Below are 71,303 nucleotides of genomic sequence, written 5' to 3'. Positions count from 1 at the left end.
TTATTAATTTCTTTTGAGATTTTCTCTTTGACCCACTGTTTTTCTAAGGTGTACTTGTTTAATTCCCATATCTTGGTGTGGAATCTGGGCCTCTGGCCCTTGCAGATTTGCAGATTCACGCCACTGTGGTCAGAGATATTATTTTGTAGAATTTTGATCTTTCTGAATTAATTGAGCCTTTCTTTGTGGCCTAGCATGTGGTCTGTCTTGGAGAATGATCCATGTGCCCTTGAGAAAAATGTGTATCCTGCTGTATTCAGGTGTAATGATCTGTATATGTCTATTAGGCCCAGCTCCTCTAATATACTCTTCAAAGTTTTTGTTTCTTTATTGATTCTCTTTTGAGATGTTCTGTCCAAAGTTGATAGTGGTGTATTAAAGTCCCCCACTACAATTGTAGAGACATCTATTCTTTCACTTAGTTTTTCCTGTGTTTGCCTCACATATTTGGAGGCGCCCATTTTAGGGGCATAATTATTTATGATTGTTCATTCTTCTTGAAAGATTATCTCTTTTACTAATGTGTACTATCCATCTTTGTCTCTCACAATTGTTTTGCACTTAAAGCCTATTTTGTCTGTTATTAATATAGCTACTCCTGCAGTTTTTTGTTTATTGTTTACTTGTAAGATTGTTTTCCAGCCATTCACTGTCAACCTCCTTGAATCCCTGGGTCTAAGATGTGTTTCTTGTAGACAGCATATAGATGGGTCATATTTCCTGATCCAATCTTCCAGTCTGAATCTTTTGGCAGGTGAGCTTAATCCATTGACATTCAGTGTTATACTTTCAAGGAATTATTTATGTTAGCCATATTTTCTTTGGACTTATTTTTGTCATATTATGTTTGTTTGTTTTTTCTTCTCTTTTTGTCTTTTTGTTGCTCTTACACTCTCCTCCAGTTCTGCCTCTTCTGTTTTTTTCTTTCTTCCTGCAGAACTTCCTTTAGTATTTCTTGAAGGGCAGGGTTCTTGTAGGCATACTCTTTTAGTTTCTGTTTATCTGTCAATATTTTGAACTCTCCATCATTTTTGAATGCTAGCTTAGCTGGGTAGAGCATTCTTTATGGAAATTTTTTTCTTTTAGTACCTTGACTATATCATACCAATGCCTTCTTGCCTCCATGGTTTCAGGTGAGAAAGCAGCACTTAATCTCATGGAGCCTCCCTTGTATGTGATGGTTCTCTTTTCTCTTGCTGCTTTTAGAATTTTCTCTTTGTCTTGAGCATTGGATAATTTGACAAGTATATGTCTTGGGATGGGCCTGTTGGGATTTATGGTGTTTGGGGTGTGTTGTGCTTCCTGGACATGTAAATCCACCTCCCTCAGTAGATTTGGGATATTTTCAGCCATTATTTCCTGAAACACCCCTTCTGTCCCCTTTCTCTTCTCTTCTCCTCCTGGGATGCCTATAATGCCTATGTTTTTGCATTTTGCTTTGTCATTCAGATCCCTAAGTCCCAGATGGATTTTTTCCTGTCTTTTTACTGATCAGTTGTACTATCTGTTTGATTTCAGGTGTAATGTCTTCCACATCACTAATTCTCTCCTCTGCCTCTTCTAATCTGCTGCTATTTGCCGAGAATGTATCTCTGATTTCTTGAACTGTGGTGTTCATCACCATATCTGTTATCTTTCTGTGTATGACAGCAATTTCTCCTGCATTCTCTCCAAGTGTTTTCTTCATATTGTTAATCTCTTCCTTTATTTATTAAATTGGTCTCTGATATATGTTTTGAGAACTTTAATTACTTGTCCAATGTTCTGCTCCTCTTCCTGGTTTTAATTTGTTCATTGGATTTGGCCATGTTTTCCTGATTATTGGTTTGGTTTGTAGTTTTTGGTTGCTGTCTGGTCATCATTTTATCTTGATAGGTTTAATTAGTTCCTTAGTTTCTTTGTCTAGTCTTGGGGATTAATTAGTTGTTGTTCATGCACAAGTGTTATGTCTTTGTCACTTTCTTCTTCTTACTCTATTTTCTTGTTGCTGGCTAAGTTCACTTTGAAGGAAAATATTAGGGCCACAGAAAGCAAAATGAGTAAGAAAGAAAATGTATAAAGTAGTATTGGTAATAAATGTTAACAGAGTAACAATGTGAGAGCTAGGAGGATGAATATTAGACTCATGTAAGTTGTGAAAAGTTATAGCAGTAAGTAGAGTATCTATAATGAGACAGTCAACTGAATATGGGGAGGAATATAGTATGAATTAAAAGGCCAGTGTTTTCATGAGAGAGGGAAAGAGAAAAGAAAGACAATAATATAAAGAGTGAATAAAAGACAGAAAACAGAACAAAGGTATTAGAAATAAAAATTCAGGCAATTTGGGGGCCAAACAAAGGGAGGTGGAATGTAAGACAAACAGTAGATGATGGAGGATAGAAAGATGTAGAATGTAGGTGGCCAAGATCAATATATACAGAAAAGAGGAATGGAGGTGAAGAACCACAGCATGTGTGAAGTGCTCCCTGCAGCACCTATTATATATAGAAAATAAAATAAAGAAGAAAAAGAGAGAAAAAAAGACAAGAGAAAAAGGGGGGCAAAAAAAAGGGGGGGGGAACAAGCAAGAAAAAAACCTAAAGATAAGAAAAAGAACCTTGGAGGATAAAATGGGAGAAAAGATCAGGAGACAACAAAACAGTAGCAACCATGACAAAAAAAAAAAAAAAAAGAACCAAATTTTCAAGCTAGGAATCCTCTTTGCCATTAAATAAAATGCTTAGGGATCTGACATTCCCCCTTTCTCCCATCCTCACTTCTCTCTCTCCCAGAGCAGCAGGAAAGCTGCATGAGGGGTCCAGTAGGAGATTCAAGTAGGTCCTTTTTGAACCAACTCAACACAGGAGACTATGACTCTTTATTTCCAGTGTGAGAGCACCTACACCTCACCAGCACCCCCAAATATGCTATTGAAAGCTTGGAAAGCACATCCTACAGTCCCTCCCCCTTAGGTGTGCTAGGGGAGGTCTAGTTGATTTTCTGACTCCACCATCTCCCAGACCAACTTTCCTTTCCCAGGATGTTCAGGCAAATTGGGCCTTCTCAGCAGATTCGCCTCTCCTTTCTTCCCAGACTCTCCCCAAGTCAGCTGGTACACTCCTCCAAGCTCAAGGAGAAGGAAAAAACACACAAAAACAAAAAACACAGAGGGCTAGGGTAATCAAATACCTCAGACGGACCTCAGGGCTAGGTGTATTTGGGAATGAGAAGTCCGTGATATTGCAGACTCAAGGTATGTGAGTCTCTGGAGCGTGGGCTACCAGGGTTTAGGGGATACAGACCTTGGAACCATGCATCCAGTAAACACAGGGTTTGGGAACACTGCAACACAACAAAGTTTTCAGGGATCACCACGGCCAGGCCACCAGCCCTAGGGGAGTGGTCCCACCCACAACTTCTGACTTCCATGTCAGAAATCCAAAATTCTACGTCTTGCAAGAATCTCTTCTCTTACTGTTTCACCAAATCAACGTCCAGACACCTCCTGCCCTGCAAGTCCCCGAAACAGACCACTCCAGCAGGACTCCAACCTTACTCAGCCACTTCTTTACAGGAGATATTATGAAGTGCACACACTCAGATGCCATCTTGCCCCACCTCCCTCTTATGTACTCTTTATTTCATGTGGTAGTTGTGAAATACCCTTCCTTCATTTTTTAGTCTGTGTATTTGCATCTTCTCTTTTCTTGGTTACTTTAGCTAAGGGGTTTTTCTATTTTGTTGATTTTCTCCAAGAACCAGCTTTTGGTTTCATTTATTTTTTCTAGTGCTTTCTTATTTTCTATTTTATTTAGTTCTGCTCTAATCTTTGTTATTTCTTTCTTTCTACTTCCTTTAGAGTTAGTTTGTTGTATTTTTCTAATTCCTCAAGATATGCAGTTCATTTGATTTTTTTTCTTTATACTTTTTTTATATATGCATTTATGGCTATGAATTTTTACAACTTTTGCTACATCCCATAGGTTTTGATATGGTGTGTTGTCAATTCCATTTGTTTGAAGGTAGTTACTGATTTCTTTTGAAATTTCCTCTTTGACCCACTCTTTGTCTAAGAGTGTGTTGCTTAACTTCCATATCTTTGTGCCTAATATTGTTCTTTGGCCCTTACTGAATTCCAGCTTCATCCCTTGTGGTCAGAGAAATTACTTTGTATGATTTTAATCTTTCTGAGTTCACTGAGAATTCTTCTGTGACCTAGCATACAGTCTATCTTGGAGAATGATCCATGTGCACTTGAGAAGAATGTATATCCCACTGTATTTAGGTGTAGGAGCTGATATATCTATCAGGTTGAGATCCTCAAATGTATTATCCAAAGTCTTTGTTTCTTTATTGATTCTCTGTGAAGATGTTCTGTCTAATGGTGATAATGGTGTATTAAATTCCCCCACTATAATTGTAGTGGCATCTACTTCTCCACTTAAGTTTTCCAGTGTTTGCCTTATGTATGTTGAGGCACCATGGTTAGGTGCATGATTATGATTGTTATTTCATCTTGAAATATTACCCCTTTTACTAATATATAGTGTCTGTCTTTGTCTCTTACACTAGTTTTTCATTTAAAATCTATTTTGTCCAATATTAGTATAGCTACTTCCACCTTTTTTTTTTGGTTATTATTTGCTGATAAGATTGTTTACCAGCTATTCACCTGCAGTTTATTGAATCCCTGGGTGTAAGTTGGGTTTCTTGTAGACAGTATATATATGGGTCACATTTCCTTATCCATTCTGCCAATCTGTGTCTCTTGACTGGTGAGTTTTATCCATTATCATTGAGTCTAATTACTTGCAAGGAATTACGTATATTAGCCATATTTTCTATGGGTTTATGTATGTCATATGTTGCTTTTATTTCTCTTTTTGTCTTTTTAGTTTTTCTTACATTCTCCTACAGCTCTCTCTCCTGTTTTTTCCTTTCAACCTGCAGAACTCTCTTTAATATTTCTTGAAGAGCAGATTTCTTGTTGGCATACTCTCTTCATTTATGTTTATCTGTAAATATATTGAACTCTTCATCTTTTCTGAATGCCAGCTTTGCTGTATAGAGAATTCTTGGCCAGAAGTTTTTTTTGTTTTGTTTTTTGTTTTTTGTTTTTTAGCGTCTTAACTATGTCATACCACTGCCTTCTTTCCTCCATGGTTTTAGATGAGAAATCAGCACTTCATCTTATTGAACTTCCCTTTTATGTGATGGTTTTCTTTTCTCTTGCTGCCTTCAAGTATATGTGTTAGAGTAGGCCTGTTGGGATTTGTACTGTTTGGGGTGGTTGAGCTTCCTGGACATGTATATTCATCTCCTTCCATAGGACTGGGATGTTTTCATCCATTATTTCTTCCAAGACTCCTCTGTCCCCTTTCCCTACTCTTCTCCCTCTGGGATGCCTATATTGCCTATGTTTGTGCATTTTGTGTTGTAGTTCAAATCCTTAGGACCCTCCTGGACTTTTTCTCTTTTTATGTATCTGTTCTACTATCAGTTTGATTTCAGATGTACTGTCTTCCACATGACTAATTCCTCCTCTGCTGATTCAGATCTGCTGTTGTGTGCTTCCAGTGTATTTTTTATTTATTTGATTGTGCCTGTCTTCACCATTGTATTCATCATCTTTTTATCTATGCTTACAATTTCTTAAGTATATTCTCCCAGTATCGTCTTAACATCCTTCATCTCTTCCTTCACTTCATTAAATTGGCCCATGATATTTGTTTGGACAGCTTTGATTAGTTGTTTGATGTTCTGCATCTCTTCCCAGTTTGTAGTTTGTTCTTTGTACTGGGCGATGTCTTCCTCTTTCTTGGTATGCCTCATAATTTTTGCTGCTGTCTGGTCATCTTTTTATCCTGATGGGTTTATTCCATTGATTAGCTTATCTCTCTGCTCTGGGACTTTATTTAGTTGCTGTTTTTTTTGTATATGTTAATTTTTCTCATTGACACTTCCTTCTTCTTCTATTTTCTTGCTGATTTCTATGTTCCCCTGAAATAGGGAGCTGAGATGGTGCAAGAGAATGATCACCTCTCTCCAACTCTGGAAGTCCCCAGGTTTGGTTCCCAGAGCCACTAAATGAGAATGCAAGCAGACACAGAAGAACACACAGCACATGGACACAGAGCAAATAATGGAGGGAGGATGAGAAATAAATTTAAAAAACTAATAAATTCTATGTTACCCTGAAAGAAAATGTTTAGGTGCAGAGAAAGTGAATGAGGTAAGAAAAGTAAAAGGATAATACTACTAATAATAGTAAGAGTTAGAAGAGGACCTGTATAAGACCTAGGAAAATATTTAACTCATGTAAGCAGTGTCGTGTAATAGGAATAATAAAGTGGAGTACCTACAATGAAATGGGAAACCAAACAGTGAAATATATATAGAATGAATTAAAAGGCTAGAATGATAAGGAGAGAGGGAAAGAAAAATGAATGGACAAAGGGAAAAAGTTAATAAATGAAAACAGAATAGATGAGATAGAAATAAAAACCAGAAAAATTGAGGACTAAACACAGGTGGAATGTAAAAACAATGACTGAAAGCAGGTGATAGAAAGATGAAGGAAGGAAAAAAGATAGCATTGGTAAGCAAAATTGGTATACACAGAAAAGGGGAAATCTAGGAAGAGGAAACACAACAAACAAGAAACAAGGCAACAGCAATTAATTTTACAGAAGGGGGATCTGGAAGAGAGGAAAAAGAAACAAGAAAACAAAAACAAATTAACAAATACACAAGCAATCAGTCAAGCAAAAGCTAAGGAAGAACAACTTTCCCTCTTAGGTCCCTGTGGAGCTTCAAAGGTGAAGGTTTTCATCAATGAAGTAACCTGCAGCCTTCCCTGTGCAGGTTTTTTTTTTCTTTTCTTTTCTTTTTATTGATTTTGTAAAAATATTACATTAAAAAAAAATATGAGGTCCCATTCAACCCCACCACCCCTATCCCACCACTCCCCCCCCAGCAACCCTCACTCCCATCATCATGACACATCCTTTGCATTTGGTAAACTCATCTCTGGGCATCCCTGCACCTCATGGTCAATGGTCCACATCATAGCCCATACTCTCCCCCATTCCATCCAGTGGACCCTGGGAGGATTTACAATGTCAGGTGATTGCCCCTGAAGCACCATCCAGGGCAACTCCAAGTCCCAAAGGCGCCTCCACCTCTCATCTCTTCCTGACATTCCCCATACCCATCAGCCACCATGTCCACTTTTCCCACTCCAATGCCACCTTTTCTCTGTGGACCTTGGATTGGTTGTGTCCTTTGCACCTCTATGTCAAGAGGAGGCTCAGATTCCACATGGATACTGGAGGCAATCCTCCTGCTTCCAGTTGTAGGCACTCTGGTCTCCCTGGTGTGGTGGTTGTCCTTCTTCAACTCCATCTTAGCTGAGTGAGGTGAGTCCAATAAATCAGATTGTAGGAGCTGGAGTCTGTTGAGGCTCAGGGCCTGGCTATCATATTGTCAGTCCAGAGATTCAAATCCCCTAAATATATATTAAACCCCAACACCAACTACAATTCCAGTATAGTAGCATGAAAGTCTTATGAAAAGAGAGCCCATCTGAGTCCAGTTTCATCACACAGAAACACCAGCTCCAAAGAAGGGCCACCTGACATGGCAGTGAACCCCATCTACCATGACCATAGAACCCGTGGGTCTCTTCAGCCCTCAAAGGAACCAATACCTGGGGATTGTATCTACTTTATCTGTCTCATTAGACTCTGCTCAGGTGTGCATAAGGGCAATCCTTCTGACAGCCTCCAGACTCTTTTTTAGAGAATCGTAGCCATATAAACTCATTTCTCCTTTCCCTTTCCCCCTTACATTAGGTCAAACAGCATTTTAAAGTCATGTTATTATATGTAGACAGGGATATTCTGGTGATCCGCATTGAACATGACACCCAGGGATGAACCTCCCTGGCACCAAGGGATCACTATCAACTACCAACTAATGATGCCCTGTGCAGGTTTTTGAACTGTGTTTTAGAGAGTAAACTAAGTTAAATTTTTTTTTAAAGTAAACTTTTTTTTTTTTTTTTAGGAAAAATAAGAGACCCAAGGGCAGCTAATACAAAATGAATAATTATGTGTTCCCTGTCCTGAAGGATCAGCTGGATGTTTAATATCCCAGTGGATCACTGCTCTAAGAGGAGCTGGGAATTGACCTAAGGATCTCATGCATTCAAGGCAGACACTCCTCCACTGAACTAAATTTGCTCTTGGGCCAGTTAGCTCTTCAGAAAGCTCTCCAGTCACTTTTCCTCTTGAGTAGGTTTGACTCTATACTTGTATGGATTCCTGCTGATTAGGAGTCTGTCCCTGCCCTGTTTCTATTCTTATTCCTCTCTGTTCCAGAGCAGCAGGATGCACTAACCTGTGTGAGGAAATCACCCCTCACCTCTGTCAGGTTGAGTTCCCATTGGATATAAAAATGGGACCCTGGTGACTGAACTCACCATCGAAAAATGACTCATCAGTCTTCCAGACCACCACTCCTTCCAGGGGATCCTAAACAGGCTCTTGGAAGCTTATTAAGCCCTTCCTACTGCACACCTCCCTTAGGGGAGTTGAAATTTTGATAGTTTTCACCACAGGACTAGACAATTGCCTTACTCTGCCCTCTTCCTGGCCAAGTTCCTAAACCCAAGTCAGCTAGGAAATCCTAGTTAACTCCAAGGGTGAAGCAGCCTGAGGAATGGGGAACAGGTTATTTCAACCCAAGAGACTGCAGGAGCCAGGTGGGAGGGGAGCAGGTGGGAAGACAGAGCATCTGGCTTTGACTCAAAATACTCAGGGTCTCGACTCTCTGGCAACAAATGTGTGCTCAGCAGAGCACCGAAGCGGTGGGGGAAAGTTCTCAACCATGCCATGAATATTCAAGGTGTGTCTCTTTAGGCCATTGGATTTGACCTCAGCTATTAACTGACAGGTTGGTGGTTGAGCCACCCAGGGCAGCGGACATACGAGCTCTTCATAATTTATCAAAGTCTTTCATCCCTACCTAATTTACAGATAATAAAACTCACCCATTTGAAATCTACAATTCAATGATTTCTAGTGCATTTATACAATTGTACAGCCATAAACATAATCCAGTTTTAGAACATGTTCTTGGATCTTCCAAAGAGACTCCCTTTGCAGTCAGTCTCTGCACTATCTCTCAGCCCCAAGCAACCACTAATTTGCTTTCTGATCCTATAAATGGTCTTTTCTGGACAAATAATGCAGATGGAATCAGACCATATATGCTCTTTTTGACTGGCTTCTTTCATCAGCATAACACTTTTGATGTTCATCTATATTGTGGCATTTATCAGATTCCTTTGTTTTTTTTTATTGCTTAATAGAATTCCACTCTGATGATGCCCCACATTTTGTATATCCATTCCCCAGTTGATGGGAAATTGAATTGTTTCCATCTTTTGACTATTATAACTAACAAAGTGTATCTTTTTAGACATACTTTTAAAAAGATGTGTATCTTTTTAGACATACTTTTACAATTCACTTGATCCCTAGAAGTGGACTCACTAGGTCATGTAGAAAGGTTTAGTTTAACTTTCTAAGCAATGGTCACACTAATTGCCAATCTGGCTGCCCCATTTTATATTCCCACCAGCAGTACAGGAGGCTTCCGGTTTCTCCACATCTTCAGCAGCTCTCTGTATTTATCTTTTTGCACATCCCAAAGGAGTGGTGTGAAGTGGCATCTCACTATGGATTTAATATGTAATTCCCTAATAGCTAATGATACTGAGAACCTTTTCAAATGCTTAGGAATCATTTATATGTATTCTATGATAACTGTCTATTCAAGCCTATTTCTGGTTTTAAAGATTGGGGTTTTTCTTTTTAAATTAAGAGTTCTTTTTATAGTGTGAATGCAAGTCCTTTATCAGAAACATGATTTGAATATATTATCTTCTAATTTCTGGCTTGTCTTTTCATTTTCATAATGGTGCCTTTTGAAACTCAAAACATTTAATTTTAATGAAGTACAATTTATTAGTTTTTTTATATCTCATGCTTTGCGTGTGTTGTCTTAGAACTCTTGTCTAATCCAAAGTCACACAGATTTTATCCTATCTATGCTTCTTTAAGTTTAAATTTTTAACTCTTACATTTAGGTCTCAAGCCATTTTGAATTATTTGCTGGGTATGGTGTGGTATCAAGCAAAGTCCCTCAGGGGAGGTTCATCCTGTAGGAGAACATGGAGTGTAAGTTAAGTCTAAGAGTCTTTCTGCTCCAGTCCAGGAAAAGGAGATTTCCTATGTTTGCCCCAGTTATTGATTGTTGGAGAGTGGGGTAAATGGGGTTTGGGGGTCACACACTCCCTGGTTATTCTGGATGAGGTAGAGCAAAGTGGCTCCAGTACCCTAAAGGTAGAGTCCTCAGAAGCAAAACCCAAAACAGGGGAAGATGCCCAGAGGTTAAAAGGGCTCCCTGTTGATCTGGCTGAGCTGCTAGAGGGTCTTCTTCTGGGAGGATGGAAAGGAAGGCTTGCACACAGCCAGAGCTAGGAAACCCATGACTGGGGCATAGGAGCAGAGTCAGGCTATTATGTAGGTTAGTACTTATTTTTGCCAGTGGAAAAATAGTGTTGTTTTGTGTTTTTTCTTTGGCTATCATAAACTGTCTGTATCAGTAATCTAGAGTTACAACTACAAAGGAAATAGGAGTATTTAACTATCAAGGATCCTGCCAGATCATGAGCCAATCTGAGCTCTGAGAGGATTTCAATGATGGTTGAATGTTCCCAACCCAGAGACCCTATATTGTTAAGGTTGTTGGGTTTCCTGTGTGTGCTACAGGTAGACATGCACACTAATGATGATACTCTTAGTACACAAATAGACCAGGAAACCTACTATTACACAGCTATATCATATTACTTATCACCCTCCTTGTGCAGCATCCCAACAGGGGATGGGGAAAATGTGTAATTCTGGTTTATTAGTTTAAATTATTTTGCATCCTCAGATTGAATTGAAGGCAAGTAACATAGGGACTCTACTGGAATATTCTCTAGGTTTGGGAAGTGAAAATGTGAACAAAAAGGACAATTCAATTGTATAACCCAATATAACAGATAATTTCTTAGCTTTCCCACTTCACAAAAGTTTTCTTTCATTTTTTCCAATCCCATGGTCCCTGACCCAGGGCTAAACATACTTATACCAAAGAATTGGACATAATAGAAAAGGCAGGATATCTATATCTATATGTTTGGCAGTGCATATTCCTCCTGGGACTTTAGTGTGGGTTATGATGTCACACCATGTAGCTAAATTAAGGGTAACATTTGACCTACCTCATGCAGACTTCCTTAGGCTTCTCCTTAACCTCCTCTCTAGGTAAAAGGTACATCTGAGCTGGCTCAACTATTGGGGCATGATATGGGTCAATGGGGGAGAGACAGCAGACAGAAGGTGAGCTCCTTTAAAGTATACCATCCATGAGATCTGGCAGAAGCACAGTGAAAAGCAGAGAGTGGCTGTGTTTCCAGGCTCTCCAGTAAAGACTGCAAAGGCCTTTGATGGGCCTGGATGGTGAGTAATTTTTAAAAAATTCTCTCTTCTTCCTTTATGTTCTGAGGTGCCTGATTTGTTAAAAGTAGAGTTAGTAAAAGAGCACATTTTCTAAATAGCTTTTTGTTAAAATTCATATGAACTATTGTGGGGTTATTTGGAATGACTAAATCTCCTCTCTGGGTAGTACACGTTTTGTGCACTGGTTTGATGAGGAGGGAGAAGGACCTGCCAAGGGCTCTATGCTAGTGTGATTACAAGAGACAAGGTTAACCACTGTCCCTACATTCATGCATTTGGTTTTCCCTGTGCTGTGTATCTAGTGCATATAATGGACAAACATATCTCAATTTACCATATCTAGTCCTCTAGATGTTAAAGAGGTGGTCAGTGTATGAAAAGCTGAGTTAGTAAAATTAGCATGTTTTGTACACTTTGTGTTGAAATTCATTGCAAAGCTTTTCTTCTGGACATGACTTTTGGGTTTGACTTTGTTCACCCACCTCTAGTCATTACACTTGCCTCCACTTGTCCCCTGAATTGGTGGTGGAGAAAAGGGAGTGAGGAGGGGATGGTTTGAGGCCAAGATGGTAATGCTTAGACAGATTATAGATTCATCATCTATGGTAGATTGATAGTCAGAGTACAACCATTGTTATGTGTGTGTGGTTTTATTTAGCAATATTATTTATGTAAAGGACAAGTAAGGTCTTTTTTTAAATAACCAGTCTTCAAATATTTTAGAAGTGTTTGATTTGCATGAAAATAGAGGTAGTAGAGCACTAAAGAGCCTTTGAAAGTAGGTCAGAAAGGGGTGTGGATGTGGCTCAAATGATTGGGCCCCATCTGCCATATGGGAAGTCCAGGGTTCAATTCGTGGGGCCTCCTGGTGAAGGCAAGCTGGCCTTCATGGAGAAGTGGCCCACACAGAGTGCTGACCTACATGGAATGCTGACCCGCACAGAAGTTGTGGCCAGTGTGGAGAGTGGGAGCAGGAGGATGACACAACAAAAAGAGACACAGAGGGAAAAAATGGGAGACTTAGCGGACCAGATAGCTGATGAGGCAAAAGAGATTGAGAGCCTCTCTCTCACTCCAGAAGGTTCCAGGATCAGTTCCCAGTGCTGCCTAAGGAGAGGGCAGGTAGACATGGAAGAATGCACAGCAGGTGGACACAGAGGGAAGACAGTGAGCACATAAACAAAGGGGGGCGGGGGGGAGAAGTAAATAAACCCTTAAAAAATTGGTGGGAAATATTGTCTTCAGAATTGGAACTATACTCTGGTTTAGTGGTCTGAGGAAGTTGTAGGGAAGAAGGTGCAAAAGTTATTTACTAGTGTGTACTAGAGTATATCTGATCATCCATTGGTTGATGGATGGTCCATTGATCATCCATTGTCCTGGTGTTATGTGCATTCAATTAAACTTTGCTGTACTGCACATATTGTGTATATACTGGGCAAATTTGTCCCAATTTTATAATACCTAGTGCCTAGAGATTAGAAAGTTTGCCAATGTATGGAAAAAAGTAGGGTTATTAAAATAAGACATTTTGTACTCTGTGTTAAAATTCATACAAAGGCTGTCTTCTGAAAATGATTTTCATAAATGAGATTGTAAACCCATTTCTAGTGGCACATGTGCCTGTCACTCATCCACTGGGTTTGTGGTGGAGAGAAGGGACTGGGAGAAATGAACAACTCTAGACCAGATATTTTCTATTTAGAAGCCACTTTTAGATGTAACCATTGTTACAAATGTTTAGTTTATCAATACTGCTGTGTATACAGTGGGCAAATTTAAGTCCTTATTTTAAACATATACTATTTCTAGCTATTTGGAAGGGCACAAAGTATTTTAAAAGTATAGGGAGTGGGGAAGCAGATGTGGCTCAAGTGATGGGGCCTCCACCTACCATATAGGAGAACCTCGGTTTGTTCCCTGGGGCCTCCTGGTGAAGAGGAGGAAGAGAGGGACATTTGGGAGCTTCTAACAGATACACTGTAGGTGTTGATCTAGGAGGGGTTACATGTTCATTTGAAACTCTTCATATAAGCTCTACATTTGTATGCCCTTTCTACATGTTTTATTATATAGCTAAGAAAAAATATCATGTCTTAAGGACCCATCTCCTAAGATCTGATATTAACTGAGTTTTCTTCATCTGCAAATTGCTTTAAATGTAGTTGATTAATCCCAATCTGCACATTTTTTGAGGTGTGGGTCCTACTATGTCCACAGTGAATCACTGGGAAAGGAGAGGAGGTGGCCCCTGGCCCAACCTGTCAATTGGTGGTGCCAGGTTGGGCATGAGTCTTCGGTGACAGAGGCAGAACTGACAGCCACAGACCTGAGTGAACGTCCCTACCAACAGCAGGGTCTGTGAGGGTCCTGGAACCTAGTGTTTGGTGGAAGACTTGGCCTGAGGAGTCAAGCATTGTCGGGGAGAGAGAATTATCCTAACTTGTGGGGCTTGCATGGTAAGAACTATAGTAACCATGGCAGAGAAGAATAGACTTCCCATAGCAGAAGTCATCTGGCATAAGAGTGGCAGATGCTTAAACAGCAGCCTCTGCAGATGGCCCACCCACATAATATGTGCCCTTTTGTGATTTCACTTGACTTGACCTTCCCTCCAACACATGCTCCACCTCTTCGCTGATCCTTTCTCCTCCCACTCTGCCAACTGGCCAATGGTGGGCCAGCACAGGGAGGGAGAGGTGACTTAATGAATCCTACACCATTTTCACTGATTCCATGGCTTTGTCACCCCTTGATGCTTCTTCATTCAGAATACAACTTAACAATATTGCTTTTGGAAATTAAAATGATAATAGCAAGAATATAAAAAACACTATGCAAGATTTGCAATATAATATTAAGGATGTCCTCTGGAAATCAGAACAAGAATTGTAAGGAAATAGAGGAGAAGAAAGATAAGAGCAGAGGCCCTGCCCACAGGTGCAGATACGTGTCTCAGGATTTCCAGGTAGAAAAGAGCTGTTTGGATATTAGGGACTCACTCTCATCAGGGAGAAGGAGTTGAGAACAACATCCTGTAGTGACATGGGAAGAGACAGGACAGAGGGGCCAGGGGCCTCCTAGAGAAGAGGCTGGACAGTGCCTTCCACTACCCAGAGAATAACCTTTCTACAGGATCCAGTAAAGCATTTTAGAACATCATACATTAAAGATAGGTGGGGAAAACCTACCAATCTATATTAAGTGTCTCCTAAAGAAATGTAGCCTTTCTTTGGATACAAGGTACATAAAAATTGTGTAAATTTATTGCTAACAGAACTTCCTGATCCTTTAGATATTGCTCAAATATCTAAAGGAACTCAGTGTTTAAATTGGACCATCAGAAGATTGGAGAGCACTTCAGCTTGATGGCAGAGAGAGTACACATATGGTGCTCAGTGTGTGTCTCTGTCCAAGAAGTTGGTGGTTGGAGTATATCTAGACAAACTAGGTTTTGCCTAATCCAGGCCCTTGAAAGCTGTGATTGTGTTGCACTTTCTCATTTAATCAGCCTTTCAATGTTATCCTCCATCTCTCTACTTTAAATCATACTGGGAACACCCTGGCAGAACCCCAAAGGCTCACATTACTAAAATGGTTTAGCAGAAAGAATTATTTCTCACAAATAATTTGAATCAGTAGATGTGTAAAGATATAGCTCTGGCTTGCCAGATGCTAAATCTTGTTTGCACATTGTTCTGGATTTGTGAGTGATGAGCTGATTCACAGGAGAGTCTTGAGATTGGCTTCATTTCACTTGCCTTGACTGTGATCCCAGGCTGCAGTGCATCGGTGACTCTCCCAGTTTGAGATAAAGAACTCCTTGATGGGGATTGAGAAAAATAAAAATTTTGAAAACATGATTTTTTTCTTTGTTTTTAAATTTATTCCCCCCACTCCTTGAGGCTTGCTTGCTGTCTGCTCTCTGTGTCCATTTGCTGTGTGTTCCTCTGTTCTTGCTTGACTCTCTTTTTTGCATCATCTTGCTGTGTCAGCTCTCCATAGTGTGCAGGCTGTCAGCTCTCTGTGGTGCACAAGCCAGCTTGCCTCCACAAGGAGGCCCTGGGATGTGAACCCAGGGCCTCCCATATGGTAGGTGGGAGCCCAACCAATTGAGCCACAGGTGCTTCCTGAGATGATTTGTTTCTCATTTCTGTTCAGTTGGGACTTTAGACTATGGATCTTTCCTTTATTTCTAGTTATGAAAAGAGGGAAGATTGGAGATGTCAAAGTTGATCTGGAAGAAAATAATGGTCATTGTTTTATCACTCTTCTTGGATTTGTTTCATCGATGCTGGTAAGTGATACTTAGTAAAAACCTCCAAATGCGAGCTCAGGTAAACAGAGGCTAATACCAACTTGCCATAGGAAATAAAGCTAGATCATGAACTCCCAGATACTGTTAAACTGACATCAAGTATTTTACCATCTTCATTATTTCAGAATTTTGGTTCAGAACATTAAGGAGACATTCCTCAAGTAAGTGAAATGTCCCTCAGAGTGTCTTTCCTACAGGAAGTAAGGACTTTGTAAGAGTTCCAAAAACGGGGGTGCAAGGTTTTCATCTGTGGTTCTCTGATTTCTTTTACTCATGTTAGTTTTAGCAGACATTTATATGAAAATAAGAAATCAGAATAGCAGAATGAGGCATCAGGGTATAGGTTTCTATTTTTGCAAGACAAATTACACAGAGCTATTGAATTAGTGGTCCAGAATAGCGCACACTTAATAGTTCACAGTTCACCTCATACCAGCCAGAGCAATCTCTGTGCATTTAAGGAGCCATGTGATTAGTCAGGCCCACCCCTATAATCTTCTACTTGAAGTCAACTGTGCCATAGAAATAACATAATCACAGAATTGATGTGTCATTATACACAAAGATTCTGGGGGTCTGAGTAGGACATATTCAGGGGGCCAATTTAGAAGTTCTGCCACCAACATTGTCACCCTGGGCCTCAGAGTTTCACATTCCTCCCTCATGAAAACATGTTCACACCTTCCTAAGATTCCTTAGGTCTCATCCTGATGCAGCATCATTTCAAATTCAATAAAATCTCATATAAAACTATTGGGTTCAAAAATCCAAAATCTCTTCTCCATCATTTACATCAGGTGTCAAGGAGGCTGCTAAGGCAATCCATTTAATACAGATCTTGATTCCATTTCTTCTCCATGAGTAGTCCTGTGAAAATAAAGAAACAATTTATCTGCTCCCAACCTATACTTGCAGGACAGGTATATGATAACATTTATTGACATTCTAGTTCAAAATAGGGATATTAACAGCAAAAGATGAGGGTCCCAGCCAGAGAGGCAACCGGACTGACTGAAAATCACAGTGACAGTAGCAATGAGTTTCTTTCACCCAGACTGACCTGCAATTCTAGCCTAGGCTTCAGCCCCATCTCTGGCAGTGGGGAGGCTGGTGGGCCCTGCACCAGTCTATCTGGGTAACTACAGGTACCTTTGGCTGGCACAGACAGAAAATCTGAAGTCTATTAGGGCAATTGCAGTCATTTTGGACCCACAATGCACAGATTGCTGCCCACACCTGCAGCCCCATCCCTGCCCCAGACATGGTAGAAAGGGGCATGAAGCTTCATCAGTCTCTCTGGGCAACTGCAATCTAGACCTGCATGACTTGGATTGTTCCACACAGCTGTGTCTCTGTCCCTATCCCTGGCAAAGGAGAAAGTTGGGAGATGCTTCATTGGTCCCTGAGGTAATGAGGGCAGCTTGAGCCTCTACAGCTTATAGTACCAACTACAAACTTGGCCCCTACTACACAACCTGCAAAGGCAGAAAGGGCAGGAAGCACTAAACTAAAGAGAAAAATACTGCACCCAGAATAAATACTCCACTAAGCCAGATGTCAAGACACCAACATAGAATTACAATCCACACCAAGAAACAGGAAGCTATGGCCCAGTTAAGGAATAAGATAAGCCTGCAGATGACATAAAGTAGTTCAAACACATTTCCTTAATAAATACAATGAAATGGCTAAAGAGATTAAGGGTATTAAGGAGACACTGGATGAGCACAAAGAAGAATTTGAAAGCATACACAGAAAAATAACAGATCTTATGTGAATGAAAGGTGCAGTAAAGGAAATTTTAAAACATTGGAACCATGGGGGAAGTGACTACGGCTCAATCAGATGAACTCCCATCTACCATATGGAAGGCCCTGGGTTTGTGTCCTGGAGCCTGCTTATAAAGGCAGGCTCACCCACACAGTGCAGAGGGCCACCTGGACCGCAACTGCTGTGGAGCAATGCCCAGCCCACAGATGTGATGAAGCGCCATGTGGCCCACAAGCACTGTGGAGTGCCACCTGACTCACAATCGCCATGGAAAGCCAACTCAGCAAGATGACACAACAAAGAAGGAAGACTAGTAAGTACATAGAAGTGCACTCAGCGAATGGACACAGAGAGCAGACAGCAAGCAAGCCACAAGGGGTGAGTGGAAATTAAAAAACAACAACATTGGAATCATGTAATAGCAGAGTTGAGGAGGCAGAAGAAAGGACTGGTAAGCTTGAAGAAATGGGCTCTGAAGGTGAATGTACAAAAGAAGAGATGAAGAAAAGAATGGAAAAAATTGAACAACTTCTCAGGGAACTAAATGACAGCAAAATGTGTGCAAACATACATGTCATGTGTGTCCCAGAAGAAGAAGAGAAGGGAAAAGGGTCAGAAGGAATATTTGAAGAAATAATGGTAGACCTGGCCAGGGGGCCACTGTCATGGACCCTGGGGGAGCAGCAGCAGTCCCCCAGGTGCAACGGCAAGAACCAGGAAGGAAGGAGGGCCCAACAGTGGGCTCCTGATACTTATGGCTATGCTTTTGAGCCGATACACCTGCAATAAGAATAAGGCCTAGAGTAGCACTGTGCCTGGGAGTTTCCTCCTGACAGCCTTCATGTTACTCAAATGTGGCCACTCTCACAGCCAAACTCAGCATGTAGATGCAGTGCATTCCCCCCAGCATGGGACATGCATGACACATTTCGTGAGCCTCCCTGGCACCGAGGGATCACTATCACATATCAGCTGAAGAGGCAACTAGAAAAGGACCTTGAATCAAAGGTTCAACACGGATCAGCAGAATATCCCTGTCTACATATAATAACACGACTTCAAAATGCTGTTTGACCTAATGTAAGGGGGAAATGGAAAGGAGAAATGAGAATATAAGGCTATGAGTCTCTAAAAAAGAGTCTGGAGGTTGTCAGAAGGAATGCCCTTATGCACAACTGAGCAGAGTCTAAGAGACAGATAAAGTAGAAACAACCCCAGGTATTGGTTCTTTTGAGGGATAAAGAGACCCACGGGTCCTATGGTCATGGCAGATGGGGTTCACTGCCATGGCAGATGGCCCTTCTTTGGAGCTGGTGTTTCTGAGTGATGGAATTGGACTCAGAGGGGATCTCTTTTCACAAGACTTGCATGCTACTTTAATGGAATTGTAGTTGGTGCTGGGGTTTTAGATATATTTAGGGGTTTTGAATCTCTGGACTGATAATATGACACCCAGGCCCAGAGCCTCAACAGACTTCAGCTCCTACACTTTGATTTATTGGACTTACCCCACTCAGCTAGCATCGAGTTGAAGAAGGACAACCACCACACCATGGAGCCTAGAGTGTCTACAACTGAAAGCAGGAGGAGTGTATCCAGTATCCATGTGGAATCTAAGCCCCCACTTGACATAGATGTGCAATGGACACAAACAATCCAATGTCCACCGAGAAAATGTGGAATGGGTGTGGGAAGGGTAGCCATGGTGGCTGCTGGGTTTGGGGAATGGGAGGAAGAAATGAGATGTGGAGGCGTTTTCGGGATGAGGAGATGTCCTGGGTGATGCTTCACGGACAATTACGGGACATTGTAGATCCCCCCAGGGCCCACTGGATGGAACATAGGAGAGTGTGGGCTATGATGTGGACCATTGACTAGGGGTGCAGTGATGCTCAGAGATGTACTTACCAGGTGCAATGGATGTGTCACGATGGTGGGAGAGAGTGTTGCTGTGGGGGGAGTGGGGGGTGGGGGCGGGGGGGTTGAATGGGACCTCATATTTTTTTAATGTAATTTTTAAAAAATAAATAAATAATTAAATAATTAAAAAAAAGAAATAATGGTAGAAAATTTCCCAACCCTATTGAAGGAAATGGATATCCATGTCCAAGGAGCACACAGTACTCCCAACTGAAAAAATCTGAATAGACCAACTCCAAGACACATACTCATCAGGATGTCAAATGCTAAAGACAAAGATAATTGTGAGAACAACAAGAGAAAAACAATGCATAACATATAAGGGATACCCAATAAGATTAAGTGCTGATTTCTCACCAGTACCATGGAGGCAATAAGACAGTGGTAGGATATATTTAAGATACTACAAGAGAAAAATTTCCAGCCAAGAATTTTATATCCAGCAAGACTGTCTTTCAAAAATGAGGGCAAGATTAGAATATTCACAGATAAACAGAAACTGAGAGAATTTCTAAGGAAGAGACCAGGTTTTCAGGAAATATTAAAGGGTGTGCTAGAACCTGAAAAGAAAATCAGGAGAGAGGGGCCTGGAAGAGAGTCTAGAAATGAAGATTATATCAATAAAAGTAACTAGAGAGTCGGGGCAAGATGGCGTCTGAGTGAGTGCACCTCGTAATCTCTTCTGCAAAGCAACAGCTGAGGAGGGTTGGAGTCCTGCTGGATCAGGCTGTTTTGGGTGTTCGCAGGACAGGAGGTGACTGGACATCAATTTGGTGGGACGGTGACTGAGGAGATTCCTGCAGAAGGTAGAATTTTGGGTCTCTTGCATGAAGGTCGGAGGTTGTGGGTGGGACCCTTCCCCCTGGGGCTGGTGGCCCAGCTGCAGTGATTCCTGAAGGCTTTGTTGTGCTGGGTGTTCCCAAGACCTGAGCGGGCTGTTTCAGGGGCTTGCAGGGTGGGAGGTGTCTGGATGTTAATTTGGTGAGACAGTGACTGAGGAGATTCCTGAAAGAGGTAGAATTTTGGGTCTCTTGCACAGAGGTCAGAAGTTGTAGGCAGAACCCCTCCCCCTAGGGCTGGTGGCCCAGCCACGGTGATCCTTGAAATCTTTGTTATGCTGCGGTGTTCCCAAACCGTGAGCGGGTTGTTTCGGGGGCTTGCAGGGCAGGAGGTGTCTGGATGTTGATTTGGTGAGACAGTGACAGAAGAGATTCTTGTGCGAGGTGGAATTCTGGGTTTCTGACACGGTGTCAGAAGTTGTGGGTGGGACCCCCACTAGGGCTGGCAGCCTGGCTGAAGTGATCCCTGAAGGCTTTGAGTGCTGCGGTGTTCCCAAACCCCATGTTAACCGGATGTGTGGTTCCCAGGTCTGTGTCCCCTAAATCCTGGTGGCCCACACTCCAGAGACTCACACACCTTGAGTCTGCAATATCATGGACTTCCCATCCTTGAATCCACCATGCCCTGAGGTCCATCTGAGGTTCTTGATTACCCTAGCCCTCCGTGTTTTGTCTTGTTGTTGTTTTTCTCTCTCTCTCCTTGAACAAGCTGACTTGGGGAGAGTCTGGGAAGAAACGAGAGGCGAATCTGCCGAGAAAGCCCAATTTACCTAAATGTCCTGGGATAGGAAACTTGGCCTGGGAGAAGGTGGAGTCAGAAAATCAACTAGACCTCCCCTAGCACACCTAAGGGGGAGGGACTGTAGAAGGTGCTACCCAAGCTTCCAATAGCATATTTGGGTTTTCTGGTGAGGTATTGGTGTTCTCACACTGGAAATGAAGAGTAATACTCTTCTGTGTTGAGTTGGTTCAACAAGGACCTACTTGAATCTCCTACTGGACATCTTAGGCAGCTTTCCTGCTGCCCAGGGAGAGAGAGAAGAGAGGAAGGGAGAAAGGGAGAAGAAGGAATAACAAGGGAAATTAAGAAATAGGTTGAGGTAAATGAAAATGAAAACACAACATACCAAAACTTATGGAATGCAACAAAGCCCAGGCTGAGAAAGAAATAGATACCTCTAAGTACTTACATGAAAAAAGAAAGATCTCAGATCAGATAACTAATCTTGTGAATGAAGGATGTAGAAAAAGAACAAACTAAAGCCAAGATAAACAGAATGGAGGTAACAACAAATTTAGAGTGGAGATAAATGAAATAGAAAATTTACAATATAGAGAAAATTAATGGAACAAAAGCCAGTTCTTTGAAAAGATCAATAAAATGGACAAATGTTTTGTCATTCAGTCAAGGAAAAAGAGAAAGAAGATGTAGATGAACTAAAATTAGAAATGACAGGCAGGCATTACTATTGACCCCACAGAAATAGATTATTTAAAAAAACAAAAGGACAGCTATTGTATGTCCTCACTGATATGAAATAATTAAAATAAGCAACATCTCTATTGTGAGAAAAAAGAATACAAGTGACCAGGGGCCAGGGCAAATGTAAGGAATGAGGAGTTAATGCTTAATTGGTATATAGTTTCTGTCTGGGGTCCTGGAAACTTCATAATGGATATTGGTGTTTGTAGCACAACATTACAAATGTTATTAATTTCACCAAATTATATATTTTAATGTGGTTCAAAGAGGAAATTCTAGGTTATATATATATTACTAGAATAAAAAATTTATAGGACTGCATTAGAAACATTCAACTCTAATGTATATTCTAATGTATACTATGGATTATAATTAATAGTACAATCATAATATTCTTTATTTGAATAAAGACACCATATTAGTACAAAATGTTAATAATAGCAAAAACTGTGTATGTCAGCAAGGGTGTATATGGGAAAGTAGATTCCTTGTTACAAAAGGACATATGGAGGGAGAAGGAAGATTTGATGCTTGTGATATAGAGTGTTTACAAATTTTGGAATTTAAAAAAAAAATTAATGAAACAAAATAAAATTAAATAAAAAGCAATAATATCAAATTGCATTAATGCAAGGGACTTATACACCCTGGAAAAGGGATTGTCTTCCCAGATATAAAGAATATCACAAGTTACTCAAATTTTCAACAGTGACGTTCCTCAACGACTTAATGGTGCTTAATTATTTCCCTTTGCTTTCCTCTCTTCAAAGGATTGTTATTAGACACCATTGCTTCTGTTTCCATCTTAAGTACATTACGTAGCACAATTAGTTCATTGCGAATGTCCGGTAATTTGATGGTGTTTTTCTGTCTTATAAATGTGTGCATTTCCTCAGGAAACCGATTGATATACTTTGTCTTCCTTTATAAGAAATAATCAAAATAGGTCCCTGCACCAGTTTGATATGGTTATGAATTCCAAAAATAGATATTGGATTATGTTTGCAATCTGAACTGTACCTGAGCATGATTGAGTTATGATTAGGGCATTGATAAAAGGCATGGTGAAGAACAGAGTTGAGGGTTTCTGATGTTGGAGTATTGATGTTGGAGTTTGATGCTGAAGACTTAAGCAGGAACCCTGGGAAGTAACCCCACAGAGGAGAGAGAAGCCAGCCCCATGAGGAAAGGAACCTTGAACCCAGAGAAAAGCAAACCCCGGGAACGTAGGAACCCAGGAAGCCTGAACCCTTGCAGACCTCCACTTCTTGCTCCAACACGTGAAAAAAGACTTTGGTGAGGGAAGTAACTTATGCTTATGGCCTGGTATCTGTAAGCTCCTACCCCAAATAAATACCCTTTATAAAAACCAACCAATTTCTGGCATTTTGCATGAGCACCCCTTTGGCTGACTAATATAGTCTCTAAAACTTTTTAAAAATTAAAGGAATTACTTCCCCAATTAGTTTATGATCAGTAATAATTATTTGTATTAATTTTAAATAAAACATTACAAATTCCTAGAGACATTTAGCTACTTATGCTTTAAATACAATGTTTCTTTAAGGAAAATTTTTCTTGCTGAATCTGTAAGACAAAAAGTAAAAGATTTAGCTATCGTTTAAGTTAATGGTGTTGAAAACTATGCATAAGAAAAGGAAAATATCAAGTTGATAAAAGGGAGGTAACTTTAATACTTCTAAACAATTTAAAGAATTTAATATTTGATACATAATGTCATAAAAATGCTTATGTCATGTCATATTTCTTATTGGGATGACTTCTTGGACAAGTTAGACTAGTTTAATAATTTTGTTCTAAAAGCAAGTATAGGTTTTCTGTAAGATTTTCTCATACTGTAGAAAACAATGATAGCATTATATTCTAGTTTATGCAAGTCTTGGGCTTATGTCTCTTGAAAATCCTTCTTAAATTTCCTATACTGTTTGCTCTTTTTTTTTTAAGATTTTCTTTTTATTCATTTCCCTCCACCCCCATTGTCTGTTCTCTTGTGTCCATTATTCTGTGTTTGCTTGCATTCTCATCAGGCAGCACAGGAATCTGTGTCTCTTTTTTGTTGTGTCATCTTGCTGCATCAACTCTTTTCAGAAGGGTGGCTCTCCTTGTGTATGGGTCACCCCTATGCAGGGGACACCCTTGCATGACATTGCACTTCTTGTGCATGGCAGTACTGCACATGGGCCAGCTCACCACATGGGCCAGGAGGCCCTGGGTTTGAACCCTGGACCTCCTATGTGGTAGGTGGATGCTCTATCAATTGAGCCACACCCCCTTCCCTAAATTAATTTTCTTCTCAAAGAATCTAACATTACTTTCAATAGATTTTTTTCTTAGGTACCAGGGCAGGGGAGTGAACCCTGAACTCGTGTGGGAAGCTGATGCTCAACCACTGAGCCACATCAGCTCCCCTGAGTTGGTTTTTCATTTGTTTGCTTGTTTTGTTTTTAGGAGGCATCAGGGACTGAACATGGGAACTCCCATGTGGGAAGCAGGCCTCCAACCACCTGAGCCACATCTGATCCCCCAATAGATTTTTAAATGTATATAATTTTAAAATTATACATTCAAGTACATTAAACATGCTAAAAATATGTTTTGAATGGGATTAATTCTTATAATTTTAGATGCCATAAAACACAATTGTTATAATTTCTATGTAAATATTTTAGGTATCAGCTACCATATGACTACTGCATTCTCTATGGCAGCGTCATTTGTGATTTCAAGATGTAGAGTCAACTTTAAAACCTCCTACTAATATTAAATGAATCAATGAATCATCTTTGAATTTTGCATTAGAGAGTGTTCTCTACGGAAACCAAACTGACAAGAGATACGTATAAATAGTGTGAGATTTTATAAAATTTTCTCACATGACCTTGAGCTTGCACAACTTCAAATTCTGCGGGGCAGGCTGCCAGGTGGGGAGTCTCATGGAAGTGCTCATTGCCCTCCCCAGGAGATGCCTCCTGTCTGCAGTAGAGATGGGAGTTCTCTCCCTGAATGTTGAAGTCACTTCTCTTTTTAAAGCCTTCAGCTGCTTGGATGACACGTCACTCATTGCTGAAAGCCATCTCCTCAGTTGATTGTAGGTGCAAGCAGACGTCTGTGCAGTCAAGAAATTACAGTCCATGAAGTGCCCTTGTATTTAAACTAGCCCAGTGCTTGCTTGACCAAACAACTGGGCACCATCACCTGGCCGAATTGACAAATTAGCCTAACCATCACAATTTCCTAGAACCCGCTCCCCTTCTGGTCACTTTTATCTCCTAATAGATTGGCCTACAACAGTAATACAAGTGTGTCACTCTTCCTGGGGAAGGCTGAAGTTTCCTGGCTCTCATCTAGTTCTACATTTTATGGGAGTATGGTAGTGCTGTGGCTATTGTTCTCCTGGTTCTTGGGAACTTGCTCCTCTCCCCTCTTCCTGTCTCCTGACAGCTGTTGACAAGGTTGCCTTTGCTCCAGTGCTTTTCCACTACTCCTTATTGACTCTGGGAGACAAGAACCTGCCGCAAGTGTCTGCAATTCATGATAGTCTAGTAAGCGAATCAGATAGGACAAATGCCAGCACTTACAATATATTGGGCTCACAGCACCCAAGAACCAAGGACATTTTCAAATAAATCCAAAAGTTAACTTTGAATTTTTAAATCTTCTTGTGATTTCAAATACCTGCCACCTTATGACTATGCTGCCTTGTTTTAAAATGCCAGCTTGCCAAACTCAGGATAAGTAGAATGATGGCACAACTGTTTTATCCCCATTTCCTTTTCCTCAAAAAGATGAAATGATTGTTACTACCACTGGTAAGTTTCTTTTGGTCTTTAGTAATTATAAATTGGTTAGATGGTGTGGTAAAGGGAAGTCTATGAGTCATTAAATGAAGAGTGCCTTCTTGGCGGTGGACTTGGCCCAACGGCTAGGGCATCCGTCTACCACATGGGAGGTCTTCCGTTCAAACCCCAGGCCTCCTTGACCCTTGTGGAGCGGGCCCATGCGCAGTGTTGATGCACACGAGTGCCCTGCCATGCAGGGGTGTCCTCGTGTAGGGGAGCCCCACATGCAAGGAGTACGCCCCGTAAGGAGAGCCGCCCAGCGCAGAAGAAAGTGCAGCCTGCCCAGGAATGTTGCCACACAGATGGAGAGCTGACACAACAAGATGACCAAACAAAAAGAAACACAGATTCCCCTGCCGCTGACAACAACAGAAGCAGACAAAGAAGAACACGCAGCAAATAGACACAGAGAACAGACAACTGGGGTGGGGGGGGAGGGGTGAGAAATAAATAAATAAATCTTTAAAAAAAAAAGAGTACCCTCTCTATATCATGTTGATATAATTAAATAATACATTAATATATTTGTATATAAAACACTCAGATCAGGCTGAAATCATTTTGATCACCAATCTTCATTCGTCCTTTAATTTTTTTAAAGCATCCATTTCCCCAGGTGATTCAATATTCTTCAGAGAATCAGAAACTCAGTTTGGCTCAAACCTACCTTTGAATCCCAGACCTGCCTTTACTACACGTGTGAACTCAACAAGTGGCCTGACTTCTCTTTGGGAAGTAAGGTGGATTAACAACCTACTTCTTAGGGATGTTGAGGGGATTCAGTGAATTAATGTGATGTGCATAGAACAGTGTCTGGCATCTATATAAGGACCATTCCTAGATATGCTAATGCAGGATCTCCAGTTCTGTGTAAAATGTTCCCCAAATACTTCTGAGCATCCCCAGGAATGTCTCACATAGTATCTGGCCGTGAGCCTACAGAACAGATTCTGCACGAGTTCAGTGGGCACTTGAGACCAAAAACGAAAAGGCCGCTCCCCATAGTAAACTAGCAATCCAATCCGGGAAGCCATTCCTGCACAGCTGCAGGATGTTCAGAGTAAAGGTCTGCGCTGCCCTGGAGCTTCAGTGGTTATGTCGGGTATATCCAGTAAGAAGAAGGAAAGCGCAGAGCCTTGTCAGTATTTACAAGATGGTAACAATGTTTCTTTGAAGTTACTGTTAAGTGGAGGAGAAGTTCAGTACAGACAGCTATTGTGCTTAGAATATGCACCTGCACTTTAGGATGACTCTACAGGGAGGGATTTTTTTTGCTTTATCTAGGAATTTACAGCTTCTCTGGTTTGTGGCCTCACAGGTAGGATCATAGATAAGGTCTGCTTAAGGTAACAGGGTATTAGTCCTGATCGTCTTAAACAGTGGAATTCCCTACCTCTAAAACAAAACAAATAATTCACTGCATACCACAACAAACAAACAAAAAAACATATGCCTTGGTGTTTTGTACTGCACAATTTCTCACAGCTTCTCAGATTGCCACCGCATTTCTTGTTACATGTTGATTTCTTTACATGGTACTTGTTTATTATCATAGCAACCACCAAAATCCCAGCATTGCAAAGATATATCATTGAAAGGAATGTAATATATAGTGTTGAGGAATTTTGCTGTATGAAAATTATACCTCATTAAACCTGAACAAAAAATAAAAATAAAAAAGAAACAATCTCAAATGCTGTCAGGATGGAGAATACTAGAAACACTCAGTTATTGCTGGTTGGAGTTTAAAAAGGCTCAACAACTTTGGAATATTGGTCGATAGTGTCCACTAATAGTCATGCATCACATAAATAAATGCTGTGACCCAGCAAGCCTACCTTCAGCTCTCTACTCTATAGCTGATAGCTGTGCTGCTCAGTACACTGCTCAGTATTAAACACGTGACATGTTGCTAGTGTCTCATGTTGGAATGACAATATTTTGACACATAAGTTTCAATAATATACATTGTTAAAATTAATTTCCCACAAAGCGGATGTGGCTCATGCTGTTGGGCTCCCGTCCACCATATGGGAGGCGCTGGGCTTGAGGCCTGGGGCTCCTGGTGAAGGCAAGCTGGCCCGCGCCACAGAGAGCTGACCACCAGTGCCTTGGAGAGCTGCACAGGAAGAGGATGCAACAAAGGGAGACGCAGAGGAGAGACAGCAGCCCAGGGAGCCGAGGTGACTTAAGCTATTGTGTGCCTCTCTCCCACACTGGAGGTGCCAGGCTCAGTTCTCAGTGTCTCCTAAAGATGAGAGGACAAGCAGACACAGAAGAACACACAGCGAATGACACTGAGAGCAGACAGCAAGCACAGGTGGCAAGGGGGTGGGCGATAAATAAAAATAAAATAAATGTTAAAAAAATTAGTTTCCCATCTTTCTACTTTTTAGAATATCTGTACTAGAAAATTAAAAACTGCAGATGTAGCAAGGATTTTACTTCAACTGGAATGTACTGCCCTAGAGATATGTGTGACTCTGTCCACTGAAAAGCGTAAGAATGCATATATTTATTCAAAACAGCCCCAAACAGGAAAAACTCAAATATACGTGTAGAAGAAAGAAATATTTTGCAATAATTCTTTAAAAAATATACACATTGAAAGAAAGAACTACACGATATATGGGTGAATCTCTTTGACATAATGTTAAGAAAAAGAAATTGGACCCATGCCACTTGCCCCCCTGCAAATAGTACATACTTTGTGATTTATATATATGAAAACTGAGGGCAGGAAAAACTAACCTATGTTGACAGAAGTAGGGAAAAGGGATAGCTCTGTTGGGTCGCCATAGCCTGGGAAGAGGCATGAGAAAGCTTCCTGGAGTCTGGAAATGTTTATACATTCATCTGAGTGGTGGTTACTCAAGGAGGGTTCATATCAGAAAAAAATTTTTTAATTGTGCACTTTGAGTGCTTTATATTTGTTATACTTCATAAACTTAAAGCCACTTGGTTCTTACTAGAGTGATATTGATATCTATTCTCCTTGTAAGACCTAGGCTAAGATACAAAAGATGTTCAGAATACTAATTGTGTGTGGGGGCAGGTGTAGCTCAATGGTTAAGCACCTGCTTTGCTTATACGAGGTCCCACGTTTTATATATGAGCATATTTAGGAGGTACTGGGGAATGAACCCAGAACCTCACACATGTGAAGAAGGCACTCAACCACTGAGCTACATCCACTTTGTGTGCTTTAAATTTGTTGTACCTCAATAAAAATATTAAAGCCACTTGGTTATTACTAGGGTGATGACAATATCTTTTCTCCTGAGTAGGCCTAGGCAAAGTAGAAATATCTTTTTTTAATTCTGAGGTACTGGTTTGGAGATTGAAGCCCGTACCTCATATGTGGGAAGCCAGAACTCAGCCACTAAGGTGCATCAGCTCCCGACATCTTTTTTCAAGGAGGTACCAGGGAATGAAGTGAGGATCTTGTACGTGGGAAGCAGGCACTCAACCGCTGGGCTCCACCCACTCCCTACACACATATCTGCGTTTATGAGCCATTCTGCTGTCCTCATACTTTTGGCCTTCCTCTGCCAGCTGATGTCATGTTGCCTCTATGTTCCTCACAACCACTATCTCGAGATAACACCAAACTGTTAATGCTGAGTCCAGGAGACTGAGGTGCTCATGGTCAAATTTGTTGTTTTAAGAGTAATTTTGTTTTGTGTGATCTATTATCTTTAAAAAAAACAACAATGACAATTAAAAAAAAGAGCAATTATGATCCAAAAGTGGGGGTTAGAATTGAGAAATACTGATGAGGAAAATGGTGCACTCCTGGCTTAACTAACATAGAGGTGGCAATGAAAGGACACATTAGATATTACACAAAAAAAGCCACCACAGCAAAACTTCCAAAAACCTCTTGAGGGACCCATAAACAGCCAAAGCTGTTTTCCTAATAAGTTAGCCCACTGCACCAGACTAAACTTCCAAACTAGTTGCTTGACAACTTTCAGCTCTTAAATTTTCCAAGAAAAGGAAAAAACAAAGCTCCCCATTTCCAGATGTGGGATTTTTGTTCCTCTTTTCTGCCTTTTTATTTTTAAGAGGTTTTTAAAAAAGATTTGTTTGTAAATTTATCCCCCCTCCCTCCATTGTCTGCTCTCTGTGCCCACTTGCTCTACGAGCCTATGTGTCTATTTGTATTCTCATTAGGTAGATCCGGGAACTGATCCTGGGAACTGATCATGGGACCTTCCAAACTGGGAGAGGCAATCATTCTCTTGCACCACCTTGGCTCCCTGGTCTGCTCCCTCTCTTATTATCTCTCCTCTGTATCTCTTTTTGTTGCATCATCTTGCTGTGCCAGCTCTCCATGGGGGCCAGCACTCCTGGATGGGGGCAGCAGAGGGCGGTACCCCATGCACGCCAGCTTGCCACATGGGCCAGCTTGCCTTCACCAGGAGGCCCTGGGTATTGAACCCTGGACCTCCAATATGGTAGATGGGAGGCCAATTGCTTGAGTCACATCCATTTCCCTCTGCTTCTTTTAAAAATCCTATTTTTGTCTTTGTTTAATGACAAAATTCTAAGGAGTGTTCCCTTTTTTTTGAGAGTAACCCTGTGAAATAACTCATTGATGTCTCTTATTTACTATTATTTAAACAAAATTTTCCTATTAACCTCTATATGCAAATCATAGAAAGCTTTAAAATATATTCTGGGGTGGAGACACTCCCTGCAAAATGTAACCCTGGAATCACTGGAAGACAAAGCCATCTTCATCTTTTAATAAAACCTGTACCCAATCAGTGTATGGTCTGTAAGCCCAATCTAGTACTTTCTGTGTCTAAATTCTTTGGTTCTGTATTTTGGCCCTTGGACCTTACCCCTGAGGGGCGTGGGGACCAGTTGTGTTCTGCTTGTACCAGGGTGCCCTTTCCTTGTCAGGAAGGGAAGTGGCACACATCATTGAAGCCCCTGAGGCCCCAGAGATTCTCTGGGTGCTGCCATTTGGCTCCTGATGAAGGACGAGAGCCCTCCACCACCGTTCAAAATCTACCTCAAAATTGTTCCTCCCCAGTCCTCAAGGCCATTGTTTTTTCTGGCTTCCATTCTTATTCTGCAGTCTTGTCTATGCAACAGAGAAATCAACTTTGTACAACTCAGTAAACAGCACTTCTTGGCTTGGGGATCAAGCAAAATTCTGACACAATTGTCTTAAACATATTATCTAATTCACACAAATATTGTATAGTCCATTGTGAGCTATACCATCACCAGAGCCTGCACTTCCACTCACTTATCCCAGGCGCCTTCAAAAACAGGGAAACTCCTGCAATGTACAGCACTTCCCATTTGGACAAGAAGAGCATTACAGTGAGATCAGTCAAACTTGGGAGGAAAAGAGAAGCCAGCACAGCTGAGGCTGCATCTAAGACAACATGACTGGTTGAGACCCCCAAGCCCTTGGTGAAGATGAGAAGATATGATGAGGAAGGAGAAACCGCAGGGGAGATGGCTACCTTGGGGCGGAACTGACATTCAGGTGGAGAAAGTCACTCAGAATTGTTATTAAATGTGGGATCTTATTCAATCTGTTTATTGCTATATGAAAATAAAGCAGACAAATTTTTGTATAATGGTTATTCTCTAATTGGTGTTCTTCTATACTGTATCTTCAAAATACATGTGACAATTTAAATTAAAAACAATTAAACTTCAATGAATTTAAAAATTCATTTCTCCATGATATTAGTCACACTTCAAGTGCTCAGTAGCCACATGTCTAGTGGCCACTGTGTTGGAAAATGCAGGTCTAGCTCACTCATTAGTGCAGTCAGTGGCACATAATAGTTTTTATTTCAAGGTCACAAAGTCTTGCAAAGCATTAGACTCACCCACGATCATTTACGTCATCTCCAGTACTAGCAACCCCTAGGCCTGTACTGATGTCCAGGGGGTTCTTGACCTGTGGCTGAGAGGAGGAACTAAGTATTTTCTCTTGCCAATAAATTTCTATTTCCCTGGCAATTGTGGAGTAGTGGTAAACTGTGCAGAACCATCATTTCTTACATGGATCACTCCTGCCTCAGCATTGTCGCTGTAAAGGCTGGCACTGCACAGGCCTCGAGGAAAGCTGTGGAAGCTCATGAGCTCTGTTATTGCTTCCCGCCTCTGCCTCCTGGCAAAGACCCTGTATTAGTCAGGGTTCTTCAGGGAAACAGAATCAACAAGCGATATCTGTCAATAGTATGTGATTTTATAAGAAGAGTCTCTCACATAACTGTGCGGATGCACAAGTCCAGGTTCCACAGACAGGCTGCAACTGGGAGATCTGATGAAACCCCAGTGAAGATTCTTGACCAGTTTTGGGAGTTGCTGACTCTCCAAATACGAGCTGGGAAATTCTCACTCAATGCTGGAATCACTCCCCCTTTCAAGGCATTCAACTGACTGGATAAAGCGTCACTCATTGCTGGTGGCAATCTCCCTGATTGATGTAATTGTAACCAGCTATCTGTGATTTACCACTGCAGTAAAGTCAATGGTGACTAAAGAGTGTAAATGCCCTTGTATTACAGTTAGCCCAGTGCTTGCCTGACCAAACCGGGCACCATTATGTGGCTGAGTTGACACAGTACATAACCATCACAGACCCCAACTTGCCCTAACCAGAGACTTGAGGAAATGTTCTCTCATCTCCCTCTCCACGTGTATAAGCCCATTACATTATTCTCATTCACTCTTCCTAAACATCTCCTTTAAATTTTAAAACAAAACATTAATTTTGGGGGTTTGGCACCCAATAGACCTGGGCTTGACCTTGGCTGTTTCATATACTAGCTCTGCAAGGTCAGTCAGAATTTGAATTTTAAAGCCCCTCAGAGCACTAAATTGCCTAGTGCACTTTGTGCCAGTTTGTTAGATGATCATTTTGTTTGAAAGACTTTAAAGTTTTTTACTATAATAATACTGACTTGTTTCCTTTGTCTTTATTTTTACAATTACATCTTTTATACAAAAATTCAAATGGGCATTTCACTTGCACTGATATAAAATTAATTTTGAAGTAAATTTTCTCTATAATCAATGTAAAGAAAATATTGAGCCATTTATGGTACTCTTTACCATGAAGACGGCCAAATACAAAAGTGCTATGATAATTCATGAACTTGAAAAGCCTGACAGGTTACGGGCTACCCTCCTCTCCTTACTCCAGGAGCACTCCCTCCTGCGCAGCAGTCCGCTCTATGTCATGACCACTAAAGGCCCTGCCGACCTTCCCTGTGAGCCCCTCTAGGGAGCTCCCTTGTTCAGACCAGTAAGAAGAATCAAGGTCCATAAACACTTCTCTTTCAGAGAACTGAACCCTGGAGTGTGTCTGGGGAATACTGAATATTTGTTTCCTCTTTCCCCTCTTCTTTATTTCATTATTACTTCTGAGCATTTGGTAGGGAATTTTTTTAGATACAGGAGATTGAAACTGGGCTCTCATGTGTGGAAAGCTGATGTGGCTCAGTGGTTGAGTGCTGGCTCTTGCTTATTGTTTGTTTTATCAGAGGCACTGGGAACCCAACCCAGGACCTCCCATGTGGGAGGAGGGCACTCAACCGCTTCAGCCAGATCCACTTTCCTACGGAAGATCTTATTTTTAATCATAAGCTCACAACTTCATAAGCTCACAACTTCTTTAAAAAAAAAAAATAGGGAATGCATGTAGCTCAAGTGGTTGAGCACCTGCTTTCCACGTATGAGGTCCTGGGAAAATTAAAATATATATATATTTAGTTCTCCCACTCTTAAGTGCATGTCTACTGTGAAGAAAACAAAAGGAGGAAACATCTCCCAATTGAACCAAGAAGAAATGACTTCATACTTTCTGCTGAAAAAAAGAAAGGAAGAAAATAAAAGAATTAATAATGCAATCAGACTAGGAAAGTGGCGGTTACTTGGTAAAACAAACAAAATAAACAAACGAAAAACAACAGCAATAAACAACGCACAGTTAGTGAGAACACAAGGTTCCCAAGAAGACAGGAAGTCGTCAATGGCTCCAGTGAGAACAAGGGGAGATGCCTTGCTTACACAGCCTCCTGCTGAGGGTTAGACACAGAGGAGAGGAAATGGGCCTGTAGGCGTGGAGGGGATTATACCATGGGGAATGGAGAGCAAGCGCCTCACATTTTAAAACAAGCTGGCAGCCGCCGTCCCTGGGTGGGCTCGAACCACCAACCTTTCGGTTAACAGCCGAACGCGCTCACCGATTGCGCCACAGAGACGCCTACACGCCGGCTTCTTCCTCGCAATGACTCCGGAGCATTCACTAACCACCAGGCGGTGCCGCTTGTCTCCGCAGAACAAACGTGCAGGCTCCAAGGCTTCGGGAATTGGACGGGTTGGGGCCACACGTGGGACACCCGGGCGCTGGGTGGCTCCGACGCGGCGACAGCCGCCGGCCCCTCCACTCCTCAGAAGCCAGAGCCCCCCGGGGGGGCCGGTGCCCGCGCCCCCCAGCCCCTCCCCGAGCCCGCGGGGGCGTAGGGAGCTGCGCGTCCCGTGGGCGCCTGCGCGGCGCTTCCCGGGCTTTGCTCTTCCAGCCAACCGCCTGCGCCGCTCGATCCCGCCAGCGGAGCCCGCAGGGGCGGTGGGCGGGGCGGAGGGGGCGGCGGGGCCCCCATGGCCAAGTGCGAGCGAGTGGGGGAGCGAGGGGAGGCGGGGCCGGGCAGCAGCCCTGGCAGCAGGCTGTGCAGAGGCGAGGCCGGCTCCCCAGGAGGGGAGCAGTGGGGAGGGAGGGACAGAGAGGAGATGACAGAAAAGGATGGAGACCTGTAGCTGCCCAACAGCAAAACAGCCGAATAGTTTTGATCTATTCACGACAAAAGTAGGAAGGCAAGAAGAGTCGTTGTCAAGAGCTTTGTGGCGCTGTGATCCGATGGTACTTAGCACTCCACGTTGTGGCCGCAGGAACATCGGTCCTACTCCAAGTTCGGAGTTTTCTTCAATATTTTTAAATCAAAGTAATGCAGGCAAGTAGTTTCAAAATGGTATAGTACTAAATGGAAAACAGCAATCCCTCTCGCCAAATTCCACTCCCTGGATACAGCTACTTTCACTACGTTAGCTCTTTCCTTTGATATTCACTTCCATAATTCTAAATAAAGTCCTTATGCTACTATTATCTCATTAAAGTTTTTGAAATGTAATACATTCACATGTTTCTCAAATAAAACATACAAAAAGATATACAATAAAGAGAGTATCCTGCCAACTCTTGTCATCCATCCAGCTAGTTGCTACTCAACTCCACCTTTCTCGGGTAACCATTGTTATTAGTTTCCTGTGTATACTTACATACAAGAAAATACAACGATGTATTTACTTTTTCCTACCTTTTTTAACATGCAAAATGTGGTATAGTAGCCTATATTTGTAATGATATCTCACAATAATAAATAATGAAAACAACTTAGTGGCTTGTTTCTACTGGCACTGCATGTCCATCCTGGGTTGGCCAGAGATTTTGTTTCACATCTTCCTCACCCAGGGTGCCAGGCCAACAAAGTCTCTATCATCTGGAGGGCCATGCTGGGAATGGCATGGGCAGGGTACATTTTAAATCACTCTCTGGTCCCTTGAGGCTTCCTCTCAGATGTGACTCATATCACTTCTGCTCCCACTTCATTGACTAAATCATGTCACACAGACCTGACATTTCAAAGGGAAGAGAAAAGTACGAAATATCCTGGGCCCAGGACACGGAGAACCAGACATGCTGGGGCACAGCAAGGAAGGTCACCTCGTATACACATTGTTCTGCACTTGCTTTTGTCAGCAATGAAAATATTGAATTAAGCATGCCGTCTTAGTGAACAGAGAGAAAATCCTTATTCTTTTCTTTAAGGCTGATGGACATTTGTATTATTTCCAGTATTTCCTTTACAAAAATGCTACAGTGAATCAGCATTTACAGATGTTATCTTGCACACATGTAAATGTGTCTCTAGGATAAATTACTGTAAGTGGAATTCTGCATCAAACAGTATAAACTCTGATAATATTTATAGCTCTGGCCAAGTTACCCTCCATAGAGGTCAGGACAATTTACGTCCTTGCCATCAATCTATGAGGATGTCAGGTTTACCACCACCTGCCAAGAGTGTTTCATCAAACTTAAGGTTGCTCTCCAGTCTAACAGGTGAAAATAGTCTCATTTCAGTATTTCATTTCATTTCTATTCTTATAGATAAAGTTGAGTTTTCTGCTACTTTTTGATTTTTATAATTCAGAGTTTGTATAAGAGTAAATGAGAATTTATTTCTCTAATACTACCCACATATTCTCCATTCCATACAGCTACAGCTTGGTCTGGTGTTAGTTCATAATCGAATTACATAGTGCCAGATTGTTTATTGTAAGATTTCCTCTTACATACGCTTTTTTTTTAGAATTGATAATTGCCTTGATTTTTTCACTCAAATATTTTTCTTTTACTTATTCTTAGAATGTTTGCATTTGTTCCGTGGTCTCTAGCACAACTTTATCAGTAGTTTCCCCCAAATGATCAAATGTAGTGTATTAATTTATTCATAACATTTTTTCCCAGAGACTTCTTTGGAGAGCCATCTGATTTTTACACCATTCTGGACTATTTATTCTCTAGCCCTGCTTCTTAGATCCCATCTCATCTTTTTCTTGGATTACTTCTTAGAGTATGTCATTTAATAACTTCCAGAAAATTCTAGTTTCTGGTCTTTGATGCCTTTCTTCTAATATCACTTTTGATATTCAACTAGAATGGCAATTCTAGAGTAAAAATCATTTCACCTCCAAATTATAAAGGCATTATTCCCTTGGCTACAAATATCCAGACATGCTGTGAAGAAATACAATTCAATCCTGATTTATATTTGTGAGAGAGGCTTCTATCTGTCCTCCAATATCCATTCTTCCTATTTCCACTAGGAAAATAACTCCTAACTTATAGCTCTAGCATTACAGTGGTTTATGGGCATGTGACTAAGTTTGCCAAGTAGAGTGTGAGTTGAAATTATGTTTTCTACTTCCAGATTTATACCTGAAGTAAACAACGCCCAATAACCATTCTTCCTTCCCCCTTCCCTCTGGGTGAGATGCAGATCTGATGGAGGGACCTAGGCTGCCATCTTGAACTCAGAATGGAAAGCAGCATGTTGAGGATTCCAGAGCTGCCCTCCCTGCCCTAGACCTACCTCTGAACATGAATGAGGAATAAATTACTAACTTGGTTGTGCCACTCCATTTTTTTAATCTGTTAAAGCTGCATAGATTTTTCCCTGATATACTATAATTTTGTATATGATTTCTCATCTCTCTCTCACTCTCCCTGTCAAAGCATTAGGATCTTCCTTTTATCCCCAATGTTCCAAAAATTTTTTAATATAGCCCTGTCATGGGTCCTTCTTTTCTTCAGTGTGCACTTTTTCTCTAAATTGTTTTGTTTTTCAATTCTGTGAGATTTACTTGTATTATTTCTTCAAGAATTAGCTTCTTCCCACTTTCTTGGTAGCATTTGCCTCTGTCCCTGAAGACTTTTTCACCAAAAGCTTCTCCTGGATCCTGGTGTCCCATCATATGATGAAGCAAGATGGTGGCCATCTTTGCGGAGGTCCCTGTCTTCCCCTCAAGGCCCACCTTCTCCTGGAGCCCAGCTGTGGGTGATCAGGCATATGGCTTGTCTTCTCAGCTGCGCCATGGGCACAGCCCAGGCGGGCCTCTTTTGTGCCTCTGTGCTGTGCTGATTCCAGATTCTAGGACCTCTCGCAGCCTCCTGGGGCTAACAGCTGTGGGAAAACCTGGAAAATTCTCCCTCACATGGCAGGATAAAAAGTGGTGGTGGCCTTTCTCTGTGTCTGGATACAATTTTGACTGTCCTGAATGGGCCAGGGGATTGGGCTGTGAGTGGGGCTTTCCACTGGCATCCAGTTGGCAGAAGCCAGGAATGTTGCTAAACATCCTGAGATGCACCAGAGAGCCCTCCAAACAAGAATTATCCAATCTGAAAACAATTGTGCCCAAGGTGAGAAGTCCAGAAAGCCTGGTGTAGATCAGTGTGCACACTTGACGGACAAGGACACATGAATTGCTGACTTATTGGACATTGAGTTGGAGGAAAACACCGGAGTCATGGAGAATGCTGTTTCATGGACTGGCCATACCAAGAATGGAGTTTACATCAGCTAAGGTGGGAAAGCAGGTTGCAGGGAGACAATCCAGAGTTAAGCTCAGGACCCAGAGGCCTTGCTGGAAGAAGTTTTCCATCCAGGTGGTCTACATTTCTGCATCCTTCTAAGTCCCTTTTAGGAGGTTGAAGATGCCGAAGTCTTGGTACTTGGCCCCCTTCTCTCCCTGGTTGATTCCCCTCCCCTCTCCTCCCTTTAACCTCACCACCACCTCTCCACAGTTGGAAGATCTACTTAGCACCCTGACTTGCACCCTCACAGGGAGGACACTGGTTCAGAGCACTCAGTACATCCTGTGCAAGCTGGCTTTTGGAGGAAACAAAACAACTTTTGAGGCTCCTACTGGAGGTGTGCACGGGGCACAGCAGGGTAGGTAAATAGACATGCTTCCTTCCTTCTACTGGAAGGGAAGCGACTACAGGAGTTCAGTGTTTCCCTGGTGGTCCAGTGGCTAGGAATCAGAAAGCCTGCTGCCTGGGTTCCATGCTGGGTTAGGGAACTCGCTTTAGCACAATCTCTGCTCATGTAGGAATCTTTTTATCTCTGGAGGTCTAGTGATCCCCAAGGAAGATGAGAATTCCCTGCACAAGGAAGATAATTCTTGCACGTTCTGTCCATAGTTGGCAATCTCCCTTTCAGTCTGAGGTCTGGTGTCCTCCAGGGCCACCCGTTGTCCTCTGTACAAGTAAGGAAAGAGGTTCCAGGTCCCACGGGCACAGCTTGCGAGCCTGGAGGAAGTGGAAAAGTACTGTCATTGCCAAGAGCAGAAGGCAGGTGTACAAATTAAATATTAATTTAGTAGATCCAAAACAATGCTCTGCACCAAGGCCCAACCCCACAAGCAGACAACCGGTGGTGGGTTTCTTCCCCAGAGATGGCTCCACCCCCCGCCACCCACCTAGGCACTGCACACATTTTCTCTTCTGGTTTCCATGCACTGTCACCAAGAGGTGTGCAGATAAATATTGGGTCTGTGGAAAGCCGCTTGAGGGCGAGATCCAAGGAGGTGACATTGACTGAGGTGCCAGAGGCAGCCCATGCAGGGGGCAGAGAAGTCATCGAGAGGCTGCTGATCTGCAGACCTGCTTGTGCTTCCAGGAGGCAGAGTTGTCCAGGCCTTGGGCTGTGCTTGTTGCCAGGGCTGGAATAACTTTTGTGGAGAGCAGCTTGGGAGGCTGGTGGCAGGCGGGTGCTGGGAAGAATGGGGCTGGTGAGTACAGAGTGAAGCGCAATGAGGCATCTGCTACTTGCATACTTTCCTGGCACGGAGACACCAGGATCTCTAAGGTGGTTTTCTCAGGGTGAGGCCGATTCACTCCCCTGGGTATTGGCTGATCCTGTGATTTGCTGATGTGACAAAATTCCACTGAGTGATTTGTGCTGGAGGTGGGCTTCCGTGAGCTATTTACTGTTTTACTGTCGACAGGGTTGTGATTTTTCATTAGTTCCTCTCCCGTGGTTGGGAGGCAATCCAATCTTTGCCTTTGTTTCACCGTTGTGGTGGACTAGTTTTTCAGGTCCTGAGCATTTATGTTTGCTAACTTGGATTTGGTGCAATGATTCTTCCTAAAATTCCTGTGAAGAATGCAAATAAGGGCTGCTTCTTAAACCAGTTCTCACAGCATTGCTCTGGAGAGCAAATAAGCATCTTACCCAAGGTCACATAACCATGCCAAGATTCAAACCACGGAAGGCGCTTGCCCAATTGGCTATGCTGCCATTACTAGGCGAATGAGTTCTCTTTCTGGTAATTGCTGCTTGCTCTTTTCTGAACACTTTTCCCACAGAAAATGATAAACTGTGGACAATATGGATTTTTTTCAAAGAGCAGGAAGACAGAACAACAGGCAGGCCTGTGGAAGAAAGAACAGCACTGAATGTTTTACGAATTTTTTGCTGAAGGCAAACCACAGCCTGCTCTACTTGGGATAGCTAAATTCTAATACAAGTCCAAACTGTGCTGCTGGTTTAAAGGATCAGAGGACAAAGTTTGGGCCACCACCACAGTATGAAAATCCAGGGCGGGAATCTCAGCTAAGGAAAAGGCACTGAAGTGAGTTCCAAGTTGTAGGTAAAACTGCCCAATTTCTGGCTGACTCCTGCATTATTCATGTATAGGCAGACTCCAAGTAGTCCAGCTGAAGATACATTTCACCTGCCACCCACGGGAGGGGAGACTGAGTTTGCAGTTTGATATCAACCAGGGTAACAGTTTACATTTTAAAATACCCAAAATACTTTGTAATACATAACAATCCAGAGTCTCTCTGTGTATCATTCACAATATTGAGAATACTCTCCAAAATTACCTGCATAAATTACAAAATTTCTCGACATGAAAGAAAGTGGAAGCATAACCTAGGCTCAGGATTCGGGTGTGAGGGAAGCACTGTGACCCCTGCACAAGAAAAGACACTGTTGTAGAAAAAGCACAGTCTTCCCAAACTTCACTTAACATCAAGTCCAAGGCAGGCCATGGAGAGAAACCTCAAAGCCTTTCAGCAAAGGGACACTCTCCTTCCTCTTGGAAGACCCCTTCAGGCACTGTCCTTTTCAAACCCCGTGTCCACCATGTCTTTGTTAAAATTCACTCTCTGTATCTTGTTAATCAGGAAAATTCTAAAGCAGCAAATAAATGGGGTGTCAGGAGTTGTCAAGGGTAAAGTAAAACTGCCCTGCAAATGGTATCTCAGGATCAATGGGCAAAATGAAAGCCCCAGGTGAAATCCACCTGGGCAGTTCCCAGGTCCTCCACCAGGTGGTGGCCATGATCTCTCTGGACTTTCTACTGGGCCTCAAGGCTAGTCTTCAGAGGAATTCAACAGAGGCTGCCCAGGGAGCGGCGTGGCGGCTGTTGGGTGTTCCAGATGTTCAAATAGCCACATGCTCTAAGACATTTGTCTTTGCTTTTAGAACCAGCTAAAACATAGAGTTGCAATTAAGAATTGGGCTTAAATTGAGTCAGACAGAACAAGTCGAGTAGGTATGAGAGTTTATTCTGAGAGGACAACAAGACCCTGCCTTAGTAACAGGATGGAAGTTGCTGAGGGTAAATGTACTGGGCAGTCAGTAGGAAAGGTAAGGGGCTTTGTTTTATTGATGGATCAAAAAACCCAGGACAAGTGCCACAATCTTGGGGAGAGGCTGTGCCTGGATCTGATCATAGTGTAATGAGATGGTCAGGCGTGTTTGAAGCTGATAGGGAACTCGCTGAGGCCTTGACCTTTAGATTCCTAACTCAGTGATGCCCATAGTGCCTGGATTTGTAAGCTAGGAGTTGTGAGGTGGAAATGCAGGTGTGTACTTAACAAAGACAAGTGGGACTAGAGGTAAATCTGGTCGGGGAAAAGGGTAATTGAAGGTGAGATGGCCAGAGAAGGGAGTATGTCTTGGGTGTTGAGCAGTGGCCAGGTAGAGCCAAAGCTGTGAAGGGTCAAAACGATGGCCGAGTTCTTTCCTGAGATCAAGTATGTGACTGAGCCTTGACTGGTCCGGCTTCTCAACAAGACCGGCATTACTGCTTATTTTCAATCCTATCTTTCAGAGAGTCATAATGACTCTAGTCCCAAAAGGTAGGCAGAGTATTCCAGGTTCATTTCTTCAGTTTCATTTCCCCAGAGGAAACTGGGGAAAGAAATGTCTTTATATTTCACTTTCATCCAAGGACCAATATGTTAAAATTTCAGCCATCAATATTTTTGAGTAGCAACCTCAAGCACTTCCCCTCCCTCCCGCAGCTCGGGAGTGCTCACGCAAGATGTCCTCACCTTTCTTGGAGTGCACTAGACCTCCAGAAATAAAATTTTAAAAAATTCCTGTGTGAGCAAGGACTGTTTAAAGACTTCCCTGACCAGGACTTGAAGCCAGGTTGCAGAGGTGAAAGCCACTAGCCACCAACGAGATGGTAAACTAATTTTTGTCTCCCTCCCTCCTGCAGTAGAAACCAGTGCACCGAGATCTGGGGAGCCCCTCCCCACTTACCTACCCTGCAGCTGCCCCACCCCCCTTCAGGAATCCTCCCGAAAGGAAACCCGAAAGGCTGTTTCCTTTCTGCTTTCTCCAAAAACCCAGCCCAAACGCGACGGACTCAGCTCTCTGTGGGGCCAGCGTCGTGCGGCTCAGGGCATAAGTCAGGGTGGGCAGCAAGACTGACCTAAGATACGCCTTTGCCGGGCACCAAGGGGGCACACATGGTGGGGGGCTCCAGGCCTGGGGACCAGGTGGAGGGGAGCAGGCAAGAAGGGAAGAGGAGCCAGGGAGACCAGGAGGCTGAGAACCACAGGCCAGCTTCTCCCGCCTCCTAAAGGGCTCAGGTGGATGCCGTGATGGAGACAGGCTGGATGAAACCTCCTTCCAGGAGCAAGGCCTCCGGGGTCACCTGAACTCCGGCTCTTCTGCCTACAACATGCTGCACCTGCAGTTTTCCCAGCTTCAGTCATGGAAGCGCGGTCATAGTCTCAGTCCCAGAAACTCAGAACTCACTTTGCAGTGGGGGTTTTCCTCAGATGCCACATCCAGCGAGTCAGCAATTCGTGCTTCCTCATGAGTCCGGTGTGGACACTGACCTACACCAGGCTTTCTCCTCCTGGGCACTAGTGATATTTACCTTGGGCAGTTCTTTGTGGAGGCGCTCCTGTGTCTCTGCTGACTCAGTGGCAATTGAACGCCCGCCCACCACCACCCACAAGCGCCCGCCGCAGGAGGACCAAAGAGGCCTCCAGACAATTCTTCTGACCTTTTCTAGAACTTCCCACCTCTTTCCGTTCAGCCTATGGGGATTCTGGAGGTGCCCAGGGCACCCAGAGCAGCAGATGAGGGGGCATGAGAAACAGTGTGCTGAGCCTGTCGCTCCCGTCCTCTTCTGCCTTTCTCACTCGCTGGCCCCTGCTGCCCTCCCGGCTCCTCCAGATCCCACCTGTGCAGAGTTGGGTCCTGGGGCAGCCTCTGCTCTGGTGACACTGGGCCGGGAGGCACACGTCGGGGCAACCATCAACTCTCTGGTCCTGGCACAGAGAAACCTAAAAGCGTCTTGACGCCATCCGAGAATGGAGACTCCAGTCCTGTTTGGGAAGGGGTAATGGGAGAGAGAGCAAAAGAAATAGGAGATCCTGGGACATTCCCGCATCTAAAGTGACTGAGAATTTGCCTCTTCTGGAACCGGGTCCACCGGTGACTGAGGAAGGCGAATCCCAGACCAGGGTCCAGTCTGCCAAGTACACAAAGCAGACAGCCATCGCCAGGCTACCAACCCCTATGCCATCCCCAGACTTCCCAGGTGGGAGCACTTGAACTTCCTTACCCAGGATTTCTGTGGATTCCATGGACGCAAGGCAAAGATTTTTACTCGACAACAGCCTCCAATTGGAAAAAGGGATCTTATGTTAAGGAACCTGGAAAACCACCAGAGAAGGGAAAGCCGATGTTGTTGATTCTGTAGGAAGCACGTGCCCCTCTTAATTTTCCCTGCACTTTCCCAGGGAGACCTACCCTCACACCAACATCTTGGGCTCCTTTTACTTTCAGTGCAGAGCTGGAGGAACCTAACAGGACTCTGGGAGGTTCACAGCAGAAGGCTTGAAGTACAAGAGCCATCTTTATGCAAGTATGCATTCCAAAACAAAGCAAAGAAACAAAACAACATATCAAGCTCACCTAGGCCCTATTTATAAAGATGGTTAAGGAGAACCATACATAAAAAGATGAAGAAGTCATAAAAGAACTCAAATATCTTCTTTTCCCACTAAAGTGCATCTCTCTTCTTTCTGTAAAATCTGACATCCACCGCCAAAAGGAAATTCGAATTCTGGGTAGAGCCGACTCTCACCACCTCCCCATCGCTCCATTTCTCAGGCTCTCCCACATCTTCTTTCAAAAATGTCAGTACTCCTTCAACCTCCCTTTTGTAACCTCTCACCCAACATCCAGCTTTGAGCATTAGGGACCCTCCATAGGACTCTATCTCCCTTGAAAGGAGAGAATATCGTAAACACATGAGCCTAACTATCAGAAACACAAATCTTTGCACATTTTACAGTTAGAAATAACTGAAGAAAAAGCTGTTTCAAAGATCAAAATTCTGGAGAGTGAGCTGGATACCCCCGTCGGCCCCCACCCAGGAAATCCCCAGAAGCCGAGCTGAGTTTGGAAGGCACTTTGTCTCCTCATCAGCTTGGCAGACACCTGCAGATTTAGTCTCTCTGGAGGGTACAGTAGGGGATCTTCGGGCCCAGAGGGGCCACCTGTGCACGTGCACGCACATGGCCAACTCTGAGAAGAGGCGGCTCAAGTGACAGCATATCTTGCCCTGCAGGGTGGTTACGTGGGTATTTATAGATTTGAAAAATTATTGAGCCATACGAAAGAGAAGAACAAAACCAGTAGACTTGTATTACTGCCCTTTAACACGTACTATAAGCTACAATAGACCCGGGTGTGTCCTAAAGGTATTGGCCAGAAAGGTGGAGGAATGGCCTGAGCTGAGCAGCCTGAAATGGATCCACAGGTATATTGTCAAGTGGTTTTCCATACAAGCTCGTTGAATCGGGCAAGGAAATAGTTTCAATAACTGGTGCTGAAACAAACGGCTATCGATATTGGGGGAATAGGAAACCTTTATTTCTTCCTCACATTACACACAAAAGTTTGTTTCAGGTAACCATAGACCAAAAAACACACTCGTTAAAACCATAAAGCATTTTGAAAGTATCTTGGTGACTCAGTGGAAGGCAAGTTTTATTAAGCAGGATGCAGAAAGTGAAAATATGAAAGAAAGAAGTAATGAATGAGTCTCAGCCACATGCAAAACCCCTTCTTAATGAAAGACGCCGTTAAGCAAATGTACAGACAAGCCAGAGACAGGGAGAAAGTGCTCACCTGATGACAAGCCTGTACCTAGAATATATAATGAACTCCCCCAACCTGAGAATAAAAATATCATGGCCCCCAAATTATTTAACAGGGTCAAAGACAAAAGATACTCCTGAAGGAAAGATACACATATGGCCTATAAGAAGACACATCACAGAGTGCTCAGTATTATCAGTTGTCAGGGAAATGGGTGTTAAAACCACGTAGACTGGGAGGGGGAGGGAACAGGGCATATGGGAATCCCTTATATCTTTTATGTAACATTTATGTAACCCAAAGCTCCTTTAAAAATAAATATAAAAGTGATGTAGCAGTTTATATGGTTATGAATTCCAAAAATAGATATTGGATTATGCTTGTAATCTGATCTGTACCCAGGCATGACTGAGTTATGATTAGGGGTGGGGTCTCACAGATAAGAGGCATGGCAAAGAGCATAGCTGGGGGTTTCTGCTATTGGAGTTTTGATGTTGGAGATTGATGCTGAAGCCTGAAGCTGAAGCCCCCCCGGGGAAAGAGACAGAGCTGTTCACCTGATAACCTACAGCTGACCTTGTGGAAAGAGGCAAAGCCTGGAGAGCCTCATAGTCTACAGCTGACCTTGTGGAGGAAACAGAAGAGCTTAGCCCAGAGGAACCCAGAAAGCCTGAACCCTCACAAATGTCGGCCATCTGGCTCCAACATGTGGACATAGACTTGAGGGAAGTAACGTCTGCTTTATGTCCTGGTAACTGCAAGCTCCTACCCCAAATAAATACCCTTTATAAAAACCAACCAAATTCTGGTATTTTGCATCAGCACCCTTTTTGGCAGACTAATACAAATGGTAAAACCAAAAAACAAACATAAACCAAAACAAAATAACCTCCCCCACCCCGCCAAAAAAATAAAGAAAACAAGATACCATGTAGAGTTACCACCACTCCCAGTCCAGTGGTTCACATGAAGAAGACTGAGAAACCCAAGCCTGGTGAAGATGTGGAACAATGATAACTCACACACGGTTCAGGGGAATGCAAATGGGTCCAGGTACCTTGAGAAAGTTTGGGCAGTTTTATGAAGGTTGGCATGTACCTCCCTTTGATCATAGGAATTGCTCACCTAGCAGTTCCTCACTTCTCTGACAAATGAAAATCTCTGTTGACAAAAGTACTCTTCGAATGATTGTTGAAAGCAGCTTTCGTCACAATAGGCAAGACTGGAAACAAGCCAAATGTCCATTACCTGGAGAGTTGCCAAGCAGCTTCTGTCCACCATGCCACGGGCTAGTACTCAGTGGTCAAAAGGAAGCCAGGGACAGTGTCATCTGTCTTTGTGGTGCAATTGGTTAGCATGTTCAGCTGTTAACTGGAAAGTTGGTGGTTCGAGCCCACCCAGGGATGGACACCAGCCTTTCCAGTGCTTGCGGTCTCCTACCTCACTTAGCATCCCCCACTTCCTGCCTGCTGACTTCTGTAGCACTTCCATCAAAGACAAATCAAACTTAGGTCTCCTCCTAACACCCCTCCCCCAAGACTCCCACACCAGCTACTGACATCCTGCAAAACTGTGGCCATCCTTCCTACCCTCTTACATATATGGAGGCACATTTTTCTTTCACCAATGGCGTCTCTACTCTAGTTTCTTTCCACCAGTCCCTATTTGACCCTTCTCATAGTCTTCCTCTAAAAAGTAGTTTTATTGAGATAGATTCCTATGCCATACCATCTAGCCAAAGAGCACAACCAGTGGCTTTTAATCTAACTACAATGTTGAGACTCCATGAACACAGAAAAACATGGGAGTTTCTCATTATTTCAAAAGACAAAATTCCACCGCCTTTAGCAGTCACCTCTCCATCCCTCAATCCTTCCCCAGCCCAACAGAACCACGAATCTAGTTCCACCTTTATAAATTCCTTTATATTGGCATTTTGAATCAATGCAGTCACACATTATGTAGTATTTTGTGAATGGTTGGTTTCTTTCATTTAGCACATTTTCATTTCATTTTTGTACCTTCTGTAAGGCAGAGGAGAACCCCAGGAAATGTGTGAGCTGGGTGGGGGGAGGGAAGTTCTGTGGCACAAATAGGAAGAGAGGGAATCGGGAATCAGAGAAGGCCAGGACAGAAGGGGAAGAGGGGGGCGACCACAAAGCCAGGAGAGGCGTCAGAGGCACATGGTAACCCGAGGAGGCAGCTTCAGGGCCCACCAGCCTCCCTGCGACCACAGGCCCCTGGCTTCCTTCTTCCTGGAGGAGGTACCTCTCCCCCTTCAGGTCCCCAGGAGGCTCTGGAAAGGCCTCTCCTCACGTGGGAAGCTTGAATCCGAGCCCCACTCTGTGCTGAGGGTCCTCACAGGGCGGGGGTAAGGAAGGTGATGCGGGTGGGAGAGGCTGGTGGGGTGTTGGGTGTGGGGTGGTTGGGCTGAGCCACAGGAGTTGAACAGACCCGCGAAGGCCGAGGCCCCAAGGCCCTGCGCTGAGGGGAAGAGATGGGGAGGGAAGAGAGGCCAAGAAGGAGCACAACCCAAGCAGTAGCTACAGTCTAGCTTTGGTAGGCAACATGAGCTTTTGGAGCAGTGGAAGGCTGCACATGCTGGAAGGGCGAGGTTCATTTTGATAGAAGAGCGCAGAGGTGAAGCCCATTCGGAGCACTTCCCCGCCGAGGTGAAGGGAAAGCCAGAGTGGCAATAGGTTTTCAAGTCTACTGGGAGACACAGGTCAGGGAAAGCGGATGCAACCCTCCAGCAACACACATTTTGCACTCAGTGTTCCCCCTGTGGGGCAATCGCAGGGCTCGGCAGATCCTCAGGGCAATGGATGAGCCTCGCCCTTGGAAAAGCCCTTAGAGATCATGGTGTCTTCCCTGCCAGGTAAGTCCCCAAGCAGCGGGCGCTGGCACGCGGCAGCCTCGTGCATTTCACTCCACACTAGGCAAGGCCACCCTGCTTCCCGCCCCCCGCCCACCGCCAGCCCCCCAAGCCGCTCTCCACCAAGTCATTCCAGCCCCGGGCGCCAAGCACAGCCCAGGGCCGGGACAACTCTGCCCCTGGAAGCACGAGCAGGTCTGCAGCCCTGCGGCCACTCGCTGGCTCCTCTGCCCCGCGCAGGCTGCCTCTGGCGCCTCAGGCAATGTCACCTCCCTGGATCTCGCCCTCCCAGCGGCTGTCAACGCACCCAATATTTATCGCACACCTCTTGGTGACGGCGCCTGGAAACGAGAAGAGAAGAGGTGCGCAGCGCCTGGTGGGCGGCGGCGGGCTGGGGTGTCCACGGGGGTGAACCCCCACCGGGTGCCTGCTGGCTTGTGGGGGGGCGGGGCGCAGAGCGGCGTCTGGGTGTCCTGGTGTCGTTTGGACGCCGCCTCCTGCCCGTGCCCTGACGGCGCTTTTCCGTGTCTGCCCAGCTCGCGAGCTGCGCGTGTGCCCCGACCTCCTCACCTGCGTGTATAGACGCCTCCGCGCGGAGCCTCGGGGACGCCACCCGCCGCTCACGTCCCTCGCACGTCGCGGGTGTCGCGCCGGTCACCTCCCCCAAAAGCCTAATGAACACTTGAGCAGCAGCCGGAGCCGAGGAGCAGGAGCGGCCGCCCCTTTTCCAAGCGAGTCACGACCCCCGGGCTCGGCCTCTGCCTCCCCTCAGGGACTCCAGCTCAGCCAGACCTGCTCCCGGGGCGGCCAGTGCGCCTCCTGCCACCCCACAGGGAGGAGACTCGCTGCGGGCCCGTGTGACGCGGCAAGAGGCGCAGGGACCCTCCAAAGCCCCGCGGGCCCTGGGGGTGTGGGCGGAAGGGAAGACTGGCGCGGCCTGAGCAGCGCCCCAAACCCCCTCCTCCTCCCCCCGCAGCTTTGGGGGGCCGCCCAGTCTCGCGGCCTTGGGCGCCTGGAGGCCCAGCTGCCCGCCCCCCATTCCTCCCGCGGTTCCATGTCTGCCTCGAGGCCTGTCTGTCTCCCGAGGATCTTCGTCCAGGCCGCCGAGGGCGTGGGGACGCGCGGGAGGCTCGGAGTCGTCCCGCTCGCGGAGGTCTCTGGCTCGGCAGCGGCTAAAACCTGAAGGCGGCCAGTCTCAAGGCTGGACTTCGCTGGAGTCGCCCTGAAGGAAGGAGAACTTGGGGGGCGCCGGAGGACTTGCCTCGGCCGCGGCGAGAGCGCTGTCCCCGAGGCGAGCGCTGTCCCCGAGGCGAGCGAGTCTGGCCCGTGGGCGCGTTGGGGCGAGGGCGCGGCTTCCTGGGGGGCCTGGAGGCTCGGATCATCCGTCCAGAGCGCAGAGCCCCGGCCGCGGGCTCCAGAAGCCGGGAGGGCGGTGTCGGCAGCCCAGGGACGGTGGGAGAGGCCCAAAGGCGCAGGGGCCTAAGGCGCCGGCTCCCGCAGCTGCAGGGGCTGGAGAGGCTGTCAAGGCCAAGGGTGTCCGTGGGTGCTTCTTTCCAAAAGGAAGTAAGATGCGGGAGACGGAATCCAAAGTGTGGTACTCGGGGTCCTTGGCTGAGAGGTGGGTGTGAAAGTGGGAGGCAGCGCCTGTGGGGAGCAGGAGTGTGGTTTGCGGGAAAAGCTGGCACTTTAGTTGCCGAAGCCTTTTTCCAGCACTTGGCTGCTGGCGCTGGAATTTGGAAGGGAGGTTGCACTTGGTACCTTGCCAATCCTGCCAGTTGGACGCCTCAGCAGGACAACTCTCACAGATGGACCCTGAAGAATACTTGTTTGGTTTCCGTAGTGTAGTGGTTCTCATGTTTGCCTCACAAGGAGAGATCTGCAGTTTGAAACCGGGAGGGAACAGTTGCCCTTTTCTTAGACATGGGAATTGGCGGATCCTTACCTTTGGGCCCATTGTGTCATAGGCACCCAGGGTTTCCAACCCAGCTGCTGCTCTCACCTGATTTGTCAGGCTGCCATGACTGACAGAATGAGGTAAGCTGTGCCTAAGGTCTGCTGGCACTGCTCCTAAAGAAGCAGTCAACTATGCAAGAAGTAGTCAACTTTGGGCAAAGTATAGATTTTTAAAATTATGCCAGGGTGCTGGCAGACTCAGCAACAGCAGGAGGAAAAGTACAAGGAAAAAACATTGAGATTTCCAGTCCACAAACTTTAGGCTCAAGGCCAACCTGTTGTTCTATTGGGGTCAGCTACATTATAACCAAAACCAACTGCCTTACTGGATGAAAGGACAGAGTACAAAATGTGGACAGTCTCTCCAGTTGTAAAGTCAATGGGGGAAAGCTCAGAAAAAAGAGACACTGAAGCCAAGGTCCAAATCGTGGGTAAAACCCTGCCCGATTCCTGGCTGGCTCTGGAATTATGCATGTACAGGCAGACTCCAAGTAGTCCAGCCAAAGACAAAGTCCCCGAGCTGACATTTCACTGGCCATCCACTACGGGGGAGAACAAACAACAAGTCAGCAGGCTGACCATCCACCAGGATTATAGCGTGCTCTTTAAAAACAGCCAGGACTCTTTGTGATACCTAAGAATTCAGAGTCACACCAGGCATCTTTCAAAATATCGAGAATATGATCCAATAGTATCTGCTTCAATTACTTGCTTTAAGAGAAATGGGAATGGTGACCCACAATCAAAATTCGGGAAGAGTGATGCAGAGATGAACCAAAGATTGGAAAGTGGAGGCAAAAAATGCCTAAGATTTACTTGTAACTGTGCTCATGGTTAAAGTGAAAATAGAACCACCCAAAAAGTAAGAGATAGTAAATGCCCTCAAGAATAGAAATAATAAAGAGAAGACAAAATTGACAATATGAAATGTGAAAGGAAAATTGTCAATTTTAAAAAAAGGAATCACTGCACAGAATTCACTACATTTGGAGGACGACAGGAAGTCAGTGAATTGGAGATGAAGAAATAGGAGCTGTCCTACCTGAAGGACAGAGCGGGGGGGATGAAAATATGATTAAATCGTGTCCAGGTTCATAGCCACCTTATTCGTGACTGCCAAAAGTTGGAAACACCCAGGTGTCCATCAACCAGTGAATGGATGAACGACTTGGGGCGGATACAGAAGGTGAACTGTTATGTAGCAGGAAGATGAAATGAAGTCACGAAGCCAATAACAACACCGGTGAACCTGGAGGACATTATTTGAGTCAACACGCCAGACACAAAAGGACAAATACTGTATGATTGTGCTATTATGAACTGAATGTATCATGTAAACTCAGGGAGTGTTTAATTAGAAGGCAGGTCACCTGTAAATAGAAGGAGGGAAGAGGATGGAAAGACTGATCCGTGGAGAATTGGTGGGGGGAAACAGTTGTGTGTAAATTTTTGGAGGTGACTAGAAATGGCTAAAGCATATCACGGTATTTGTAAGTAGCAGTGCTATTCCATGGGTCTGAGAGTGGTTGAAAGGCCTAGTCTAAGGTCATGGATATGGCTAGCACGAAACCTAGAAACGGTAACATGGGACTGTATAAGACAGTAAAATCTCATGTTAAACATGAATATGGGGAGATTGCATATATGTATGTGACTGCTTTACATGATATAAGTGCAAACCCACTCGTGAGAAGGAAAAAGAATTGAAGCTATGTAGGGCAGGCGAGGCCCAGAGGATTGAGAGATGATGAAATTTGTTTGTTTGGTTTCTGTTTACTATCATTATTGGAATAATGAGGGTGCTCTGGGAACGACTGGGGTGATCAATGCACAAATCCGTTATAATACCAAATACCATTGTTTTTACTCTTTGGATGAATTAATCTTTATTATTATATAACAATAAAATCGGCTTGAAAAAAATTAATTCCCTTCAAAATAACGTCAAAGAATAAAATAACATTTGAGAGCAAATTCACTAAAAGGTCTAAGCTTGTACTCAATTGGTATAGACTTTCTGTTGAAGGTGAGGAAAAGTATTTACTAATGACTTGAGATTGTAGCAAAAAAAAATTGTGAACATAATTAGTACCCCTCAGTTGGACACCTGAAATTGATTAACGCTTGCATTTATGTATATCTATATAATTGCAGCCAAAAATATTGCAAATGTGGTTAATACCCTGGATTATACATGTGAAATTAACATGAAATGACTGTTATAGTAATAGCTGTATATGTGTGTATATTTGTATGTATACACACACACACAAACATAATTAAAAGAGCCTCGGGGCCTGAAGGCAATATCAAAATTACCCACATTTATTTATTTTGATTTTAAGAAAGAGAGGAGAATGAGAATGAGTGAAGAAAAATATAGCTAATCATCCCAATTTGGTGGAAAAACTAGACATTTGCCACACGTACCCTTTAGTTGCTGGGCAGAGCCTGTTGAAGAATGTTCCGGGGAAGGAGAGGGTCTGACTGTCAGGCCACCGCCCCACTAGCCTCCACGCGGGGCGGCCCTCGTGGGCCTCCCCCCAGCGCACCCCCGTCTCACCCTCGCAGGTTTCTCTTCAAAACGTGCTGAGCAGAGTAGCCCGACTCCAGGGGACGCACGAGGACGCGGCCTGGCTGGTGGCTGCGTGGTCCTGCATTAAGGGCCGCATGCGTGTGTCTGCGGGACCCCGGCGAGGAGCGCAGGGCGCGGGCTGAGGCCGCCGCGGGCTGCGACGCCGCGCGGGGAACTTGGGGACACGCTGCGGCCCTCGACCGCCGCCCCTGCCGCGTGAGGAGGGAGCGCAGGCAGGACCCCGGCGCCCCTGACGAGCCCCGCCCGCCTCTCCCGGCCTCGGGGCGTCGCTTCCGCCTCCCGCCCTGGCCGCGCGGGGACCTCGTGGGAGCAAAGGAAGCTCCCAGCGTGAGGAGGGCGGCGCGAGGGACGGGGACGAGCGTCCGGCGCCCAGGGCGGCTGGGGAAGGACGGCCCCTCCTGCTCCTGCGGGAGCCGCGCCAGCCTGAGGGCCTGCGCCTCTGCGGGCCGAGGGGCGCTGCGGGGGTCTCTGCTGGAGAAGCGCCGCCGCCGCCAGAGCGTCCCTCCAGGGCGGGTCTCGGCGCCCGAGCGGAGGACGGTCCTGAGAAGGCGGGGACGGGGACTGCCCCGCGGCCCCCGCTCGCTCAGCTCAGGCGCCCGCCTCGCCTCAGGCCCGCCGCGGGCTGCGGGGGGCTGTCCCGCAGAAGCAGGAAGCGGCGCCTCAGGGCTGCAGGCCGGGCGTGTCGCGCGCCCTCTCGCGGCTCCTCGGGGCGGGGCAGGAGCCCGCAGGCCTTCACCCGCCCCGGCAGCTTCCCGCCCCGCGCGGCGCCACGGCGGCTCCCTGCGAGCTGCTGCTCCCCGCGGCGCCGCCGTCCTCCCGCCCGTGGGGAGGAGGGAGAACTGCCCCTCGTCCTGACGGTCCCGACAGGAGGGGAAACTGAGGAAACTCCTCTCTAGTGCCGGGGAGGCGGGCGGGAGCCACCTCAAGGGGAGGGAGGGCAAGTGCGTGTCCCTGAGGGGCGGCTCTAGCGCGGCGTCGAGTCCGCCTGGCCTTCCGCAGGGCGCTCTGTGCGGGGAAGGGAACTGGGCGGAGGCGCCACCACGTCCCTGGTTCGAGCCCGAGCGCGCGACGCGGGGCGCCGTGACCCCGTCCCCACTGCGCGGCCGCGGGCGCCTTGCTCGGAGCGGCCGTCCTTGCACTTCGGGTGCGAGGGAAGCGCGGCGACCAGGGCACAAGAGAAGAAACTGTGGGAGGAAGAGGCACAGCCCTCCCCAAACGTGGCTTCCCTTCACCTCCAAAGGAGATTCAAGGAGAGAAACACACTCAAGGCTTTCCGCCAACAGCAAACTCTCTCTTCCTTTTTGGCTTTGACTGTGTGGCCTTTCTAGAGACCTCCCCACACTGTTGGAAAACCGCCCTTACATCCTTGTGCAAATTCCCACTCCATTTCCAGTGAAGCAGGACATTTTAAAAAAGGCAAATAAAAGAAGTTGCAGGAGATATAAAGGGTAAAGTAAAGCTGCCCTCTCCGTAGTCTCTCAGACCCTGGGGGAAAGAGAGCAAGAGTGACAGGGGCAGGGGCTGTTCCCGGGCCCTCCAGCAGGTGGGGCGGTGAGAACTCTGCGCTTCCTCTAGGGCTCAGGCTGCTCTTCCAACAAATTCAACAGCAATTGCCTGAGGTGTGGCGCATTCCACAGCCACATTCCCTGAGACCTAGTCTCTGCTAGGGCACTAACTAACACGTGAAGGTGCAATTCAAGTCTTGGACTTAAGTCAAACAGAGCAAGTCTAGTAGGGGTGAGAGTTTATCCAGAGAGGAAAGCAAGATCCTTCTTTCATGACAGGATGGAGGTGCTGAGGGCCAGTGGACTAGGCATGGGGAAGAAGAGCTAAAGGGTGTTGTTTTATTGGTGGACTGAACACTCGGGGTGCTGCCGCAGTCTTCTGGAGAGGCTGGGCTTGGATCTGATCCTGGTGTCCTGAGATCCATCGTGGTGTGTGAAGCTGAGAGGGAAGGCACGGAGGCGCTGAGCCTTAGCGTTCTTAACTCAGAGGAGCCCGTAGTGCATGGACTTTTGCAGTTCTTCAAAGCCTTCTGCTGTGGCCTGATGGCAATGAATCTGGTTGCAAGGAAGAAACCGTGGCAGTCACCCTACTAAGAAAGATCAGACAGTGGTATTTTAAGGGCCTGGAATAAGCAAACAAGTGGGACAAGCTGTTAAGGTCCCTGCTACTCTATCAAATTATTAAATGTTGTTTGGTTGGGTAAGACAAAACTCTACCATCTTCTGTATTTGATAAACTACAATGTATTCTCATGTTAATAGAATTTGTAATATTGTTGGAACACTGAAAAAACTTATATCTCAGTAAGATGTGTTAATTCAGAAAGGTTCTTCATGGGAGCAGGAGGACCTCCAGCAGGCAGCTTTTAAAAATAAAAAAAAGAGGGGGAAGGTGGATATTAACTTAGCCTGTGAATTGGCTGTGGCCAGCACCAATATTGGCTCTGGGTGGGGTTTGTGGCAAAGGCAATATTCTAATTGAGTACCCGTTGGGTTTTAGTCACAATTGTGGGGAGAGGCCAAAAGTACTATATAAAAAAGCAACTGTGTGCAGCATAGGAAGCCCTGCTGCAAGTGAAAGATCTAACCCGACAGTGTCTGGTCACTCTGAAGACTGCCATCCCTATCCACAGGTGGACTGCAAATACTAAAAGCAAGACAGAAACACGGGACTGTTGTGAATTACCCTCTATGGGGGAGAGATCTGTAGAAGAACATCTGAGACACCTGCCAGCGGTGACAGGTAAATGTCAGTAATGTCCCGCCCCCTGCTCTAACATCCCTCTCAGGACTGTTGAGGCACATGCCTTAGGAAGCTCCAGAGCCATACAAGTGACAGCTGAGAATGAAGCAGAGTGGCTCCACCAGAAAAGTGAACATCGTGAATATCATACCTTCTGGTGCCTAGCACAGCAATCCCACTGCTTGCTATTCACCAACAGCGTGTGGCTTTAATGCTCACTTCAATTACTGTGACATCAGCACCCTCCTGCTCTTGGAAGGGGCAAGATACGCTTTCACTACTACAGACACTGCAACAGGACTCCTATAACAGGTCAGCTATTGTTTTCTGCCTGGAAAAAGAATCCTCACAATGATGGACTAAGTTTAAATTCAACACTGAGGTATGGCTCCAGAACCAGTGAAGATGCTAAGAGAAGGACTAAGGAAGGCATTGAAATTATGTGATAAATTTCCAGCGTGCCACAGCCCCAAATGGGGAAGTAACAATAAGTTGTCATTGCCTATGCCTCAAACTACACAAATTGGAGGAATTGAGGCCATTTTTGATTGAGCTGGCCTATATAGCCTTGCTGGTAGGAAATCTTAAGTCCATGAGAAGTAAGTCATCACTAGTTGAAAGTCTGTATAATCAGCTGTAGTTATAGATTATGTATAAAATGCTGTTCTAAACTTGGAAGAAAAATTACAAAATGTAATGTGGGCTGGAATTGCCAATGGACCAGTCACTAAAACCTATGACTTGGGGAGAAAGTCGGGAAGGAGGTATTCTGGGAGAAATGTTGCTTGTTGGTCTTTGTTTCTTTTGAACTTCATCCTCAGAAGCACACAACAAGCCTTCAGGGTATGAAGCACCAAGAAACCACGGAATCTGCCTTCGTTGCTTTACAAAAACAAAAAGGGGGAAACATGGGAAACAGGCTTACCTGTTCCCTATTTGTTGCACTTGTTCCCTGTTACTGTAAACATTGCCGTGCTATTGAGGAACAGCTGCTCTGGAGTTCCTAATAACTATGATGCAGAAACTAGGGTGGGGCTCTCAATTTCAGAAACTGTGAGTCCCCTGGTCCCATCTTTACCTCCTCTCCTGTGTCTTTCTCTCTGTCCCTTTATTTTGTAAAGTTCTGCATTGCCTTCCCTTCAAGGCAACCTATCACACAGCTGATTGCAGCAACTGAGTGCAGGCTTCATCTTCATGAATCTTTTTATACTAAGGATCACATCTATACACATCTATCCAAGTGCTTTGAACACCTGGCAAAGCAGATGCATACTATTGCCGTCATGATGACAAGACCGAGTCATTCCTTTGGCACAAAAAACACCTCAAGAGATCTAACGCCACTGACCAAATTTGTTTCTCCATTATGTCTCGTGTAATCCTGGCCTTTTTCTTGGCATTCTACTTCTGTTGCTTATTTCTTCCCCGAATGAGAATTGGATTTACCAAACCTAGCAAAGGAGGGTCTCTTCTCAGACCCTCTGAGTAGCACCATGGGGTTGACAGTTGAAGGTTTTGGGTCATCAACCAGGGCCCAGGATGAATTTCTCATGTTTTTGGAAGGAGTCTGTCATGCAGGTGGAAAGGGCCTTTTTCAGACTTGCACTGACAAAAGAGGTGTTTTGATAGTTTCGTTTGCCCGTTGTCACTTTATCCTGTTGCCTGAGCCAATTGTACTTTGCAAGCTTTGGCTTTGGGCATTGTCCCTCAGTCTTTTGACTCCGTCCTCTGAAAACAACACTGTGGAAAACTGCCTTGGAAAACTTGAGCATGGTAATAGCCATTCTTCATCAAGACGGTTGTTGGGAGAGAAGCACAGCAGCACTGTGGCATTGGTGGTTCAGTGGTAGAATTCTCACCTCCCATGTGAGAGACCTGGGTTCAATTCCCGGCCAATGCACCTTACCACCTGGAGGAATGTATCCTATTTCCTTTCCTGCCTCACACTTCCCTCACCCTCCTTTTCCACCATTACCCAGTGCCTGCCACATCTTTTCCGCTTCTCACTGCCAGCAGTGGGTGCCCCACAAACCCACTTTTCTCACAACACTTACAACGCAAAAGCCCAAAATGCACTAGAAAACCAGTAATTATTGACTCATGTTCTCTTCTCAGTTCATTTCTACCTTCCAAAATCCTCCATTTGTCTTCAATTACTGCTCCTACCTGCTTTTCTCCATCTTATTCCTCTTGTGCCTTTGGATTGGGAGACTTAGCTCATTCCGAGTTCCCAGGATTCTCATTCAAAGCGGTTTACCATCCTCAAGGGACTGGTTTGACTGCACCAATATGCACAGTGTTTTCATCTTGGATCGGTCCAGAATATATTCTAATTTCCATTGGCATCTCTGCTTTGGTACAGGGATTCATGGAAAGGGTTCCAAAGCCATGGGATTTCCTTCTTATATTTTCAGGACTGAATTCTAGATGTCGACTGAATCCCATCAATTGCCCGAAGACGATTTTGTTTTCCTTCCTCCAGACTGTTTTGGAATTTGCCTCTACTGTCCCTTAGCAGTCAGGACCAGTCAGGAAACCCACACCAATCTCATGCCCTCACTGGAAGGGGAAAACCCATGAGAGCTCCAGCTTGTGGCCACGAATTCTTGTGAACTGATTTTTATTTTAAAAAACAATTGTTCCTCCTGATTCAGTTTGTAAAGTCAAGGCCACCCTTTACAAAGAAATCAGAGATTTGAAGGGATAGGACTAGATCTCATCACACTTTCCCCGAGGGCGTAGGATTTGCTGCTGCAACATCTTGGGGCCAGGACCGCCTTTAGGACTTCTCAATTTCACCTGGGAGAGAAACTTGAACTCTTTCCTCTTTGTCCTCAAGCCCACTGAACAGAATTCCTCATAAACCTCGTTAGCAATCAACCTCAGGGCATAGGCAGTTTGGGGCTCCATTTTTACTTTGTGCCCTGGCACCTGCGAAGGTTCCTGGCAGGCTGGCCATGCACCTCCAGTCAAAATGTTTTCGCACTATCAAGTTTTAAAAGAGAGAAATCATCTCTAAAAGACATTGTATTCTCTTACTTAGAAAACAATTGCAGTATGATATCCTGGAGGTAAAGGATGGATTTAGAATCCCTGGACTAAGAACAGGCCGCATGAGAAAAAGGAAGAGTGGTGCAAACCTCCTTTACCACTTGCCAGTCTTGCTCCAACCAGCTGGTGTTCTGCTCTGCCCGCACCTCCAGCTCCATCCACTGACTGTCTCTTCACACAAGGCCATTTCAGTACACCTCCCCACTCCAGCCACAGTCCTAGGTGGGAGTACAGCCAGGTTACCTTTGGCACCCACTTCGAATGCTCAGGTTGTGGAAATGGTATACAGGGCTACAGTAAACTTGGGTTCAGCATTGTGGCATTCTGTGTAGTGTGGGTGGGTCTTGGGAGGAGAGGGGCATGGATTCCGTGTGGGCATGTCCCTCCACATTATCCTCACCCAGGGGAGAGAGCTATAGCCAGAAGAGGGGCCAGGCCAGATTCCTTCTTCCCTGGCAAGAAGCACAATATCCTGTATACAAGCAAGCGTACCATGGGAGCACACACATTCCCCAAGCAACGGTGAGATCCTGATATTGTTATCGCTAGCTACTTTAGCTTCACTCATTGGGAGCACACAGAGAAAACAGGCAAGTGCAGGCAAAAGGAAGTGAGTTTCAATGAAGCCAGGATGTTGTGTCCACTGTCCACGTTCCCTAACCTTGAGGGGAAGCAGCTGTGGAAATTTGCCCTCAAGGCTGCTTGTTGGCAGAATGTGTGAAAGTTATGCATTGACTGGTTGGCAAAAGGATGGCTGAAAGAACACAAGTGCCAAGGAGAGATGTCTGGGGCAGAAAGAAGACCAGAACAGAAGAGGAAGCGGAGGAGGAGGAAGCCAAGTGAGGCACCAGGTGGCCACGGATAAGCCAGCCTGAAGGCGCGGTGGAGGTGGAAGCCGGAGGCTGCCAGCGTTATGACCGTGTCCTGGCTGTGCTTGCCAAGTCTGCCATGAAACACAAAACCCCGCGGGAGAGCGCGCTCGCAGCCCCCCACCACCCCAAAGTGCACAGTTGAGTTTCCCCGATGCGGGGAAATCACAGGGCTCAGCAGGTGCCCAGTGCAATGGACCAGCCTCGCCCTGGGAAAGCCACCGTCGTGACCGTGGTGTCCCCCCTGCCAGGTAAGCACGCAGGCAGCGGGCGCCCGCACGCCGCCACCGCATTCTTCCCGCCGCAGCCTCCCAAGCCGCTCTCCCCACGTCATTCCAGCCCCGGGCGCCAGCCGCAGCCCACGGCTTGGGAACTCCCCTGCCCGGAGCAGGGACCGTGGCCCGGCCGCCAGGACGTGGCTCCTCTGCATCCGGCACAGCTGCCTCTGGGGCCGCAGTCAGCCTCACCTCCCTGCGTCTCCTCGGGGCTCTCAAGGGACACTGCCTGGACTCCTGTTCATCCGCTGTCTCCAGCCCCCTGGGCGACACTGCGTGGCCACGAGAAACCTGCACAGCACCGAGGTGGGCGGCGGGGGCGGCTGGGGCAGGGGGCCGTTTACGGGATGAACCCACCCCCGCCGTCTGCTTGTGGGTGGGGCCGGGGCGCAGGGCGCCGTCTGCACGTCCTGGTGTTCATTTGTGCCCCTGCCTTTTGCTCTTGGCCCTGAAGGCGCTTTCCCATTTCCTCCAGGCTCCAAGCTGCGCGCGTGGGGCCCCGAACCTCCTCACTTACGACTGGCGGCCCTCGGGGACCTCACCCACGCTCACCTCCCGCCCCCCTCAGCGGGTGTCGAGCCCCATCACCTCCTTCACAAGCCTAATAAACACTTGACCAGCAAATGGCGCCCGCCGAGGAGCCCGAGCTAAGCCCCACTTGCAGGCGAGGCAGGATCGCTAAGATTCGGTGTCCCGGGCCCTCCCGGACCCGCCCCAGACCCGCCCCGGCTTCCACCTGGGTGATTCCCAGCTCAAGCAGTCCTGCCCCCTGTGGGGGCAGCAGCTCCAGGAGCTGCAGAGGACGAGGCTGGAGTTTAAGGCCTTAGGGATTAGTATTGCTGCAAGCCTGACAGGGGAGAGAGGTTGAGTAACTCTCTAGATCAGCCACTTCCTCCGTGAGCGGTGTGGACTGAAGGGAAGACTCGCACAGGCCTGAGAAGCGGCCCACAAGTCCTTCTTGCGCGTCCCCCCAGTTTGGGAGTGGTTGCCAGAGTCTCTTGGCATTCGGGCCTTTGAGCACAGCAGCCAGGCTTGTGGGGATGCATTTAACCGTGATCACTGGTCTGGCAACACCACCCAAGTGCAAAAGGTTTCCCTGGCCAGGAATCGAACCTGGGCTGCGGCAGTGAAAGTGCCAAATCCTAGCCACTAGACCACCAGGAAGGTATGGACTCCATGATTGCCACACTCCTTCCCCCATGCAAAGCCAGGACACCCAGGGCTGGAAAGGGGCCCCTCCCAGAAACCTTCCCAAACTCAGGGCCTCCCTGCTTTCTCCAAAAGGCCACCCCGCACGCCATGCACTGAGCGCTCTGCCGGACCAGGGTCATGCTGGCAAGACCCATCAGAACCACAAGTCAAGGAGCCAAGGGCCTCATGCTGGCCTTTGCCAGAAGCCAAAGGTGGACACATGGTAGGGGGGGCCAGGCCTGTGGACCAGGAGGGGAGAAGGGGAGGGGCGCCAGGGAGACCAGGAGGCTGAGAACCATGATGGAGACAGGCTGGACAGAAACCTCCTTCCAGGAGCAAGGCCTCTGGGTCACCTGAACTCCGGCTCCTCTGCCTACAACCTGCTGCACATGCAGTTTTCCCAGCTTTCCTGGTGGACGCTCCATCATCGTCTCAGTGCCAGAAACACAGGGCTCTCTTTGGTGCAGGGATTTTCTTCAGACGCCACATCCAGTGAGTCACCAATTCTTGCATCCTCGTGGGTCCGGTGTGGACACTGACCTACACCAGGCTTTCTCCTCCTGGGCACTAGTGATATCTACCTTGGACAGTTCTTTGTGGAGGGCTCTCCTGTGTCTCTGCTGATTCGATGTCGGTAGAATGCCCGCCCACCACCACCCACAAGCACCCACCACAGGACAACCTAAAAGGTCTCCAGACAATTCTTCTGACCTTTACTGGAACTTCCCACCTCTTTCCGTTCAGCCTATGGGGATTCTGGAGGTGCCCAGGCCAGAGCAGCAGATGAGGGGGCACGAGGAACAGTGTGCTGAGCCTGCTGCTCCTGTCCTCTTCTGCATTTCCCCACTCCCCAGCATGTGTTGCCCTCCTGGCTCCTCCAAAACCACCCCCCCCAGAGTTGGGTCCTGGGGCAGCCTCTCCTCTGGTGACACCTGGCGGGGAGGCACATGTCGGGGCAACCATCAACCCTCCGGTCCTGTCACAGAGGAACCTCAGAGGGTCCTGATGCCATCCGAGAATGGAGACTCCACTCCTGTTGGGGAAGGTGTAATAGGAGAACGAGCAAAAGAAATAGGAGATCCTGGGACATTCCCTGATCTAAAATGACTGGGAATTTGACCTCTTCTAGAACCGGGTCCACCGGTGACTGAGGAAGGCAAGTCCCGGACCAGGGTCCAGTCTGCCAAGTACACAAAGCAGACAGCCATCGCCCGGCTACCAGCCCCTAGGCCATCCCCAGACTTCCCAGGTGGGAGCACTTGAACTTCCTTACCCAGGATTTCTGTGGATTCCATGGAGGGAAGGCAAAGCTTTTTAGTCCACAACAGCCCCTAATTGGAAAAAGGGATTGCCTGTTAAGGAACCTGGAAAATCACCAGAGAAGGGAAAGCAGATGTCATTGAATCTATAGGAAACACGTACCCTGCTTAATTGCCCCTGCAAGTTCCCAGGATTTCTACCCTCACACCACTAGCTTGCGTTCCTTTTACTTTCAGTGCACAGCTGGTGGAACCTAACAGGAATCTGGGAGGTTCACAGCAGAAAGCTTGAAGCACAGGAGTGGTTTTTATGCAAATATGCTTTCCAAAAGAAAGCAAACAGACAAAACAACATATCAAGCTCACCTATGCCCTATGTAAAAAGATGGTTAAGGAGAACCATACATAAACAGCTGAAGAGGTCAGAAAAGAACTTAAATATCTGCTGTTCCCACTAAAGTGCATCTCTTTTCTTTCTGCAAAATCTAACATCCACTGCCAAAAGGAAATTTGAATTCTGGATATAGCCGACTCTCACTGCCCCCACACACACTCCTGCCTGCCCCCTCCATTGCTCCATTTCTCAGGCTCTCCAGCATCTTCTTTCAAAAACTTCAGTTCTCCTTAATTCTCCCTTTTGTAGCCTCTCACCCAACAACCAGCTTCACGAATTAGGGACCCTCCCTATGACTCCATCTCCCTTGAAAGAAGAGGATTTTGTAAACAGGAGCCTAACCATCAGAAATACAAATGTTTGCACATTTCACAGTTAGTAATAACTAAAAAAAAGACTGTTCTGAAGATCAAAGTCCTGGAGAGTGAGCTGGATAACCCCCTCGATCCCCACCCAGGAAATACCCAGAGGCAGTTCTGAGTTTGGAAGGCACTTTGTCTCCTCATCAGCTCGGCAGACACCTGCAGATTTTTCTCTCTGGAGGGTACAATAGGGGACCTTCGGGCCCCGAGGGGCCACCTGTGCACGTGTGGGCACATGTGCTACTCTGAGAAGAGGCGGCTCAAGTGACAGCGTATCTTGCTCTGCAGGGTGGTTACGGGGGTATTTATACATTTGAAAAGTTCTTGAGCCATACGAAAGAGAAGAAGAAAAGCGGTAGACTTGTATTACTGCACTTTAACATGCACTATAAGCTACAGTAGACCCGGGTGTGACCTGGAAGCATTGGCCAGGCAGGTCAAGGAATGGACTGAGCTGAGCAGCATGAAATGGATCCACAGGTATACGGTCTAGTGCTTTTCCATACAAACCCATTTAATGGGGCAAGGAAATAGTTGCAAAAACTGGTGCTGAAACAAACGGTTATTGATATTGGGAGAATAGTAAACCTTTATTTCTTCCTCACATTACACCCAAAAGTTTCTTTCAGGTACAGTGTAGATCAAAAAACACTCATTAAAGCCATAAAACATTTTCAAAGTATCTTGGTGACTCGGTGGAAGGTAAGGTTTATTAAACAGGATGCAGAAAGCATAAGTATGAAAGAAAGAAGTGATGTATGAGTCTCATCAATATGAAAAACACCTTCTTATCAAAAGACCCTGTATTAGTCAGCCAAAGGGGTGCTGATGTAAAATACCAGAAATTGTTGGTTTTCATAGAAGATATTCATTTGGGGTATGAGCTTACAGATACCAGGCCATAAGGCGTAAGGTTACTTCCCTCAACAAAGTTTATTTTCACATGTTGGAGCAAGATGGCTGCTGACGTCTGCAAGGGTTCAGGCTTCCTGGGTTCCTCCCTTCCAGGGTCTTGCGTCTCTCTGAGTTCAGGGTTCTTCTTTTTCCTTGGGCTCCAGATTGAGGATTCAGCATCAAACTCCAACATCAAAACCCTAACATCACAAACCCTCAACACCTTTCTTTGCCATGCCTTTTGTCTGTGAGTCCCCATCCACCAAGGGGTGAGGACTCCATGCCATAATCATAACAGAGTCATGCCCAGGTACACATCAGATTACAAACATAATACCATATCTATTTTTGGAATTCATAACCATATCAAACTGCTACAGACCCCATTAAGTAAATGTACTGGCAAGCCAGAGACAGGGGAAAGTGCTCACAAAACACACCTGAAGACGAGTCTGTATCTAGAGTACATAATGAACTCCCCCAACCTGAGAAGAAAAATATCTTGGACCCTAAATTCTTTAATTTGCTCAAAGACAGAAGATACTTCTGAACGAAAGATACACACATGGCCTATATAAGAAGACACATCACAGAGTGCTCAGTATTATCAGTTGTCAGGGAAATGGGTGTTAAAACCACAGAGACTGGGAGGGGAAGGAAGGGGCATATGGGAATCCCTGATATTATTTACGTAACATTTATGTAACCTAAATATCCTCTTAGAATAATGAAAAAAAATTAATGGTAAAACCAAAAATCTAACAAACCAAACAAAAAGAAAACAAACAAACAAAAAGAAAACAAAAGACAGCACATAGAGTTACCTGCGGTCACCCCTCCGGCTGAAGTGTGGTTTGCTGGCCTGGCAGGGGAGCGGCCGCGGGAGGCCTAGTTCCCCCATAATAGGGTGGCTGGTCGGACTCACCGCCACCCCTGAAGGAAGCTCGGCATGGGCGCAGAGTGCCCTCGGGTCTCCCCTTCTCGGCAGCCATGCTTCCGCGGCCGCCCCTCCTCCCGGATGGCGCCACACGATGCCTTGTGGGGCGGCACCCTTCTTCTTCTTTCTCCCTGCGCAGGCGCAGGGCGGAGAAATCCAGTCTGCCCTTTTCCCCTCCCCTGACAGCAGCAACAGCCAGGCGTGGGCGGGAAACTCAAGTCTGCCCTCCACCCCAGCAACAGCAGCCACCAATCCCTAAACCCTGCCCCTTCCCCCAGCAACAGCGACAGCCAATCCCTAACCACCACCCCTCCCCCGTCCAGCACCGCCCACTGACCTTTCTCTGGCAACCAATCAGAACAGGGCGTGGCTTCGACCAATCAGCCTTCCCCAGCCCCTATAAAACTGTTGCCTCTCCCTCAATAAAGTGGACTTGCGTGTTTACCTTGTCTCCGCGGTAGTTCTTCTGCCTGCGCCCTCCAGTCCTGAGAGCCCCCGACAAGGGCCTGGCCTCCCTTGTCCCCAGTTCGTCGCCTGCTTCTCCGGGCGACCCCCTCGTCGCCGGCTTCGCCGGGCGACCCCGTCAGCTGAACCGCGCAACCCCTGTGAGACCGATCCCTCGTCTGCTGCCGGACCGACCCCTCGTCCCAAGTGGGACCGACCCCTCGTCCCAAGTGGGACCGACCCCTCGTCCCAAGTGGGACTGACCCCTCGTCCCAAGCAGGACCGACCCCTCGTCCAGAGCTGGACTGACCCCTCGTCCGCAGCCAGACCCCACCTCTACCGACCGAGCAAGCCGCCGCAGTTACCCCCACTCCCAGTCCAGTGGTTCACATGGTGAAGGCTGAGATCACCCAATCCTGGTGAAGATGTGAACAACCATAACTCTCACACAGGGTTCATGAGAATACAAATGGGTCCAACTACCCTGGGAAAGTCTGGGCAGCTTTTATGAAGTTAGGCATATACCTCCCTTTGATCATAGGAATTGCTCACCTAGCAATTGCTCACTTCTCCCAGACAAATGAAAATCTCTGTCAACAAAAGTGCTCATGGAATGATTGTTGAAAGTAGCTTTAGTCACAATAAGCAGGAGTGGAAACAGGCCAAATGTCCATTCCCTGGAGAGTCGCAAAGCACCTGCGGTAGGTGGTGCCTCGGGCTAGTACTCAGCAGCGAAAAGGGAATGAGCCTGGGATAATCAAAGACTGGCAGCATGACACAGCTTTGTCTGTTTCTGCAGTACAATTGGTTACCATGTTCGGCTATTAACAGAAAGGCTGGAGGTTCAAACCTAGGGAGGAACGCGCACAGCCCTTTTCCAATAGCAAGTGCTTGCCGTCCCCTTCCGACCTCACACAGCTTCTCCCCCCAGGGCATCTACCACTCCCCTCCTGCTGTCCTCTGCTGCTCCTCCACCAAAGACAAACCAAACTTAGCCGCTCCAACATACCTCTCCCAGGAGTCTCACACCAGCTACTGTCATCCTGCCCACCTGCCGCGACCTTCTTTCCCTCTTACATACAGGGAGGCATATTTTTCTTTCACCAGTGGCTTCTCTACCCTAGTTTCTTTCCACCAGTCCCTGTTAGTCCCTTCCCATGGTCTTCCTCTAACAAGCAGTTTTATTTAGATAGATTCGTATGCCATAAAACCTAGCCAAAGACCACAAACAAAGGCTTTTAGTCTACTTACAATGGTGAGCCTTCATCACCGCAGAAACATTTGGTACATTCTGGTTACTCCAAAAAGCAAACTTCTACCCCAGTTAGCAGTCACCTCTCCAGCCCTCTATCCTTCTCTTCCCCAGCCCTACAGTGCTGCGACCTACCCAGCTCAGTCGCTGCCAAGCAGGTTCCGCGCTGTTCTGAGGAGGTGGAGAAGAGAGGATGAAGAAATGAAAGACACAAAATAGCGGTGACCAGGTGGGCTTTGAGGAGACTGCAAGGGCGCGGCAGCTGCATCAGGTACCCAGGTTAATCAGACACATTATTTTATACCTTCAGTGACCTCATCACATTCAGCAGTTCTCAGGAGAAGCTCTTGTTTCTAGGTCAGTACAAATACAGTAGTTATTTTTATTTTCAATACCCTATGAAAACTTTCTCCTGGAATTCTCATCCACACTTAGCATATTTTGTTCAACACATAACCTGGCCCAGGGGCACCTCCTTTATCTACATTCTTCCTGTGGACTTTGGAGTCTGCTTTGCAGGTTTCTGGGGACCCTCTTTGCAGGGCTCCTCACACTAGAGAACCACAAGTCTAGTTCCACATTTATACATTGATTTATATTTGCACTTTGTAGAAATGCAGTCACACAAGGTAGTACTTTGTGAGTGGTTGGTTTCCTTCACTTAGCACATTTTCATTTCATTTTTGTACCTTCTGTAAGGCGGAGGGAACCCCAGGAAATGTGTGAGCTGGGGTGGGGGGAGGGAAGTTCTGTGGCACAAAAGGGAAGAGAGGGATTAGGAATCAGAGACGCCGGGATAGAAGGGGAAGAGGGGGACGACGGTGAAGCCAAGTGAGGCGCCAGAAGCCCGCGGATAACCCAGGAGAGGAAGCCTCTGGCAGGCGAGCCTCCCTGTGAGCACAGGCCCCTGGCTTCTTTCTTCCTGGAAGAGGTACCCTCTCCTGCCTCTCCTCACGTGGGAAGCTTGAATCTGAGCCTCACTCTGTGCGGAGGGTCCTCAGAGGGCGGGCGGCAGGGAACCTGATGCGGGTGGAGAGGCTGCGGCAGGTGGGGTGTTGGATGTGGGGTGGCCGGGCCGAGCCACAGGAGCTGAACGGTCAGCAAAAGCCTAGACCCCAAGGCCCTGTGCTGAGGGGAAGAGATAGGAATGGAAGAGATGCCGAGAAGGAGCGCAAGCTAAAGCACCGGCTTCGGTAGGCAACAGATGAGCTTTTGGAGTCATGGAGAGCCCACGCGCGGGACGGGCGAGGCTCCTGCATATACTGAGAGTGGAGAAGTGAAGCCCCGTCGCGCGCTTCTCCGCGCACGTGAAGGCAAAGCCAGAGCGACAGCAGGTTTTCAAGTCTGTCGGGAGACACAGAAGGTCAGGGAAAGCGCGACCCCGACAGTCCACCAACACACGTTTTGCCCTTTGTTCCCCCTGTAGGGAAATCGCAGAGGTCAGCAGATCCTCAGGGCAATGGATGAGCCTCGCCCTAGGAAAGCACCCATGGGTGTCTTCCCTGCCAGGTAAGTCCCCAAGCAGCAGGGCAAGCACGCGGCAGCCTCGTGCATTTCGCTCTACACCACGCAAGGCCACCCTGCTTCCCGCCCCCCGCCCGCCGCCAGCCCCCCAGCCGCTCTCCGCCAAGTCATTCCAGCCCCGGGCGCCAAGCGCAGCCCAGGGCCGGGACAACTCTGCCCCTGGAAGCACGAGCAGGTCTGGAGCCCTGCGGCCACTCGCTGGCTCCTCTGCCCCGCGCAGGCTGCCTCTGGCGCCTCAGGCAACGTCACCTCCCTGGATCTCGCCCTCCCAGCGGCTGTCAAAGGACCCAATATTTATCGCACACCTCTTGGTGACGGCGCCTGGAAACGAGAAGAGAAGAGGTGCGCAGCGCCTGGTGGGCGGCGGCGGGGTGGGGTGTCCACGGGGGTGAACCCCCACCGGGTGCCTGCTGACTTGTGGGGGGGCGGGGCGCAGAGCGGCGTCTGGGTGTCCTGGTGTCCTTTGGACGCCGCCTCCTGCCCGTGCCCTGACGGCGCTTTTCCGTGTCTGCCCAGCTCGCGAGCTGCGCGTGTGCCCCGACCTCCTCACCTGCGTGTATAGACGCCTCCGCGCGGAGCCTCGGGGACCCCACCCGCCGCTCACCTCCCTCGCACGTCGCGGGTGTCGCGCCGGTCACCTCCCCCAAAAGCCTAATGAGCACTTGAGCAGCAGCCGGAGCCGAGGAGCAGGGGCGGCCGCCCCTTTCCCAAGCGAGTCACGACCCCCGGGCTCGGCCTCTGCCTCCCCTCAGGGACTCCAGCGCAGCCAGACCTGCTCCCTGGGCGGCCAGTGCGCCTCCTGCCACCCCACAGGGAGGAGACTCGCTGCGGGCCCGTGTGACGCGGCAAGAGGCGCAGGGACCCTCCAAAGCCCCGCGGGCCCTGGGGGTGTGGGCGGAAGGGAAGACTGGCGCGGCCTGAGCAGCGCCCCAAGCCCCCCTCCTCCTCCCCCCGCAGCTTTGGGGGGCCGCCCAGTCTCGCGGCCTTGGGCGCCTGGGGGCCCCAGCTGCCCGCCCCCCCTTCCTCCCGCGGTTCCATGTCTGCCTCGAGGCCTGTCTGTCTCCCGAGGACCTTTGTCCAGGCCGCCGAGGGCGTGGGGACGCGCGGGAGGCTCGGGGTCGTCCCGCCCGCGGAGGTCTCTGGCTCGGCAGCGGCTAAAACCTGAAGGCGGCCAGTCTCAAGCCTGGACTTCGCTGGAGTCGCCCTGAAGGAAGGAGAACTTGGGGGGCGCCGGAGGACTTGCCTCGGCCGCGGGGGAGCCGCAGGCGAGAGGCCGAGGCGAGAGCGCTGCCCCCAGGCGAGCGGGTCTGGCCCGTGGGCGCGTTGGGGCGAGGGCGCGGCTTCCTGGGGGGCCTGGAGGCTCGGGTCATCCGTCCAGAGCCCAGAGCCCCGGCCGCGGGCTCCAGAAGCCGGGAGGGCAGCGTCGGCAGCCCCGGGAAGGTGGGAGCGGCCCAAAGGCGCAGGGGCCTAAGGCACCGGCCTCCGCAGCAACAGGGGGCTGGGGAGGCTGTCAAGGTCAAGGGTGCCCGTGGGTGCTTCTTTCCGAAAGGAAGTGAGATGCGGGAGGCGGAATCCAGAGAGTGGGGCTCCGGGTCCTTGGCTGAGAGGCGGGCGTGAAAGTTTGCGGCAGGGCTAAGGAAGCAGGTCTGTGGTTTGCGGGAAAGGCTGGCGCCTGGGGTGGTTGGGGAGGCCTTTTTCCTGCACTTGGCTCCTGTTGCTTGAATTTGGAAGAGCCGTTGCACTTGGTACCTTGCCAATCCTGTCAGTTGGATGCCTCAGCGCAACAATTCTCAGAGATGGATCCCTAAGAACACTTGTTGTTTAGTTTCTGTAGTGTAGTGGTTATCATGTTTACCTCACACACAAAAGGTCCCCGTGTTTGAAACCGGTGGAAACAGCTACCTTTTCCTTAGGCTTGGAAATTGGGCAGATCCTAGACTTTGGGCACAATGTGTCCTAGCCCTGGAGAGTTTCCACCGCAGCTGCCGCTCTGGTAGGATGTCAGGCTGCCATGACTGGCAGAGTGAGGTAAGCTGCTCCAAAAGGATGCTGGCCCTTTTCACAGCACTGCTCCTAAAGAAGCAGTCAACTGTGTAAGAAGTCATAAATGATGGGCAAAGAATAGATTTTTAAATTATGCCAGGGTGCTGGCAGACTCAGCAAATGCAGGAGGAAAAGTGCAAGGGGAAATACACTGAGTGAGATTTCCAGTCCACAAACCTTAGGCTCAAGACCAACCTGTTGCTCTATTGGGGTCAGCTGCATTTTTAAACTGAAACCAAAACTGCCTTACTCTATTAAAGGACCACAGCACAAAATGTGGGCAGTCACTGCAGTTGTAAATTCAACAGGGAAAAACTCAGAAAGAAGAGACGCTGAAGCCAAGTTCCAAATCATGGGTAAAACCATGTCCTAGTTCTGGCTGGCTCCGGACTTACGCGTGTACAGGCAGACTCCAAGTAGTCCAGCCAAAGACAAAATCTCCGAGCTTACATTTCACCTGCTATCCACCCCAGAGGAGAATGAGCAAGAGTCGGCAGGCTGACCATCCACCAGAATTACAGCCTGCTCTTTAAAAACAGCCAGGACTCTTTGTGATGCCTAAGAATCCAGAGTCACACTGGGCGTCTTTCAAGATATCAAGAATATGGTCCAAATGTATCTGCAACAATTACTCACTTTAAGAGAAACAGGAAAGATGACCCACGATCAAAAATCAGGAAGAGTGACGCAGAGACGACACAAATGTTGGAATGTGGAGGCAAGAAATGCCTCAGATATACTTGTAACTGTGCTCCTGGTTAAAGGGAAAATAACACCACCCAAAAAGTAAAAGTCCTCAAGAAATAGAAATAATAAATAGAAGACAAAATCAACAACATTTAATGTGAAAGGAAAGTTATCAATTCTTTAAAAAAGGAATCACTGTATAGAATTCGCTACATTTGGAGGATGACAGGAGGTCAGTGAATTTGGAGATGGAAAAATAGGAACTGTCCTACCAGAAAGTCAGAGGGGGGATGAAAATACAGTTAACACACGCCCATGTTCATAGCCGCCTCATTCGCGAGTGCCAAGAGTTGGAAAAAACCCAGGTGTCCATCACCCGGTGAATAGCCGAACGACTTGTGATGTACAGAGACTGTGAACTGTGTGTAGCGGGAAGAAGAAATGACCCGTGAAGCCAGTGACAGCGGGGGTGAACCTGGAGGATGTTATGTTGAGTCAAGCACGCCAGACACACAACGCAGATTCTAAATGATCGCGCTATCATGAACTGAATGTTTCGTGTAAACTCATGGAGTGCATAATTAGAATGCAGGTCACCCGTAAATAGCTTAATCTGTGAAGAATTCATGGGGGGAAGTGGTTGCGTGTAAATCTTTGGCGATGACTAGAAATGGTTAAAGCATGTGATGGTATTTGTCACTAGCAGTGCTATCGAATGGGTCTCACAGTGGTTGAAAGGCCTAGTTTAAGGTCATGGATACGGCTGGCAGGAAAGCTACAAACTGTAACTGGGACTGTATGAGACAGTAGACCTCATGTTAAACATGAATATGGGGGAGATTGCGTATATATGTGACTGCTTTACACGATATAAATGCAAACCCACTAGTGAGGAGGAAAAAGAATTGAAGCTGTGTACAGCAGGCAAGACCAAGAGAGACTGAAAGATGATGAGTTTTGTTTGTTTTCTGTTTATTATTATTATTATCGAAATAATGAGAGTGTCTGGGAACAATTGGGGTGATGAATGCACAAATACGTGTTAACAACAAATACCATTGTTTGTATTCTGTGGATGGATTAATGCTTTCTTAGTAAGGAACAATTAAATCGATGTGTTAAAAATTAATTCCATTCAAAATAACAACAAAGAATAAAATAACGCTTGAGAGCAAA

At 46.3% G+C, this 71,303-nt stretch overlaps 2 long non-coding RNA genes and 4 other non-coding genes across 9 annotated transcripts; 1 reads left to right on the top strand and 5 right to left on the bottom strand.

Annotated features, from left to right (window-relative positions):
- Nucleotides 1-12,192: 12,192 nt before the first annotated feature.
- Nucleotides 12,193-34,251, bottom strand: LOC111758759 (uncharacterized). Its single transcript, XR_002792925.3, has 2 exons — nt 33,974-34,251; nt 12,193-16,743 (listed from the first exon to the last, which is right to left on the bottom strand). It is a non-coding gene; the product is annotated as an uncharacterized lncRNA (long non-coding RNA).
- Nucleotides 33,918-33,991, bottom strand: TRNAN-GUU (transfer RNA asparagine (anticodon GUU)). The gene has a single exon. It is a non-coding gene; the product is annotated as a tRNA-Asn (tRNA).
- Nucleotides 34,252-36,000: 1,749 nt separating the features above from the next.
- On the bottom strand, nt 36,001-52,807 carry LOC111758760 (uncharacterized). 4 transcript variants are annotated; one of them, XR_009188520.2, is made up of 7 exons: nt 52,032-52,807; nt 43,418-49,524; nt 43,230-43,320; nt 42,685-42,990; nt 40,240-40,328; nt 38,829-39,783; nt 36,001-38,658 (listed from the first exon to the last, which is right to left on the bottom strand). It is a non-coding gene; the product is annotated as an uncharacterized lncRNA (long non-coding RNA). The 4 variants fall into 4 exon arrangements; XR_011645362.1 differs by having other exon boundaries at nt 40,240-42,990; nt 43,418-49,292; nt 49,407-49,524; XR_002792927.3 differs by having other exon boundaries at nt 40,240-42,990.
- Nucleotides 52,808-56,774: 3,967 nt separating this feature from the next.
- Nucleotides 56,775-56,845, top strand: TRNAG-CCC (transfer RNA glycine (anticodon CCC)). The gene has a single exon. It is a non-coding gene; the product is annotated as a tRNA-Gly (tRNA).
- Nucleotides 56,846-58,960: 2,115 nt separating this feature from the next.
- Nucleotides 58,961-59,124, bottom strand: LOC111758761 (U1 spliceosomal RNA). Its single transcript, XR_002792928.1, has one exon. It is a non-coding gene; the product is annotated as a U1 spliceosomal RNA (small nuclear RNA).
- A 1,108-nt stretch (nt 59,125-60,232) lies between these two features.
- On the bottom strand, nt 60,233-60,304 carry TRNAE-UUC (transfer RNA glutamic acid (anticodon UUC)). The gene has a single exon. It is a non-coding gene; the product is annotated as a tRNA-Glu (tRNA).
- Nucleotides 60,305-71,303: the final 10,999 nt, after the last annotated feature.

Source organism: Dasypus novemcinctus, chromosome 13 (assembly GCF_030445035.2).
Source record: "Dasypus novemcinctus isolate mDasNov1 chromosome 13, mDasNov1.1.hap2, whole genome shotgun sequence".
NCBI classification, from domain to species: Eukaryota; Metazoa; Chordata; class Mammalia; order Cingulata; family Dasypodidae; genus Dasypus; species Dasypus novemcinctus.
The sequence above is the reverse complement of the archived record's forward strand: the minus strand, read 5'-3'. Positions and strand labels throughout refer to the sequence as shown.